General features: G+C 42.2%; 1 protein-coding gene across 1 annotated transcript; it reads right to left on the bottom strand.

Annotated features, from left to right (window-relative positions):
• Positions 1 to 27,473: 27,473 nt before the first annotated feature.
• On the bottom strand, positions 27,474 to 57,237 carry LOC141107170 (olfactomedin). The gene is made up of 5 exons (XM_073597913.1): positions 57,109 to 57,237; positions 33,275 to 33,427; positions 31,703 to 31,918; positions 31,432 to 31,582; positions 27,474 to 28,797 (listed from the first exon to the last, which is right to left on the bottom strand). Exons 1-5 carry the CDS (start codon positions 57,157 to 57,159, stop codon positions 27,974 to 27,976), a joined length of 1,395 nt encoding a protein of 464 aa, XP_073454014.1. The 5' UTR covers positions 57,160 to 57,237; the 3' UTR covers positions 27,474 to 27,973.
• Positions 57,238 to 72,089: the final 14,852 nt, after the last annotated feature.

The raw sequence follows: 72,089 nt of genomic DNA, 5'->3' as shown, positions 1-72,089 counted from the left end.
GGTGTTTTAAAACCAGGAGAACCGTAACTGACAGAACGGATAGGCACAAATCAGGGGAGCACAGAATATAAGAAAAATAAAGCTTTTTCTTACCTGGCCAGGTTTTTGATCTGTGGTTCCCGGAATGCCTATTCCTTTTTGTTCCGTCAGCCGCGTTCGTCCACCTCTTGTAGTATCATCGGTGAGTCCCTCGTTCGGGCGCCAAAATGTTAGGGGCAACTCTTAAATAAGTTGCTTTAAGTTTATATTGCTTTGTCAAATTATTGCTTCTATAAGAATAATGACACGGAGTCAGATTAGTCTGTGTCACAGTCCGGAGCAAGAGAGAACTGCACCCTTTTACTTCTTTCAAAGGCCTTTTATAGGCAGCTCTACAAGCAGTAATCTTATCGGCATTATCAAATGAGGTTAAGGTACAAAGAGTTTCTTATCAGCGAACATGTAATGATTATTCAGCAGTTCCAAATTCCATCTAGATACAGATTGATACGTACACAGAAGAGAAAAAGCACAAACAATTTAAATAGAACAATTGATACGTACACAGGTAAGAAAGGAGCACAAACAATTTAAATAGAACAATTGATACGTACACAATTTAAGTGGAACTCTAAGTCATTATTTCAACCCTATCAGTGATATGGGCCTGTATGACTCAGGTTGGTTCGGATCCTTCCCGGGTTTCAACAGGACCACTACCACTGCCTCGTACATGGAGTCTGGTAAGGAGTCAGTGGCATGTGCTTCCTTGATTGTGTGAAGCAATTCCAGTAGGAGTATGCCACCAAACTTTTTATACATCTCAATTGGGAGACCATCATTTCCCGGGGCCTTAGAATTGGGGAATGTTGCTAATGCAAGTTGCAATTCTTCTAGAGATATAGGTGCATTTAGCAGTTTTTTGTCTTCCCCCTGTATTGTCGGAAGTGAGATTCCATCTAAAAACTCAGTTAAGGTGGCTTCGGGGTAATTCACCTTTGAGGAATACACATCCTGAAAAAAGGTACAGAATTCCTGCATAATTGAAGGGGTGTCCATAGCTACCTGTGTTGGTGACACCGCCAAGCGGTGAATAATTGGTGATGGTTGTTGCGATTTGGCTATTACCGATAACCAATGGCCTGTTTTTTCCCCCTCTTCAAAGTATGTTTGTGAGGTAAAGAAATATTTGTTTTCTGCTTGTTGGGTATGTATGGTGCGATACATTTTTTGTGCGTCTTTCCATTTCACTATCAGGTGTGGGCCCTTGTAAGAATTCCTCCTCTGCTTTGTCTACCGCTATACTGGCGTCAGCTGCCCATTGTCCGATATTTGTTTTAATTGTGGCTATTTCCATGATACACATCCCCCTGATAAAAGCCTTCAGAGTGTCCCAAACTATACCCGGTGGGGCAGAATTTTTATTATCCAGTAAAAAGTGCTGAATTTGTGTTTGCAAATGTTTAGTGTCTCTAAACAGAGGAATCCAGAAAGGATTAATCTTCCAGTGTATTGGTAATTTTACAGTGGGGAAGCTTAGACTGAGTTGTATCGGGGAATGGTCGGATAGACCTCTGGCAAGAAAATTGTGCCTTAAAAGGAAACTTACACCGCCATAAATCAAAAAGCCCAATTTCTGTTAAAAATTTGGCAAGAGCTGTATATGTCCTGGGGCCCTGCGGGCAGTATTTCCTGTGCACATCTAGAGACATGTCCAGAGTACTGTTAAAATCCCCCATGACATATACCGGTACCTGAGGATATTTTGCTAGAAATCTGGAAAGACATTGCAGTACTGTTAAATTAAATGGTGGAGGTATATATACATTTATGATCACGCATGCGTGTGATTCCCAAGTTCCCATCAGAAAAATAAATCTACCCTCTACATCAATTTGTGCATCAATTTTTGTGAATGAGGTAGTCCTGGAAAACAGTACACTCACACCCCTTGAATACCGGGTATGTGTGGAATGGTATTAAATCGGATACTTCGAGAAGTGCAACAGGTTGGTGGTGTCTTTAGTGAGATGCGTTTCTTGCAGACATAATACAGTAGGGCTCCGGTGTGAGACAAAGGTGAAAATGGCAGTTCTCTTTTTGGGGTCATGTAAGCCTCTCACATTCCATGAGAGAATTGATTCTGTTCGCTTAGTCATTTGGTTTTGTTGTGACCCATTTTCCCGTACTGGAGGTCTGTGATAGGTGGACTCAGATGATTCAGCATAAATTCAGCATAAATTCTGAAGTATAGAAAGTGTATTGTGTGACTCATACTATGTGTCCCACTCTGCAGGTCTGCCTCTAACAACAAAGCGAACTTGCTTTGCAACCAAAATATATAGTGCTTAAAAATAGAAAAAAGAAAAACAAACTGAAACAATGTAAAGCTTTCCATTGGTGCCCCGCAGGGCTCTTGGTGGGGTAATAACGAGAGCTGGGACCTTGTGCCCTCAAAATCATAAACTATAGGGGTCACTGGTAAGATAAATCAATAAAGTCAGTTGTGACTCTCTGCGGGCTCCGTTTTTTCCAAGGTGAGCATTAAGAATCAGTGTATGGAGTTTATGCGTTGTCTTATCCTGGTTCATTTCCACGCGCGGCTGCCTGCAAGTATCTCTCGTGTCGGTCAAGCCAGTTGGTAACCATCATTGGATTTTCGAAGAAATGCACCGTGCCAACACCAACCACACGCAACTTGGCAGGATATAGCATAGAATATACTACCAAGATTGCACGCAATCTCTTTTTGACCTCCGTGTATTTTGCCCTTTGTTTCTGCACGGCCGCTGAGAAATCTGGGTATATGGACACTCTGGCACCCTGTATTTCCATATTGGGTTTCTGTCTGGCCAAACGAAGGATAATATCCCTGTCCTTGTAATGTAGTAGTTTCAGCAAAAATGGTCTGTCATTGCCCCTTGGTGGCGGTGGACGAAGTGGCACTCTATGGGCTCTCTCCACAGAAAAGAATGGAGTGAGGTTGTTTCTCCCAAACGTGTCAGCTAGCCAGGTTTCAATAAAATCAGTGGGGTTTTTTCCTTCGGATTTTTCAGGTATACCGACAATGCGAATATTTGACCTCCTCAATCTGTTCTCCATGTCCTCAACTCTATTCGCTGTTTCTGTGGCTTTAGCTGAAGTTATGTGGATATCCTGAACAAGAGGGGGTATATCATCCTCCAGTGTGCTCACTCTTCCCTCCAGAGCAGTGGCTCTCTCTCTTATGTTCTGCATGTCCTGCCTTATGTGTAATATGCCTTCTTTCATGCTTTTGACTTCAATAGAGAGTTCAGTTAGGCCCCTTTCACACTTGACGGATCCATGTTGATCCGACCCGTGAACATTCGCTGCTCAGCGGGGATCGCTCCGTTTTCCCCAGCTGAGCCGGCGGATGACAGGGTGGGACCCGCACACTGTGCAGGGACCGCCCTGTCAGATCTCCTCTCTCCCCTATGGGGGATCGGAGGAACACGGACCGTCTGTCCGTGTTCATCCGATTCGCTCTGCAGACGGATAAAAAAATTAGATTTTCTTCCGTCTGCAGAATCGGACGAGAGCGGAGCCGGATGATATCGGGTGTTAGCGGATGTACATCCGCTGACACCCGCTATCCCATAGGGATGCATGTATGTCCGTATTTCATCCGAAAATGGATGGATGAAATACGGACATACGGTCCGCATGTGTGAAAGGGGCCTAAGTGAGGAGCCATACGTGTGAACTGCAGTCAGTATGTCATGCAGGGAAGGCTCAGTATGCTCAGTGTCTGGAGCTCTGGCTGTTTCAGAGGAAGGAGGGGGGGATGGGGGATTCCTCACTGTGTGCTCTGCAGCTCCAGGGGCCATCTTCTCTGTGACATGCTGTACTGTTTGCTGTGAGACACTTTTGGCTGCTGCCTTTTCATATGAGGTATGTGGCTGTGTATTTTTGTGGGTGCCAGTGTCATGGGCATACCTTTCCAGGCGTGCAGCCGCCATAGAATGTGATTCCTTCCCCGCACGCTGTGGCCATGCCGGTCGGCCGAACGGCTCTCCTCCATCCTCCTAGACACCCCCGTTTTGGATGTAGAGCCGCCGGGTGTCGCTGTAGGTGTAGCCCCACGCCGGGAGCGGAGTGTCCGGTCTATTTTAGCGGTAGATCGGGATCACTTCAGGATTCTTTGTGATCAGGATGCCGGAGCCTCTGTGAGACACGTCCTCTCACATGGAAGTCCAAGCCACACCCCTATTATATCTTTTCATGTGACAACACTGAAGAATTGACACTGCTACAATGTAAACTAGTGAGTGTACAGCTTGTATAACAGTGTAAATTTGCTGTCCCTCAAAAAAACTCAACACACAGACATTAATGTCTAATCCGCTGGCAACAAAAGTCAGTACACCCCTACGTGAAAATGTCCAAATTGGGCCCAGTTAGCCATTTTCTCTCCCCGGTGTCATGTGACTCATTAGTGTTACAAGGTTTCAGGTGTGAATGAGGAGCAGGTGTGTTAAATTTGGTGTTATCGCTCTCACTCACTCATACTGGTCACTGGAAGTTCAACATGGCACCTCATGGCAAAGAACTCTCTGAGGATCTGAAAAACATTTTTTTTGCTCTACATAAAGATGGCCTAGGCTATAAGAAGTTTGCCAAGACCCTGAAACTGAGCTGCAGCAAGGTGGCCAAGACCATACAGCGGTTTAACAGGACAGGTTCCACTCAGAACAGTCCTCGCCATGGCCAACCAAAGAAGTTGAGTGCACGGGCTCAGCGTCATTGTCTTTGAGAAGTAGAGTGCTGCTAGCATTGCTGCAGAGGTTGAATTTCGTGGGGGGTCAGCCTGTCAGTGCTCAGACCATACGCTGTACACTGCATCAAATTGGTTTGCATGGCTGTTGTCCCAGAAGGAAGCCTCTTCTAAAGATGATGCACAAAAAAGCCCGCAAACAGTTTGTTGAAGACAAGCAGGATAAGGACATTGATTACTGGAACAATGTTCTGTGGTCTGATGAGACCAACATAAACTTATTTGGTTCAGATGGTGTCAAGCGTGTGTGGCAGCAACCAGTTGAGGAGTACAAAGACAAGTGTGTCTTGCATACAGTCACGCATATAGATGGGAGTGTCATGGTGTGCTGCATGAGTGCTGCCGGCACTGTGGAGCTATAGTTCATTGAGGGAACCATGAATGCCAACATGTACTGTGACATACTGAAGCAGAGCAAGATCCCCTCCCTTCAGAGACTGGGTGCCGCAGGGCAGTATTCCAACATGATAACGACCCCAAACACACCTCCAAGACGACCACTGCCTTAATAAAGAAGCTGAGGGTAAAGGTGATGGACTGGCCAAGCATGTCTCCAGACCTAAACCCTATTGAGCATCTGTGGGGCATCCTCAAACGGAAGGTGGAGGAGTGCAATGTCTCTAACATTCACCAGCTCTGTGATGTCATCATGGAGGAGTGGAAGAGGATTCCAGTGGCAACCTGTAAAGCTCTGGTGAACTCCATGCCCAAGACGGTTAAGGCAGTGCCGACAATGCACATAAAAGTTCATTGATAAAAACGGCATGGGATTTCCCCACAGGGGAACCACGGACCAAAAAAAAAAAAAATGCGTTGGGGTCCCCCTAAATCCCATACCAGGCCGTTCAGGTCTGGTATGGATATTAAAGGGAACCCCGCGCCAAATTTTTTTTTAAAAATGGCGTGGCGGTCCCCCTCAAAATCCATACCAGACCCTCCAGGTCTGGTATGGATTTTAGGGGGAACCACGCGCCAAAATAAAATAAAAAATGGCGTGGGGTCCCCCCAAAAATCCATACCAGACACTTATCCGAGCACGCAACCTGGCAGGCCGCAGGAAAAGAGGGGGGAGGAGAGAGCGCCCCCCCCTCCTGAACCGTATCAGGCCACATGCCCTCAACATTGGGAGGGTGCTTTGAGGTAGTCCCCCAAAGCACCTTGTCCCCATTGATGGGGAGAAGAGCCTCATCCCCACAATCCTTGCCCATGTTTGTGGGGGTCTGCGGGCGGGGGGCTTATCGGAATCTGGAAGCCCCCTTTAACAAGGGGCCCCCCAGATCCTACCCCCCGTGTGAATTGGTAATGGGGTACAAACGTACCCCTACCATTTCACAAAAAAAGTGTCCAAAAGGTGAAAAAACGCAAGAGACGGTTTTTGACACGTCCTTTATTAATTTCTTCTTCTTTCCGCTTCTTCTTCCATCTTCTTTCTTCTGGTGTTCCTTCGGTGTTCTTCTTCTTCCTCCATCTTCTTGTTCATCTTCTTCTTCTCCATCTTCTTCTTCCTCTGCTGTTCTCGTCACGCATTTTCCTCCAGGCTTCTTCTCCGCTCCGTCTGCAAGATCCGCCTCAGTGAGAGTCCTCCGCCGTGTGACGCTTCGGTTCTTCTGACATTTCTTATATAACGGAGGGCAGGGCCACCCGGTGACCCTGCCCTCCTCTGATGCACGGGGGTTATGACCCTGCCCCCTCTGTCAACAGACCCCCACAACCACCGGGCAAGGGTTATGGGGATGAGGCCCTTCTCCCCATCAACATGGAGACAAGGTACTTTGGGGGGCTACCTCAAAGCACCCTCTCAATGTTGAGGGCATGTGGCCTAGTATGGTTCAGGAGGGGGGCACACTCTCGTCCCCCCCTCTTTCCCTGCAGCCTGCCAGGTTGCGTGCTCGGATAAGGGTCTGATATGGATTTTTGGGGGGACCCCACGCCATTTTTTAAAAAATTTTGGTGCGGGGTTCCCCTTAAAATCCATACCAGACCTGAAGGGCATGGTATGGAATTTAGGGGGACCCCCATGCATTTTTTTTTTAATTTTGGTTCGGGGTTCCCCTGTGTGGAAATTCCATGCTGTTTTTATCAATTAACTTTTATGTGTATTGCCAGACCGACAATTCATTATAGCCGACACTAGCTCTAGCACTTTTAAATGACTTTTTTTTCCCGACAATTCATTGTAGCCGGCACTAGCTTTAGCACTTTTATATGACTTTTTTTTCCCGACAATTCATTATAGCCAGCACTAGCTCTAGCACTTTTAAATGACTTTTTTTAACCTTTAGAAATGTCATTTTGCTGTCAGAATGTTCTAAACATGGGAAACATGCGCCCCTTTACAGGCATACTATAGACACCCCCCAGGTATGAAATTTAGAGGAATATTACACTTTTATTGTTTCACTTTAAGCATTATTAAAATCACTACTTCCGAAAAAATGCCTGTTTTTAAAACTTTTTTTTTGTATTGATACATGTCCCCTGGGGCAGGACCCAGGTCCCCAAACACTTTTTAAGATAATACCATGAATATAAGCCTTTAAAATTAGCACTTTTGATTTTTCATGTTTGTGTCCCATAGATTTTAACGATGTTCGCGCATTCAAACAAATTTTTTGCCTGTTCGCATGTTCTGGTGCGAACCAAACGGGGGGTGTTCAGCTCATCCCTAGTATATATATATATATATATATATATATATATATATATATATATATATATATTTATTTTAGCAGAGACCCTAGGGAATAAAATGGCGGTCATTGCAACTTTTTATGTCACACGGTATTTGCGCAGCAGATTTTCAAATGCAATTTTTTCCCCCAATTTTAGAGCAATTTTAGGTCTCTAGGAATCCTCAGTAACACTTGGCAATTGTGTGTGCAGGAGACGGTAGTGGAAGCCAGGCCAGGGGTCAAACACTGTAGATCCCACAGGAGGAAGAGGCAGGTAGCAGCAACAGGGTCAAGCCATGGTCAAATACAGGTAGACTGGCCAGGAACAGGTAGCAGTAGCAAAGTCTGTAATGCAAGCCGGGATCAGACATTGGAAATAGCAGCAAAGTCGGTAAAGCAAGCCAGGGGATCAAAGCAGGAGAGCAGATCAGACAGGTCAGTAGAATGTGCACAGAGGCTCAGGAATATGGGAAAGCTGATGACAATCCAGCAATGTGATGGGCTCAGTAGCAGTCTTATATAGGCGTTCGCATAATTAGCACCACTGCGGACCTGCGTACGCCCGTTCGCACTTCTTGCACTAGTGCGCATGGCAATGTGCCGGAAGCATCCATTACCAGTACTGGCACTATTGCCAGTTCTCCTACGGCCATTTCCCTGACACATATCCTGGAATACAATTCAAGTAACACTGTACTTCTCAATGCAGTTCTCAAACAAGAGAGTAATGTATTTCTGCCACTAGGGAGCATGGGAAAGGCTCCAGTTTAGTTTGCTTGTTGGCTCCATCTTGTTACTTCTACAGTTGGGTGATTGGTGGGATACAGTAGATGATAGTTTTTGTGCTCTCAGGCCATGATTGACAGGTAAGAGAGTAAATTTGTCTGGCAGAGGTGCCCTAAAGACGTAAACAATACTTTTTGGAATGAAATGAGGACCATAATGAAAGTCCGAGGAGCTTTTCCCTCCAGAGTTCTCAACCCAGAAAGACTCTTTCTGTTGCTTCTGGATCATCACAAAGTGTTTCCTTACCAGCAGCATCTTCAAGTAAGAAAAAGGTACAAACCACAGCCTTCCAAAAATTCACAATTCCTTCATTAATAGATAAAATGACACCTGAACATCAGGAGAACATTCATCAAGCTCTTGCAAGAGTAATATATGCTTATGAATCAGCATTGTCAATAAATGAAAATGCATATTTGTAGGAAGCTTTTACCTGCTCTCTTGTATACAGACATCCCAACCTGCAGAAACTCATTTCAGGGAGGTGGAAAACTCATTTCAGGGAGGTGGCGCTTCGTGCCCGCAAACGCCCCACCCCCCGCGGCAAAATATTTTTTAAATCACTTTTTCAATATTTTTTCGCCGTGCTTCTGGGGAAGAGGTTGGGGGATGGGTGGTATGTGGACGATGTCAGTAGTTTTTTTTATGTTAAATAATTGATTTTTTTTACAATTTAATTTGTTTTTATTTTTTTGGGGGGGGAGAGGGGGTTGGGGCAGTGGACAGTGTTGGTAGGGCAGGGGGGTGATGTCAGTAGTTTTTTATTTTATTTTTTTTACACTTTTTCATTTTTTAAATTTTTTTACAATATTTTTTTTTTATATTTTTTGGGGGGCTTTGGTGAGATGTCAGGGATCTAAACAGACCCCGGACATCTCCCATTTGAGACAGAGAAAAGGACAGAGGACACATTCCCCAGTCCCTTTCTCAGCACTAAAGATTGAATGAACAGGAGACAGAGGCTCCTGTCCATTCATAAACTGAGCAGAGTAAACAAAGTTTACTCTGCTCAGTAATCACAGGACACAGGAGCGATCTTGCTCACTGTGTCCAATTACTAGTTCCCCCCGCATCCCGCGGGAGAGGAGGGGAGCCGGCTACAGGGGCTGGAGGAGAACGGGGGGGGGGGGGTAGAGAAGGACACGGAGGGGGCTGGGGGAGGAGCACACAGAGCAGCTGGGGATGATCGATGCGGCTGGAGGGACAGCTGTGATCACTGATCTCCCTGTATAACTTTTTATCTTACAGCCGAGGGAGGGAGAGAAGAAGAAGCATCTGTCAGCTAAAAATCGATGCAAAGGAGATCGGTGATGACAGCTGTTTCCTGCTGTACCGATCATTCCCGGGAGATCGGGAGGCACTTGTGGGTGTGCGGGAGCCGCTGCAGAAATGCGGAAGTCTCCCGCACCTCGCGGGCGACTTGAGATGTCTGTGTATAGTTGAAATGTTCTTAATATACAGGCGGTCCCCGGGTTACAAACAAGATAGGGACTGTAGGTTTGTTCTTAACCACTTCAGCCCCGGAAGGATTTACCCCCTTCCTGACCAGAGCACTTTTTACAATTCGGCACTGCGTCGCTTTAACTGCTAATTGCGCGGTCATGCAATGCTCTACCCAAACGAAATTTGCGTCCTTTTCTTCCCACAAATAGAGCTTTCTTTTGATGGTATTTGATCACCTCTGCCGTTTTTATTTTTTGCGCTATAAACGGAAAAAGACTGAAAATTTTGAAAAAAAATGATATTTTCTACTTTTTGTTATAAAAAAAATCCAATAAACTAAATTTTAGTCATACATTTAGGCCAAAATGTATTCGGCCACATGTCTTTGGTAAAAAAAATGTCAATAAGCGTATATTTATTGGTTTGCGCAAAAGTTATAGCGTCTACAAACTAGGGTACATTTTCTGGAATTTACACAGCTTTTAGTTTATGACTGCCTATGTCATTTCTTGAGGTGCTAAAATGGCAGGGCAGTACAAACCCCCCCCAAATGACCCCATTTTGGAAAGTAGACACCCCAAGGAAATTGCTGAGAGGCATGTTGAGCCCATTGAATATTTATTTTTTTTGTCCCAAGTGATTGAATAATGACAAAAAAAAAAAAAAAAAAAAAAATTTACAAAAAGTTGTCACTAAATGATATATTGCTCACATAGGCCATGGGCATATGTGGAATTGCACCCCAAAATACATTCAGCTGCTTCTCCTGAGTATGGGGATACCACATGTGTGGGACTTTTTGGGAGCCTAGCCGCGTACGGGGCCCCGAAAACCCAGCACCACCTTCAGGATTTCTAAGGGCATACATTTTTGATTTCACTCCTCACTACCTATCACAGTTTTGAAGGCCATAAAATGCCCAGATGGCACAAACCCCCCCCCAAATGACCCCATTTTGGAAAGTAGACACCCCAAGCTATTTGCTGAGAGGCATGGTGAGTATTTTGCAGCTCTCATTTGTTTTTGAAAATGAAGAAAGACCAGAAAAAAATTTTTTTTTTTTTCTTTTTTCAATTTTCAAAACCTTGTGACAAAAAGTGAGGTCTGCAAAATACTCACTATACCTCTCAGCAAATAGCTTGGGGTGTCTACTTTCCAAAATGGGGTCATTTGGGGGGGTTTTGTGCCACCTGGGCTTTCCATGGCCTCCGAAACTGTGATAGGCAGTGAAGAGTGAAATCAAAAATTTACGGCCTTAGAAAGCCTGAAGGCGGTTCTTGGTTTTCGGGGTCCCGTACGCGGCTAGGCTCCCAAAAAGTCCCACACATGTGGTATCCCCGTACTCAGGAGAAGCAACAGAATTTATTTTGTGGTGTAATTTCACAAATCCCCATGGCATGTTTGAGCAATATAACATTTAGTGACAACTTTGTGCAAAAAAAAAATAAAAAAAATTTGTCTCTTTCCCGCAACTTGTGTCACAATATAAAATATTCCATGGACTCGACATGCCTCTCAGCAAATAGCTTGGGGTGTCTACTTTCCAAAATGGGGTCATTTGGGGGGGTTTGAACTGTCCTGGCATTTTATGCACAACATTTAGAAGCTTACGTCACACATCACCCACTCTTCTAACCACTTGAAGACAAAGCCCTTTCTGACACTTTTTGATTACATGAAAAAATTATTTTTTTTTGCAAGAAAATTACTTTGAACCCCCAAACATTATATATTATTTTAAAGCAAATGCCCTACAGATTAAAATGGTGGGTGTTTCATTTTTTTTTTTCACACAGTAATTGCGCAGCGATTTTTCAAACGCATTTTTTGTGGAAAAAACACACTTTTTTAAATTTTAATGCACTAAAACACACTATATTGCCCAAATGTTTGATGAAATAAAAAAGATGATCTTAGGCCGAGTACATGGATACCAAACATGACATGCTTTACAATTGCGCACAAACGTACAGTGGCAACAAAATTAATACATTTTTAAAAGCCTTTAAAAGCCTTTACAGGTTACCACTTTAGATTTACAGAGGAGGTCTACTGCTAAAATTACTGCCCTCGATCTGACCTTCGCGGTGATACCTCACATGCATGGTGCAATTGCTGTTTACATTTGACGCCAGACCGACGCTTGCGTTCGCCTTAGCGCGAGAGCAGGGGGGACAGGGGTGCTTTTTTTTTTTTTTTTTTTTTTTTCTTTATTATTTTTTTGCTTTTTTATCTTATTTTTAAACTGTTCCTTTCATATTTTTTTTTAAATCATTTTTATTGTTATCTCAGGGAATGTAAATATCCCCTATGATAGCAATAGGTAGTGACAGGTACTCTTTTTTGAAAAAATTGGGGTCTATTAGACCCTAGATTTCTCCTCTGCCCTCAAAGCATCTGACCACACCAAGATCGGTGTGATAAAATGCTTTCCCAATTTCCCAATGGCGCTGTTTACATCCGGCGAAATCTAAGTCCTAAAATGCTTGTAGCTTCCGGTTTCTTAGGCCATAGAGATGTTTGGAGCCACTCTGGTCTCTGATCAGCTCTATGGTCAGCTGGCTGAATCACCGGCTGCATTCTCAGGTTCCCTGTTGAGACAGGAGAGCCAGAGAAAAACACGGAAGACGGTGGGGGGGGGGGGCATTCCCTCCCACTGCTTGTAAAAGCAGTCTAGAGGCTAATTAGCCACTAGGATTGCTTTTACATGAAAGCCGACCGCTGGCTGAAAAGAATGATACCAAGATGATACCTAAACCTGCAGGCATCATTCTGGTATAACCACTCAAAGTCGTGAATGGCGTACCTGAAGACAAAAAAATGGTTAACAATAAAGCACAGTAAACGGTAAAGTATAAAAAATTGCATACCTGAAAAGCAAACATGATAAAACATAATAACAATAAAACATTGCAGAATAGAATACAGTAAAAAAGAGCAGAACACCAGAGAGAGAATAGAGAGAGAGAGAACAATAAAACGACAACTATTTTTTTTTATTTTTGTTTGTGTTTTTTTTTTTTTTTTTTTACACTTTTTTTTTTGTAACTGTAACTTTTATAACTGTAACCGGTTCCAGGTTCGGGTCTCTCAAAATGCGATGGCATCTTGGGAGACCCTGTGAAAGTGTGCCTAGTCTGTGCAATGCTGTACCCTACGCTAATACTCAACTAGTGTATGGTAGCGTTCAAAACATTCACCAATGCAAAGACCAGGATTATCAGGACAGGAGGGACAATAATAGCGGGTGTCATGTCTATATACGCGCTTGCTGCAGACACATCTTTTTTGGGGGGGTTCGTTGGGTAGGGGTACTCGGGAGGACATATAAATGCCTCTCATGCAGCCGACTGCATTTGGTTGGGGATGTGAATGGGGGAAATACGGGCGCTGCAGAAGTGGTGGGTTCCCAATTAGGATTGGCGAATGCAGCAGGAAGGGCATTATGGGCACGACGGGCCTGTGTTTGTCTTTTTGGTGGCAGCGGGACACTACTTGTGCTTGCCACCTCGCCAGCTTGAACTGCACTTATGGGACTCGCCACGTCACCAAGTGTTACTGCAGTGCTGGTATGACTACGACTGGGGTGTACTAGGCCGCTGGCGCTTGCCAGTTCACCAAAACGCTACAAAAAAAAGTGACAGTGATCGATCGATACTGCACTTGGGTGGGCTGGGCTGGGCCGGGCGGAGGGGCAAAACGCAGGTGCTAGCAGGTATCTGGGCTGATCCCACTAACACTGCGTTTTTGGGAACCCTAAACTGCTGGGGACGCTAGTATAGATCTGATCGGATCAGATATTGATCCGATCAGATACTATACCACTAAGGGAGGTGTACGCTGCGTGCGTGGGTGTTAGTGGTACTGGCGCTAATCTGACGCTGCTTGGGGCTGGTGCTTGCCAGTTCACCAAAATGCTACCAAAAAAACTGTTAGCGATCGCAGGGATCAGGCCTGACTCTGCGAACGCTGCAGTTATGCGTTTAGTGTTTTGTAAGTGACAGTGATCGATCGATACTGCACTTGGGTGGGCTGGGCGGAGGGGCAAAACGCAGGTGCTAGCAGGTATCTGGGCTGATCCCGCTAACACTGCGTTTTTGGGAACCCTAAACTGCTGGGGACGCTAGTATAGATCTGATCGGATCAGATATTGATGTGTTCAGATACTATACCACTAAGGGAGGTGTACGGTGCGTGTACGGTGCGTGCGTGGGTGTTCGCGGTACTGGCGCTAATCTGACGCTGCCTGGGGCGACGCATATCACCGCCGGGCGATCAGGGGGCTAAACCTTTATTCGGTAATAAACGGCGGGTGCCCTGACACTAAAAAAAATAAACGAACTAACCAGCGTCACCCGTAACAGTTATACGGTGATCAGTGGTGAAAGGGTTAACTAGGGGGCAATCAAGGGGTTAAAACATTTATTAGGTAGTATAAGGGGGTCCCTGTCGCTATAAAACGCTGACAGCGAACCTAAATATTTACGTTCCTAACTAGCGTCACCAGCGACACTAATACAGCGATCAGAAAAATGATCGCTTAGCGACACTGGTGACAGGGGGTGATCAAGGGGTTAAAACTTTATTAGGGGGGGTTAGGGGGGTACCCTAGACCTACAGGGGGCTAATACTAACTGTCCTACCACTGCTAACTGTCACAAACTGACACCATGCAGTAATCAGGAAAAAAACAAAACAAAACAAAAAAACCTGCTTGGTGTCAGTTTGTGACAGGGGGGGGTGATTGGGGGGGGATCGGGGGGCGATCGGGGGGGGATCGGGGGTGTTTAGTGTGCCTGGCATGTTCTACTGTGTTGTGTGTGTGTTGGTGCACTTACATGTCTTCTCTCCTCGGTGCTGGAACGGAAACTGGCCAGCCGAGGAGAGATGACATCACATCCTCTGCCTCTGTGTACTATACAGAGGCAGGGGATGTTTCTCATTGGCTGGGAGCGATCGCGAGGGGGGGGCCACGATCGGATGGCCTCCCCCTCGTCTCTCAACTCTCCCAGCCAAACGCCGACCGCCGATGGCACCGGGGGGGGGGTCCGATCGGACCCCCCGCCCGCGGGAAGGCAATCACGTACCAGGTACGTGATTTTGCCTGCCCGTGCCGCTCTGCTCACGTATATATGCGTGAGGCGGTCGGCAAGTGGTTAAGTTGAATCTGTTTGTAAGTTGGAATAGGTACATTTTTGAACTGTAGCTGCAGCTAAAAAAACGATTTTTAAGCTTTTTGGATAGCATAGGGAAGGTTTATCACCCCTGTAACATTTGTTTTGCTGTCTGTGCCCCTGTTCAGAAGATTTCACCTCACTTTCTGTCCCAATAACAATTGGATTTTGAAAATTTTGGGTTGTTGTGGAAACAAGAATTGGTGATAAAGTTTCAGTTGAGGTACTTTTTCCCCATAGTAACTATTATGCCGTGTACACACGACCGGACTTTCCGTCAGAGTAGACTCTGACGGTCTTTTCGACAGAGTTCCGCTGAAACGGACTTGCCTACACACGATCACACACATTCGTTTAGAACGTGATGATGTACGACGGGACTAGAAAAAGGAAGTTCAATAGCCAGTAGCCAATAGCTGCCCTTGCGTCGTTTTTGGTCCATTGGACTAGCATACAGACGAGCAGTTTTCCCGATAGCAGTTGAGTCCGTCGGAAAGATTTGAAACATGTTCTATTTCTAGGTCCGTTAGAATTTTCGAAAGTAAAAATCAGATGAAGCTCACACACGATTGGAATGTCTGACGGAATGATTCCGTAAGACCTTTTCTGCCGGAAAGTCCGGTCGTGTGTACACGGCATGACAGGAGTGAATTTCCCTTCCTAGGGGTAGATTTCCTCTCACTTCCTGTTGTCTCCCTCTGTTTGTAAGTAGGAGTGGTTTGTAAGTCGGATGTTTGTAACTAGGGGACCGCCTGTATACAGTCGTTATTCCATTTGTAATAAAAAAATAAAATTTTAGAAAGCAATTTTTTTTTTCGTTTTTTTTTTACTAAATAAGCTGTGCTTTTATTTCAAACATTTCACCTTACCTGCGTAACAAAATGACTTTGTCAAACTTCTTCACACTTTTCTTTTAATTTTTTCCGGAAAAAAAAAGGGAATTTTTTTCCCATTGCTTCAAAATTTCTGGAAATTTTATATCTCTACTTCAAGCCTAATGCCGCGTACACACGGTCGGACTTTTCGTCTACAAAAGTCCGACAGCCTGTCCGACAGACTTCCTGCGGACTTTCGGCGGACTTGCAGCAGACTTTCTAACGAACGGACTTGCCTACACACGACCACACAAAAGTCCGACGGATTCGTACGTGATGACGTACACCGGACTAAAATAAGGAAGTTCATAGCCAGTAGCCAATAGCTGCCCTAGCATGGGTTTTTGTCCGTCGGACTAGCACACAGACGAGCGGATTTCGGGGTCCGTCGTAGTTACGACGTAAAGATTTGAAGCATGTTTCAAATCTAAAGTCCGTCGGATTTGAGGCTGAAAAAGTCTGCTGAAAGTCCGGAGAAGCCCACACACGATCGGATTACCAGCCAGCTTTAGTCCGTCGGCGTCCGTTGGACTTTTGTAGACGAAAAGTCCGACCGTGTGTACGCGGCATAAGAGCCTCGAGGCTCCCAATTTGGAGACAACTCCAAGGTCTCACCCAGGGGTCAAAAGACAGGAGGTCTCGTTCAAGGAGTCAGGTGGGCTCCTATTGGGGTGTCAGGAAAACCCATATCCAGAGGCCAGGATTGGGCCGTGCAGCACGGTGCTGTGACCAAGGCCCCTTTCACACATGTGGACCGTCAACGGATGGCTGAAAAACAGACATCAATGCATCTCTATGGAAAAACGGATGTAAATGGATGATAATCCATTTGCATCAGTTGACATCCGTTTCCGTCAACATCTGTTTTTTGGAATGGATTAAAGCCTTATTTTTCTTCCGTTAAAAACACGCATCAGAGGAAAAACAGATGCAAACGGACAATGGTCCATTTTTGCATGAAAACATGGCTTAGGGACTCAAGTGTTAAGGATGAAAAACTAATGTAAACTTCATCCGTTTTTTTCTTTGAAAAATGTGACTGAACTGATGAAACGAAAGGTCCGCATGTGTGAAAGGGGCCCAAAGATTTAGTGAGCCAGGAGAGCTGGGCAACACAGTCAGAGGGACTGGTGAGAAGAGCAGCTGTGCTGCTAACAAGGGAGCCAGGTGGCTCGGCATTTTTAGTTGACTATTCATGTTAACGTGGAAGAATCCCTGCGTGGGCACTGACAAGGTCCAATAAAAACATGGATGAGTGAGTTTGGGGTGGAGGAACTTGACTGGCCTGTACAGAGTACTGACCTCAACCCGATAGAACACCTTTGGTATGAATTAGAGTGGAGACTGCAAGCCCGGCCTTCTCATCCTCATCAGTGCCTGACCTCACAAATGTGCTTCTGGAAGAATGGTCAAACATTCCCATAGACACACTCCTAAACCTTGTGGACAGCCTTCCCAGAAGAGTTGCAGCTGTTATAGCTTCAAAGGGTGGACCAACTCAATATTGAACCCTAAGGACTAAGACTGGGATGTCATTAAATTTCATGTGCATGTAAAAGCAGGTGTCCCAGTACTTTTGATAATATAGTATATATGTGCACAATTCCACCAGGACTCCTGTTGGGCCCTTTTTTAACCGCTTGCCAACCAGCCGCCGTCATTATACTGCGGCAGGTCGGCACGATCCCGCGAATCGCCGTCATTGTATGTCGGCACGCGGGATCGGGATAGCAGGCACGTGTGCGCCGCCAGAGGCTGCACTGCGGGGGCGCCGATGCTCGTGGCCGACGGTCGCGATGGCTGCTGGCCACGAGCAATCGCATGCACGAGAGGCAGGACAGGGACGCGTGTGTGTAAACACACAAATCCCTGTTCTGTGAGAAATGATAGATTGTGAGTTTCTAATAGCTAGGAACCACGATCTGTCATCCCCTCTAGTCAGTCCCATCCCCCTAAAGTTAGAAACACACACAGGGAACACAGTTAACCCCTTGATCGCCCCCTAGTGTTAACCTCTTCCCTGCCAGTGACATTTTTACAGTAATCAGTGCATTTTTATAGCACTAATCGCTGTATAAATGCCAGTGGTCCCAAAAATGTGTTAAAAGTGTCCAATGTGTCCGCCATAATGTTGCAGTCCCGATAAAAATCGCAGATCACCGCCATTACTAGTGAAAAAGATAATAATAAAAATGCTATAAAACTATCCCCTATTTTGTAAACGCTATAACTTTTGCGCAAACCAATCAATATACACTTATTGCGATTTTTTTTTTACCAAAAATATGTAGAAGAATACATATCGGCCTAAACTGAGAAAAAAATTAGCTTTTTTTTTTTAAAAATGTGGATATTTATTATAGCAAAAAGTACAAAATATTGTGTTTTTTTCAAAATTGTCGCTCTCTTTTTGTTTATAGTGCAAAAATTAAAAACCGCAGAGGCGATCAAATACCACCAAAAGAAAGCTCTGTTTGTAGGAAAAAAAGGACATCAATTTTGTTTGGGTGCAGCGTCGCACGACCTTGCAATTGTCATTAAAATCGACGCAGTGCCAAATCGTAAAAAATGGCCCGGTCATTCAGCAGCTAAATCTTCCGGGGCTGAAGTGGTTAATATTACCTATTTGTACATTGGATGTATGTACTTTTAATAATATTTTCTTATATAAAGCTTGTATTGTTCCCATACAGTTGTGTATCTACAGTATATACATATGGTTAAAGTAGAACCATAGGCAAACCTTTTTTTTTTTCATTTTGGATAGAGTAAGGGAAGGTTATAACCCTGTGGGTTTATTTTTTGATATGGAAGCACCATTGGGGAGATTAATCTTCACTTCCTGTCCCATAGCCAACAGGGGAAGTGAGAGGAAATTCCTGCAAATTAAGGGACATCCTTGGAGACCCCCAGGTCACCAGAACCAGTGTCCTCATTGGAAGATTTTCCTCTATTCATTTTCTGGGGACAACCCAACATTTAGACTTTTCTCGTACTTTCACTTTCAATGATAAAGGTAAACAGGACAAATAGAGAGGGTGAATCTCCCTAATGGGGAAACAGACAGCAATAAAAACTGACATGTGTTCTAATCCCTCTGCACTCATCCAAAGAAAGAAAATGTTTTTCTGCACCCCTCAATGCTGCACTCAGTACATAACGCACCCAACGACCCTGCACTCAGTACATACCGCACACCTCAACCCTGCACTCAGTACATACCGCACCCCTCAACCCTACACTCAGTACATACCGCACCCCTCAACTTTGCACTCAGTATATACCGCACACCTCAACCCTGCACTCAGTACATACAGCACCCCTCAACCCTGCACTCAGTACATACCGTACCCTTCAACCCTACACTTAGTACATACTGCACCCCTCAACCCTACACTCTTTATGTATTGTACCCCTCAACCCTGCACTCAGTACATAACACACCCCTCAACCCTGCACATTTTACGTAGCGCACCCCTCAATCCTGCACTCTTTATGTAGCGTACCCCTCAACCCTACACTCAGTACATAGTGCACTCATTGATCCTGCACTCAGTACAGAGTGCACCCCTCAACCCTACACTCAGTATATAGGGTGCCCCTCAACCCTACACTCAGTATATAGGGCGCCCCCCAACCCTGCACTCAGTATATAGGGCGCCCCTCAACCCTACACTCAGTACATAGCGCACCCCTCAACCGTACACTCTGTACACAGCATACCCCTCTACCCTGCATTCTTTATGTAGTGCAACCCTCAACCGTGCATTTAGTACATAGCGCACCCCTCAGCCCTGCACTCAGTACATAGCGCAACCCTCAACCCTGCACTCAGTACATAGCGCACCCCTAAACCCTGCACTATGTATGTAGTGCACCTCTCAACCCTCCATTCTGTGGTGCACTCCTCAACCCTGTACTCTGTATGTAGCACACAACTCAACCTTCCATTCTGTAGAGCAACCTTGTACTCTGTATGTAGCACACACCACAACCCTCCACTCTGTACACAGCGCGCTCTTCAACCCTGCACTCTGTATGTAGTGCGTTCCTTAACCTGTACTTTGTATGTAGAGCACTCCTCAACCCTGCACTCTGTACACAGCGCACCTCCAACTCTGCAATCTGTATGTAGCGCACTCATCAACCCTGCACTCTGTATGTAGTACACTCCTCAACCCTGTACGCTGTTTGTAGCATCCTCTTCAATCCTGCACTCTGTATGTAGCACACCTCTCAACTCTGTACTCTGTATGTAGTGTAATCTTGAACCCTGCACTCTGCATATATTATAAATGCAAGGAAGCTTTGTTTTGTTTAACCAAGCCCCTTAAGCCCCTCCCAATGGTAAGACTTTGGCCACACCCACATTTCGCCACGGGGCCCCACATGTCAGCTCCTGCCTTAAGTGTCTTTCATTCTGAAGTTCAAAAGTTGGGAGGTATGCTTTGTAATGGATGTAAACCCAATTCATGAAATTTGAGCTGGGCACATACAGTATATCTGCAGTGTTTTCTTATGTCTCTTCAAAGCACTGAGTCCCGTGTGTTTCTTCTGTTCCGTAGCTCTGTTATCAGCCTGATAACTTCTGAAAAGTTCTCCAAGATGGGAGATAAAAGCAGCCTGAAGTGTTGTGGGAGGTTGCTATAAATAGATTAGCACAGCCCTGGGCTATTCAGAGCAGAGCTCTGAAAGCATTTTCATTCTTCTACCAATGTGGAGGGGGGGGGTGTGCCTTTCCTCCAATCAGCTGTCTACCAGTGTAATCCAACACTACACTGACAGTGCAGAATGAGGAAGTAAAAATCCTAACAGAATGTAAGAATTCTAATGGATATAGAAAGAAAAAGACAGCAGATATACATGTAAAACTTATGTAGGAAGATTTGTTTCCTCTCTGTGTATCATCTGAGGATGTTCATTTCACTGGGTATATGTGAGGGTTTACATCCACTTTAAGGAATGCAATGGTGTCATCTCCCCATTTGCTAGTTAGATAGTGAGGGAGCACCAACACACTGTTCATCAAGTCTGTTCACTCTATTCTTTCCTCCTGTCAATGTGTTCTTTGTTAGCACATGTGAATGCAGCAGTACCTGATTGGCTCCTAGTGCTGCCCCTCTCTCTCCTAGTCTGAGTGCTGCTGTGCATGGAATGACAAGAGGCAGTCAGTAGATTATAAAATGTTACCTAAACTGCAGGATTTGCAGGAAAAATACAGTTGCAATAAAAAGTATGTGAACCCTTTTGGAATGATATGGATTTCTACACAAATTGGTCATAAAATGTGATCTGATCTTCATCTAAGTCACAACAATACACAATCACAGTCTGCTTAAACTAATAACACACAAATAATTAAATGTTACTATGTTTTTATTGAACACGCCATGTAAACATTCACAATGCAGGTGCAAAAAGTATGTGAACCCTTGGATTTAATAACTGGTTGAACCTCCTTTGGCAGCAATAACTTCAACCAAACGTTTCCTGTAGTTGCAAATCAGATGTGCACAACGGTCAGGAGTAATTCTTGACCATTCCTCTTTACAGAACTGTTTTAGTTCAACAAAATTCTTGGGATTTCTGGTGCGAATCGCTTTCTTGAGGTCATGCCACAGCATCTCCATCGGGTTGAGGTCAGGACTCTGACTGGGCCACTCCAGAAGGCGTATTTTCTTCTGTTTAAGCCATTCTGTTGTTGATTTACTTCTATGCTTTGGGTCGTTGTCCTGTTGCAACACCCATCTTCTGTTGAGCTTCAGCTGGTGGACAGATGGCCTTAAGTTCTCCTGCAAAATGTCTTGATAAACTTGGGAATTAATTTTTTCTTCAATGATAGCAATCCGTCCAGGTCCTGACGCAGCAAAGCAGCCCCAAACCATGATGCCCCCACCACCATACTTCACAGTTGGGATGAGGTTTTGATGTTGGTGTGCTGTGCCTCTTTTTCTCCACACATAGTGTTGTGTGTTTCTTTCAAACAACTCAACTTTGGTTTCATCTGTCCACAGAATATTTTGCCAGTACTGCTGTGGAACATCCAGGTTCTCTTGTGCAAACTGTAAATGTGCAGCAATGTTTTTATGGACAGCAGTGGCTTCCTCTGTGGTATCCTCCCATGAAATCCATTCTTGTTTAGTGTTTTACGTATTGTAGATTCGCTAACAGGGATGTTAGCATATGCCAGAGACTTTTGTAAGTCTTTAGCTGACACTCTAGGATTCTTCTTCACCTCATTGAGCAGTCTGCGCTGTGCTCTTGCAGTCATCTTTACAGGACGCCCACTCCTAAGGAGAGTAGCTGAACTTTCTCCATATATAGACAATTTGTCTTACCGTGGACTGATGAACAGCAAGGCTTTTGGAGATACTTTTATAACCCTTTCCAGCTTTATGCAAGTCAACAATTCTTAATCGTAGGTCTTCTGAGAGCTCTTTTGTGCGAGGCATCATTGACATCAGGCAGTGCTTCTTGTGAAAAGCAAACCCAGAACTGGTGTGTTTTTTTTTATAGGGCAGGGCAGCTGTAACCAACACCTCCAATCTCAACTCATTGATTGGACTCCAGTTGGCTGACACCTCACTCCAAGCTCTTGGAGATCTCATTAGTCTAGGGGTTCACATACTTTTTCCACCTGCACTGTGAATGTTTACATGGTGTGTTCAATAAAAACATGGTAACATTTAATTCTTTGTGTGTTATTAGTTTAAGCAGACTGTGATTGTCTATTGCTGTGACTTAGATGAAGATCAGATCACATTTTATGACCAATTTGTGTAGAAATCCATATCATTCCAAAGGGGTTCACACACTTCTTATTGCAACTGTATTTGTCCTGCAAAATTGTATGTACACTTCAGTGGTGGCTGATGCTTAACATTTTTGGGGTGGCGCAAAACAAACTGAAAAATTATGAAAAGAAACCCCCATCAATTGTAGCCTCACTGTGCCCATCAAACGCAGTCACTGTGCCATCAAGCACCGCCACTGTGCCCATCAAATGCTGCCACTGTGCCCATCAAATACCACCACCGTGCCCATCAAACGCTGCCACCGTGCCCATCAAACGCTGCCACTGTGCCCATCAAACGCTGCCACTGTGCCATCAAATGCTGCTACTGTGCCCATCAAACGCTGCCACTGTGCCATCAAATGCTCCCACTGTGCCATCAAATGCTCCCACTGTGCCCATCAAAGTGCCCATCAAATGCTCCCACTGTGCCCACCAAATGCTGCCACTGTGCGCATAAAAATGTTCCCACTGTGCCCATCATATGCTGCCACTGTGCCCCACCTCGCCGTCTGCCCGGCACTTACCCTGCACTTACCCTGTCTCGGTGGGGCAGCAGGTGACGGCGGCGAGCGGTGTCCTCCATGCTCCTCCATGTCCTCGATGTCTTCTCTTGTCTTCTCCTCCCGTCCTCAACTATAATTGGATGCCTGATAGGTGTCCAATCACAGCGCCTGTCATTTCAGCCAATCAAGTGATGGGTAACAGACCCGAGCACCTGAATGGCGGTGAGGCAGTTCAGTGTTAGGAAAGTGAATATTCATTTGCTTTTCTAACACAGCTGGGTGAACTGCGAGCGCCAAGCATGGCGCTCACCGTTTACCTTTTGTGACGCCTATTAGAGCCTATGGCTCTAATCAGGTGCTTCAAAAACACCCCCCCGCCACTGTAATTCAGGCGCCCGGCGCCTGAAAAGGGGCCAGGCACCTAAATAGGGGCTGGCAGCAGCGGCCATGGATAGATTCATGCAATGCATGAATCTATCTATTGGTGATAGAGGGGTTGGCTGGGGAGAAGGGGCGGTGCCGCCATTGGTGCACTTTTTCTGTGCAAATGTCATCAAAACTGAAGGTTACAAGGCATTTTTCTCTCCAGGTCAGATGTTGTTCATTCATAATCAGGCAAATATTCCATTGTGGGCATTAGATGGTGATGATAGTAAGTGTTTATTTTCTTAGGTTCATCACCTCAATCTAGTGGCCATATTATGGTAACTTCCTGAACCACTGGGTTTTATATGAATAGAAAAGATTCGACCTGTAGAGGAGATAACCTCTACACTATACTATTTTTTTTTATTTGCTAATCACCATTTAAAAAAACAAGGAGAGTTAATACATGTCAATCAGCGCTCTCAAAAATGCATACAATTCACTAACTATCTCAAAAACTTAAGAAATAAATATGCTCTGCTAATGTGATAATTTATACAGGTGGATGTTTAGCTAGTGACTTTTTCTGCATTTGTGCGAGCGCTGATTGAGTTTTATTTATGAATTTTGTTATTGGACTTGTGGAGGATTTGTATAATTCGGTTTAGCTACTGCAACTTAGCTTTTGGGGTTCTTTTTTCCCCTCTTTCTTGCTTGTAGGAATACCTACTTCTTTATCTGTACCTGAAAAACAATTGAATTATTTTTAACGTCTTTCTGCCGCCTCCTGCTGGGGCTTTGAAAAGGTTCTAAATTACAGGAGGCAATAAATGAATTCCTGATCATGTGACCACTGGATTGGCTATTGCAGTGGTCACATGATTAGGAGTCGCTCCCATTGGCTTCTGATTCTAAGCGGTGACAGGGAAGGAGCTGTCAGTAACAGCTCGGTCACTGAGCTGGAAGCATGCAACAAGCCTAGCAACAGCGGTGCACCATGGACAAATACACTATATTACCAAAAGTATTGGGATGCTTGCCTTTACACTCACATGAACTTTAATGACATTCCAGTCTTAGTCCATAGGGTTCAATATTGAGTTTGCCCACCCTTTGCAGCTATAACAGCTTCAACTCTTCTGGGAAGGCTGTCCACAAGGTTAGGAGTGTATCTATGGGAATGTTTGACCATTCTTCCAGAAGCGCATTTGTGAGGTCAGGCACTGATGTTGTATGAGAGGGCTTGGCTCGCAGTCTCCACTCTAATTCATTCCAAAGGTGTTCTATCGTGTTGAGGTCAGGACTCTGTGCAAGCCAGTCAAGATCCTCCGCCCCAAACTCGCACATCCATGTCTTCTTGGACCTTGCTTTGTGCACTGGTGTGCAGTCATTTGGGGCCATCCCCAAACTGTTCCAACAAAGTTGTGAGCAAGAAATTGTCCACAATGTATTGGCATGCTGATGCCTTAAGAATTCCCTTCACAGGAACTAAGGGGCCAAGCCCAACCCCTGAAAAACAACCCCACACCCTAACCCAACCTCCACCAAATGATTAGGACCAATGCACGAAGCAAGGTCCAAAAAGACATGGATGAGCGAGTTTGGGGTGCAGGAACTTGACTGGCCTGAGCAGAGTCTTGACCTCGAGCCGATAGAACACCTTTGGGATAAATTAGAGTGGAGACTGCGAGCCAGGCCTTCTCGTCCAACATTAGTGCCTGACCTAACAAATGCGCTTCTGGAAGAATGTTCAAAGATTCCTATAGACACACTCCTAAATCTTGTGGACATCCTTCACAAAAGACTAGAAGCTGTTATAGCTGCAAAGGTTGGGCCAACTCAATATCGAACCCTATGAACTAAAACTGGGATGCCATTAAAATTAAAGGCAGGCATCCCGATACTTTTGACAATATATGGTATGTGTTAAGGTCCACCCACCCTGATGCCACACAGACCCCTGAAGTTACAAAAATATAAAGAAATGCAGTATATATAGATAAAAAACATTTGCCTGAACCCCATTGGTGAGATTATCCCTCACCTCCTGTTCTTGTGATGACAGTTCAAATGGGTGATGAGGTTTTAAACAGGTGCTTGTGAGGTTTCATTAAATGTATTTCTGCCATTGTATTAATCGCACTGTGTAGCTTTGTAGTTAGTTCAGGCTGCCCAGGATGGGAAGGAGTTCACTGTGTCTAAATTCTTTTCCGGGCTTTCTGAGTCGTGCCACCCTGCTGTAAGCCATATAAATACAAGGGGAGGGCTTAGAGTGGCTCTCTCTCTTTCTTCCATATGGGACTTCAGCGGAAGAACTGCTAAACCATGTAGGCCTGCTGGAGCACATGGCCCTTTCTGGGTCGCCCTGCTGGGATTCTCCCTTGACTAGGAACCTACCATCACTGGTCTCTTGATTAATGGACTTTGCTTCTCTGGTAGGTATGAACCTGGCAGCCTGCATTAGTTAGTACTGGACTCGTGTCTGTATTTCTGTTGAACTGTATTTCTGAATCTCCAGTAAAGCTGTTAACTGTTTCATGCCTGGTCTGAGGTTATTCAAAGGGGTGCATGGTGGTACATGGCTTATCAGAAGAACTGGACCTGTAAAGCACACATAGGGTACAGGAGGAAGGCAACTATGGAAGGTTATCTCAGCAGGAACATTGGAGCAATAGTAGTTGCCATGCATAACCAAGAACTGTTGGGAAGTGTATAGCAGCCGGTACCTGGCGAAGGTGACAGGTCTTCTGGTAGTGAGAGGGTCGGTGTTCTGGCTGATTCTAGCAGTCTGTTCTTCTTAAAAGCTTTCAGGACCAAACTCGTAGTAAAGAGAACTTGTGTGCACATGGCTCACCATTTTACATTTTAAAGAAGTCTATCTACTAAAAAAAAGCGTTTGAAAATTCTCTGGACTGGAACCTTTTATGCTTAGTCATAGATATAGTAAATCACCCATGCTTATGTCTTTTTTATCTTGTATAGCTGGGCCCTGCTGTGCTGGCTGGAGAGCCGTCTATGCACAAACACCCCGCCACTGTGTTGCTTCTGAGAGGTGCACTGGCATACATGTCGTATCAGAGGAACTGGGCCTATAAAGCACACATGGGTTACAGGTGCAAGGCAACTATGAAAGGTTATATCAGCAGGAACATTGGAGCAGAAGTAGTTGCTATGCATAACCAAGAACTGTTGGGAAAGGTATAGCATCCAGTCATGAAGCGTGGTACCTGGCAAAAGTGACAGGTCCTCCGGTAGCCAGGGGTTCGGTGTTCTGGCTGGTTCTAGCAGTCGGTTTCCCCAAAAAGCTTCTGGGACCAAACCCATAGTACAGAGACTTTGTGTGTCTGACCACATGATACAGGAGATTGAAGGAGTTAAGTGAGAACACACATGAGGTCCACGCTAGGTGCTCAGTGGGACCCCATTCTGTCACTGGGAGTGAAGTGGCAGAGGTACGTTGGGCTGTTGGAAAGGGCGTAGGCTCAGCTGTGTCTCTCCTAAATGCAACATACATCAAGAAAGTTGTGTAGTAACATGGGAGAACACTTACAGGGAGACTCTGTACATTTAACTACTGCACACAGTGTATGGCTCATCTCTAAGCCAGGGTACCGCCATAATGTTTGACTATCACATGAATGTGTCCCCACCTGGTCCCAGGTAATGATGAGCAAAAGGTACCCCCATGTGCAGGGTGAGTTGGCCCCACCCACAAGGTTGTCATAGGGAAGGGAAGGCATGGGTAGAAAAAACAATATTGTTAGAAGTTCTAATCCTTCCTCACGCTATCAAATACATATTTTCCTTTTTGTCTATGTCCTCACTGAAGAGATTTGCTATCACTTTCAGTCCTTACTGTAAGGTGAGGTAAAATCTAACCAACAGGAATATAGACAGCAATAGAACATAACAGAAGTTTTAACTTTTCCCTGCCCTTTCCAAAAAAGAAACAACACTTTTAAGACATTTGTTTCAATGCAGAGGTCATTTTTTTGGTAGACACAGCCACAAGAGCAGATTTGTATTGTTAGCCAGACTTGACCACAGGCCAAAGTCTATTCACAACTGATGACCAAACACGTAATTCACATTTTAGTTACTTTATTTTTCAATTGAAATCACAATTTGATTTTGTTAAATTCAATCTTAGGTAATTTGTATTTGAACATATCAAGGTTGATTAACACCCCTCTTCCTCAAAATGTACAGATTAATTAATGAAGTAAGATAAGATAGATAACAAAATTCATGGAAATCAGAGAATAATGAATATGGATTATGTGTGCAACAGACCTATCTGATCAGGAACATACAAAAAGAAACATGCTTTTGCACTCTTATGAATTAAATTTCAATATCAGCTTTGTTCTTCACATGACAAGTTTATGTAAGATGGTCCCTCAAGTGATATAGAACACATAATAAGAAAATATACAGAGAGTATACATCTAAATATCTGCAATCTATTCTGAGGGTTTTATTATGAATGAACATTGATAGGCATTTAGGCCATGTAGGCAACAGGGACAGATAGTAGAAAATGTTAAGGCCCTAATAGGAGAATATGTAGGTAGATAGGAAATCTCAAGGCTTCAAAGCAATATCATAATGTAACAGGTAACCTTCACTAAACATGTAAAGCTTGCGGTCATTTGAATTGTAACTAAGACTATGCACTTTCTCGGCCATCTTTTCCATCATGATGCTTAGATGACCCTCTTTTCCTGTTTTCGTGTCAAACATGTAGAAGACTTCTTCCATTTTTGGACCGAGTGAACGAGTGACATAGAGGACTCCACAGATCATGAAAGCATTGCTTGCATCAGATTTGTTCTGTGTGGTAATCCAGATATTATCAACTGTGAAAGTCGCAACATTGACCTTACCCACCACAATTTTGCCAGCACTTTTCTCAGTAGTAAATATAACCCAGAGACCCTTCTCATCTGAAGAAAAGTCCATGTCTTGGAACATAGTTCCAGCATAAGAGAAGCGGTTGTTGAACAATGCATTAAGAAGAGGCTTTTTTTGGTAGACTCCACTGGTCAAACTGGCTCTGCACATATCATGGCTGTTGAAGCAGTTGTAGTACAAGTTGTTGTTGTGTACAACCACCCCAGCACCTTGGCCAGCGAAGGTATTGTTCAATTTATTTTTGATGAGCATAGAAAGGGGTAGATCTATGGGATTCTTATACATCTGCAGGTCAGACATGGATGGGTAAATGCGTATTGACTCCAGAACTCGTCCGTCAGTATTAAGAGGAGCCACCCAGTACAGTGACTTCTTAGTGGTGTTCCATGCTGCATCTTTGCCCCATGCTCCTGACTTGTATGCATTTCCTTTCCAGTTGAGTTGCATAAGGTTGGGTTTACTGATATGGGCTAAACCTTGGTGCTGACAAGAACCTGTAGAAAGATTTATAAAAATTATTTAACATTTAAACATTAACATTATTATATTTTTATATATTATATATTAACATATATTATAAAGATAGTAAAGATTTTAGAACTTCATATACGTAGGTATATATCCCTTTATGAAAAATCCATAAATGCTTAAATGTATGATTTGATATGCAATGTAACACTGCACATGGCTCACCATATTACGTAATCAAGAAGTCTATCTACTTAACAAAAAGACGTTTACAAATTCTCGGGACTGGAACCTTTTATGCTAAGTCACAGATGCAGTGAATCCCCCATGCTTATGTCTTTTTTTACCCTGTGTAGCTGGTTGCTTCTTTGTTGGCTGGAGAGTCTGCTGTGCACAAACAGCTCACCACTGTGTTGCTTCTGAAAGGTGTGCCAGGCTGCGTGGTTTCCAGCAAGCCTCTCTCCTCTCACATCCCTATTATGCTGAACTGTAACATAGCTACTGGCTTTCTTTCTCCCCGAAGCAAGAGGACTGATAATGCAGCCACAATGGAACCTGGGAATTGTAGCCCAGGGGGAGCGCTACGCTACAGAGGGGAATACAGCCACAAACTACAAGGACCAATATTCCTTGCACCACAGAGGAGGGGAGATACAGTGTTTTCCCAGGCAAATTGGGGGAGATAGGGGCAGACCAGCACAGGGAACAGGACAGTGAAGTTTTGCTGATGGGGTCTGTGCCCTGTTGAGCTAAAAGACTGGGCCTGAAAGAGAGCCTTTCCCTGAACTGGGACCTGAGCTGGAGAGACTTGTTGCTACACCAGTAAAAGACTGAGCCCTGTGAAGACCTGATCATGAGGACTTTTGGGACAACTGATCCCCAAGCATACTAGATCTGATCCATTGCATACCGGGTGTGGTGAACGGCACCACCTAGTTGAACCCTTTTCTGCCCGCAGTTAATGCCAACTGAGAATGACCCTTACTTAAAAGCCCATCAGCCATCCCCTGTGTACAGTCTTAAAGGGACAGCTACATGTGCACCACCTACAGAAGGGCCAAAACGAAACCCGCCTACACTGACAGTTAGGCACCATCTACTTTAGCCACAACCAGGGATATCTCTTTGCCAGTAAAAAAGTTTGTGCACCTACATCATAGTGCAGGGTTGGGGCAGCCCCCTTGAACTTAAAAGTCCAAGGGGGCTGTTCCAACCCTGCACTATGGTATAGGTGTACAAACTTTCTGTATGTTTAGGATGTTGGCAGTCTAAACACTAATATATCCCATTTCCTCTTTTTCCTCTTCCTCTTTGCCAGTAACGCATACACCCACCCATTATTGCGACTGTATGCGCAGAGTGCACTCAAGGACACTTTTTGGCTAGCTATTGCTGAGAGTTACTGTGAGGACTCTTTTGTGCCATTCATGCGTTCACAGTTGACGATATTCTTACTGATACAGTGGAAACTAGTGTAATGCGGCTTAGTCTTTGTTAATGGATGTAGGTGAGGCTAACCTGCCCATCAGTTAATCTAACATATTCTATTGTCCTGTTTATTTGTTCTATGCATTGCATTTGCTAACCCTTCAATAATACATTCATCTTAACAATCCTCAATTTGCTTGGGGTCTATTTGCTGCGTACTATCATAGAGCAGTAGAATATTAATGCTTAAGCTACATAGGTATGAGTAACTAGGTGTGTAGGTGGGGACCGAGTGGTTTTAAGAGTCGAGGCAGAAAACAGAGGACCTATCATACCAAGCAACTACTTCAGGGGTAGCACTACACCTGTAAATATTATCACCTACAGATGAATATACCTCTATTGAGGTCCTCTTTCTCCCTTTTATCATGGTCACAACCTTGTTGCTGCTTACGGTAACTTTTTTTTTAGCTATTTATTGTTTCTTTAAAGCATATCCAAATCGTAGATTACATTGATTGCCTCTTAAATTATGTATGATGCTGAAAATTACATTGTGAAAAATATCTGCCTTAGGTACAATTAAAGCCCCATGCTGGGCTAAATATAACCCTCTCCATTCTTTCCTTCCTACCCCCTGTAACCCATCCTGCAGGGCTTTTTACTTTTCTTAAATGGTGAAGTAAAATATACTCACCCTATAGTCCCCCATACCCATACTATAGTCCCCTGTCCAGGTCCCTTGCCACCACTATTTCCAGGTGCTTTAGACCACTGATCCAGTGCTACATATCTGACTGAGACCACCGGTCCCCAGCCATCACCTACAGATGACTCCAGTCTCCTTTCGGTTATGAGAGGACCCTGCCAGTGGACAACCAATAGAAAATGTTCACGTCATGCAGGCAGTGACATGGACACCTGAAGAAGGACCCCACAGGAAGTAAATATATAAAGAGAGAAGAATTGGGCCAGCAGTGTCACGTGATAGTAGTTTTAGGTAAATAAAATGGGCATTTCCATTTTTTTTCAAACCAGCTAAAAACCCAGAGATCAGCTTTAAAGCTCAAAGTTGGGTTCCTTGCCCCTAGAGGTCCCCTGGCAATCTGTTTTTCTTGTAGTAGTGTATATCATTGCATGTGCTTGTGGCTGTCTATACTGTCTACATTTTATTGTAAATATATTTCTGACTTATTTAATCTCTTGCTGTATGTATTTCCCAGATACCTTACCTAAGGGCACCATCAATGAAGGTTTTGCTTTGAGATTCTTTTCACAGTCCACAAGACGTTTCTTCAAATTCACTATTTCTCTCTTTGCTTGTAGAACATTGTTCTTGTCAAGAGTTTCTAGTTGTCCAACAGTCTTAGACATATTCTTGACCTAAAGACATAAGATTCATTACATCATGGAGTATGGCTGCATATATGCTGGTATTAGGTTTTCCATATACCTGTTGCTGTCCTAGCTAAAAGTCTCTTTTTGATATTTGAAAGGACATACCTCATTATAAAGGGTTTCCACCTGTACGCTGTTTCCATTGGGTTTGACCCTCATTGCTGAGATGTACATTTCCAGTTCCCTGATCTCCCTTTTCAGAACTTCAAAGCTTATTTCCACTAAGCTTTCAGGATGCAACTTCTCCAGATATTCCACTCTTCTGGTCAGATTAATAATCTTTTCCGAGTATGTGTCCAGTATGATGTCCTGTTCTTCTAACTGTAGGAAAAATGGTGCAAGTTATAGGTAAAAAGTGACACAGGTACAGTGGTTTATGTAAGCATGCTGTTTATACAAACATAGGTGCAACAACCATTCTCATATAATATACTGTTGATTGCTAGTTGTAGCACTAGGTGTCAGTACTATGTGTAATGTATTGTTCCCTTTTGTGGAGCTACACGGTTAACTGTGTGGTGTAATTTCCTGTTACACCACGTGTCCAGCTCCTTGACTGGTACTTTTTGCATAAAACTACAGCTGTTGTAAGCTGGCCTGGAAGAACTCAAGATATATTTGTGGAAACATTCTTCCCCATTTGTTGTGTTTTATGGTGTGTCCATAATAAGATCACTCCACTGAATTGCAGAGTGCATACCAATCTCAATAAAGTGCCTTGTGCTATAGTCACCAACCCACCAGTATCCCCACGTGTAACCAGAACATAGTGCAGCAAAAGGTGTCCTGCACCCAGGACTTCAAAATTAACTTTATCCTAAACCCTTTATGCACCTTAGCACGGTAGAACTATTTAATCATTCTAGTTTTCTCCAAACTTGTTTCCTATGTTGTTTTTTTCCTGTTTAAGTGGTTGTAAACTCTGTTACACCACTTGTACCTACAGGCAAGCCTATACTAAGGCTTACCTGTAGGTACTGTGAATATCTCCTATACAGTACTTGCACAGTTTAGGAGATATTGAGAGTGCATACAGCCGATGACATCATTAGTGCATGTGCTCTGAAGGTCCAGCTTACAGTGCTGGACCTTCAGAGCCCGTGCTGGAAATGGATGCGCACGGGAGTGACATCATCACACCCCCAGCCACTCATGAAGCCGGAGGCTGTAAACCCGTAAGGAAGTCGGGTGAAGATGTCAGCCATCTCAGCGTTGACATCGCACTGCTGGAGAGCTTCGTTCTAAGGTAAGTTTCTCATAATGTGCTAGTATGTTATGCATATTAGCACCTTATCACATTGCCTTGCAGGATTTTTTTTTTACTACCAGCGGTTTACAACTGCTTTAAGACTCAATGTCTATTATTTGACCAGGCTTCTTTTTCGGTGGCCCTGTGTCCTGTAGGGACATAGAGGTTTGTGGAAGGGACCACAACCCTAGATTGGGTAAAGATGTCAAAACCATCAGCCCCTGTGTATGCATGCAGCTTTGGGGCAGGTAATCTCCCGCCCACAGCTGATCGGTCCAGTAATGACAGCTGACTTTCAGGTATAACAGCAGGGACTTCTGTTGATAACCTTGCTCTGCACACAAACCTCCGTTCCTTAAAGGCCCTCATATCTACTATACATCACTAGTCTTTAAGCAATGTTTTAATATAAGCTTTAATAAGACAACCTTCTGCATTTCATCTTCAACTCTGTTGCTCAGCCGGATAGTTTCATCCTCCAGAGCCCCCACCCGCTTGGCAGGGAAGGAACTGTCTGGCAGAAGCACCTCGCAGACACAATGATCTTTCCCAGCTAGGATGCCAGTAGCATTTTGGGCCACCTGTAAAAAAAAAGAAGAGAGACAGTTTTGTCTTGTTCCTCACATTATGATATAGCATGGGAAGATCACAATATGATGCAAAAATACCAATTTTCATTCAGTCTTGTTTTATCACACCATTGAGCACCCCTCTCCAATAAAGTCTGCTATCGCAAGCGATCTAGACTCTTGTACAATGAAGTGCATAAGTTTATTCCAGCCTTTCTCAACCAGGTTCCATGGAACCGTAGGGTTCTTCCAGGGTTTGCTAGGGGTTCCTTGTGCATTGAGCAACTTCTGCCTCTCAGCTGAGTAACTACCAACAGCAGTCACCTTTTCAGCCATCAATAAAAGGAGGAGGATTCTTACCAATGACCACCAATGTAAGGAGCATTTTTCCCAGTGACCATCACACTAATGTACAGTGAACTGGGGGTTCTCCATGTTAAACAAGGGGTTCTCCATGTTAAAAAGCTGGTCTTGGCCAAACAACCAATACAATGCATTTATCTTACACCTAGTGCAGCCCACTCCGGCATTATCACACTTACAAGAAAGTATAATTTTCTAGCCTTATGTTGATTGGTGTGTACTCCTATGTTTTTCTTAGCCTTAATCAAAAGTAATTTATTAACGCTTAAAATGGTTGTAAAGGTTCAAGGTTTTTTAACTTCACGTATTTTATGCATGAAAGTAAAAAACCTTCTCTGTGCAGCAGCCCCTCCAGCCCCCCATCATACTTACCTTAGCCCCCTATTGATCCTGCTATGTGCAAAACAGCCTCAGCTCTCCGGGGACACCCATTTCTCATTGGCTGAGTCATTCACAGCCAGTGAGCCAATGAGGAGAGAGAGGGGGCGGGGGCCACAGCTGTGTGTGTGTGTGAATGGACGAGCAGAGTAGCGGCTCTGCTTGGGTGCCCCAGAGCAAGCTTGCTCTGGGGGCACTTGGCAGGAGGAAGGGGCCTGGAGAGCTGTCAGGGGACCCGAGCAAAGGAGGATCCAGGCTGCTCTGTGCAAAACAAGCCTTTAATATCACTTTAACTCCAGGAAAACTGCAAAAGACACTAATGATATACAATAATAGGACTTTACCTGGCAAAGGATTTTTATTTGACAAATTTACATAGCTATTCTACATAGCACAGTCCTGTCTGGCAGGACAGGAAACCTAATTTTTCCCAGCTGCATTTAAGTAACACATACGGGTCTTGTCCCTCCCTCTGCCTGTGATTGGACATGAAAAGCGAAGCAGCAGATTGATGAGCTCATATCTTTGTCACTTTGCTCTCTCCTCTTATCAGCATGCTTCTTATTAGTACATGAGCACTGTACCACAACTGTCTGGCTACTTATGATGCTCCTTTCTCCCCCCAGTCTGAGCTCCAAAAGGGGCTGATACTAGTCACATTCAGGTACTTACAATGCTTGCTTTAAAAATACATTTAATGGTGTATAATGATGATGATGTATAAATGCTTACAGAGCTGCATTCATTTGAGTCTTTATAATAAAATAGAAAATAAAAATAACTTCTTATAGGTCAGATTTAGAACTTACTTTTATTCACTAAAGAATGTAGAGGAGACATTTTAGCCAAATGCTTTTTGCTATGCGTAATTAACAGCAAACAATGAAATGCATATAACAATAACTGATGACGGATGTCCGACCATACATCTCACAGTGGCTACAGGTGAAATACACTTGGGTACTTTTGTAGCAATTTTCACCATTTTTGCAGTTTTGGTTTTATTGTGGATTTTTTTAAAATTATTTTTTATTTTATTTTAATATTATTTTAACTCCAATAATAATAAAAAAAAATAAAATGACACAGCCATAGTGCAACCTCTTTCAAATATCAAATCCTAACAATGGATAGCTCCAAGTAATACAATACACATAATGTATTTTATAATTACTGGTGTGATATCAGCACTGGCGCTTTAACCTTCAAGATATAACATAAACAGAATGAATAAAAAAAAAGAAGGCGAGTGAATTAAAGAAAAAAATAATAATTTTACCAATATTTGTATATCATAACAGTTATAAATATTCATAGTATGGGGCTCAGGATTTTCATAAATGTTCCCTTAAATTAAAAAGAGGGAATATCAGACAGTAAAAGAATTTAGGCCTTTATGCCGCCTTAACAAAATAAAGGATTCCTCCTCTATTCAAGAATACATACACCTCCTGTATAATCCCCTTATAATTAAATCCAAGGGAAGTAAGAAAGACATGTGTCCCATATTTTATGATATTTTTCCTCTTCTCCTTTACATTTATAAACGCACCATTCTGCCTCCCTAATCCTATCCACTTCCAACTTCCAATCCAAACTGGTAGGATATATCTCACTTTTCCAAAAACGAAATATAAGACTCTTAGCCAGGTTTAAGAGATGAGGTGTAGCATTATCCTTGTACCTTTTCGTTTTGGGGTTTTAAATTGCATTGACAACCAAATGTAGATGGGCAAACTTCTATTACTGGCTAGTGGTACATTGTCCTAAGTAGTTTGATTCTTTTTGAAACCTGCTTATAATTGAGATTGCCACAAATTTGTCTAGTCTATGAATAACATTCCACTCATAAACATGACATCCTTAACAAACCTAGCATTAAGTGTTATTTCTGATCATAGGTAGCAGACTACTCTATAAAAGACCCTAACCCTGAAAATAACATTGATTAGTAGAGGCAAAGGACAAAACATTCATGATGCAGATAGTTGATGTGGCGTCTTTTGAAGGTCAGACAAGTCCTACATTTTTGTGGATGAGAGAGCAGGCTCTAAGTGGTGGAATCCAGTAAGTGGCTCACCCTACTTCTTAACAGCTCACAAATTGCAATCTTCAGGATTTGGTGTAGGTTGAGAGAATGAAAGTTATGAGTTGTCTCAATACACATGCATTACAGGAGACAGGAATAGGAGTTCATTTAATAAGACATTGTATAACTAGAACAGGATGGTTCTACAACTTTCATACCTTCCATCTTGTTCTTGGACAATTAACATCTACACTTATTTCCATGGTGATTGGATTAAAGTAGTGTAATTGGGGGTAATTTACTAAAACTAGAGCGTGCAAAATTTGGTCCAGCTTTCAGGTTTTATTGCCAAAGCTTAATTGAACAAGCTGAAGTTAGAAGCTGATTGGCTACCATGCACAACTGCACCAGTTTTAGTAAATCTCCTCCATTGCGTCTCATTGGGGAGATTTTCTTCTTTTCCTTTGCCATGGACAAAACAGGAAGTGAGTTGAAATCCCTCCAAGGTGAGGGTAATCCTTTGATGTTACCAGGTTCACTGGAACTAGTGTCCCTATTTGAAGATTTACCCTCTATTTCTGTTCTGGTGCAACTTAAGATTTGTGATTTTCTTTTTTTTCTTTTTGGTGAAAAAATATTCCTAATGGGGCACAGGCAGCAATAAAAAAAAACTGACAGTGGGCCTAATCAGTCTCAACTCTATCCAACACAAAAAAGGCTTTGCCGTTAGGTATTATTTAACCGCTTCAGCCCCGGAAGAATTTACCCCCTTCCTGTCCAGAGCGTTTTTTGCAACATCGCACTGCGTTGCTTTAACTGACAATTGCGCGCTCGTGCAACGGTGTACCCAAACAAAATTGACGTCCTTTTTTTCCCACAAATGGAGCTTTCTTATGGTGGTATTTGATCGCCTCTGTGGTTTTTATTTGTTGCGCTATAAACAAAAAAAGAGCGACAATTTTGAAAAAAACACAATATTTTGTACTTTTTGCTATAATAAATATCCCCATTTTTTTTTTTTTTAAAAAAGCAATTTTTTCTCAGTTTATAGCAATATGTATTCTTGTACATATTTTTGGTAAAAAAAAATCGCAATAAGCGTATATTGATTGGTTTGTTATTGCGTCTACAAAACAGGGGGTAGATTTATAGCATTTTTACTATTATTTTTTTTTTTTTACTAGTAATGGCGGCGATCTGCGATTTTTATTGTGACTGCGACATTATGGCAGACACATTGGACAATTTTGACACATTTTTGGAACCATTGGCATTAAAACAGCGATCAGTGCGATTAAAAATGCATTGATTACTGTAAAAATGTCACTGGCAGTGAAGGGGTTAACACTAGGGGGCGTTGAAGGGGTTAACTGTGTTCCCTGCTGCGTGATTTTAACTATAGGGGGAGGGACTAACTACAGGAAGTGACAGATTGTGGTTCCTAGCCAATAGGAACACACGATCTGTCACTCCTGTCAGAACAGAACAGGGAAGTGTGTGTTTACACACACTCGTCCCTATTCTGTGTCTCCTGGTCACGATCGCTCGTGGCCAGCGGTCATTGCGAACGTCGGCCACGGGCATCGGCACCCCCCACTGTTCAGCGGGCGCGCACACGCCTGCTATCTGGACCCTGCGAGCCAACGTACAGCTACGTGGTTTCGCGCAGGGGAACAAACCTGCCACAGTATAACTACGACGGCTAGTCCCGAAGCAGTTAAAGTGGTTGTAAAGCCTAAAACATTATTAACCCTAATGCATTCCTTGCATTAAGGTAAAAAATGTTTAGGTGTCAGCATCCCCCCTCACCCCCCTCTTTTACTTACTTGAGCCCTCATTCGATCCAGAGCTGTGCACATCTGCAGATCTTCTCTCCCCTCACTTCCAGGCCTCGCTGGCTTTGCTGGGGCACCAGGAGCCATTGGCTCCCAGTTATATCAATCAAAGCCAGTGATGAGAGAGCTGTCTGTGTCAATGGATGCCACAGCGGGGCTCAAGAGCGAGCACGCACAGGTGCCCCCATGGGAAGCGGCTTCCCATGTGGGCACTGGACAGAGGGGAGGGGCCAGGAGCATTGGCAGGGTATCCAAAAAGAGGAGGTTCGCTGCCACTCTGTGCAATTCCATTGCACAGAGCAGGTAAGCATAGACATGTGACTTGGATAAACCACAAACATCTTCAGTCTAGGATAAGCCAAGAATTTCAAAATCACAAAAAAAAAAAATTAACATGCACTACTGGTAGGAAATAATCATACTGTACACTTTATTGGTCGTCATTTTAATTGTACTTACACATGTGTGAGACACAACACAAAGACACAGTAAAATGCAAACAAGTGTAACTATGGTAATTTTAAAACATACATTTTTACGTTGTTAGTAGCCCATCATACATTTTTTTATCCATGCTATACAGAAATTGTGCTCCAGTTAGTAAGTATACACATGAACATTAGGGGGGGAATTAACGCTGGGCATGGTTGAGCTGAACCATGCCTGAGTTCGATTGCCCCCCCACCTCCCTCACTGGTCTGTCCTCACACTGTGCTATAAGCAAGTGTTCCCGGGCATACTGCATCACTTCTTCCAACCACACCACAGTGATCTATAGAGAGTTCTGTGCTCAGGCATGGTTTTCACTCACATTAAAGAGAACCACACTGGACCACAAGTCAACCATGCCTGGGACCACCACTTCCAAGTGGTCCAGGGCACTGTACACTTAACCATTCCTGGGCATGGTTCAGAGCACTCACACTACACAACTAAATTGGACCAAGAGTATGAACTGTGCCTGGGCTCAGTTAAAACTGCCACTGTGAACTCCCTAAATAATGGTGACTTAATTTAGCCAGGTTTGGAAGACAATTTATAATGGGTCACGTTGAATTTGTCAGGGTTAACTCAGGAAGTAAGCCTGAGTGCTACTCTCCTCCTCCTGATTACAAAGACATGAACATCCATGTTCAGGTAATCTGAGCCTGCTTGCTCACAGCCTGATTTTGTTAATACAATTAATCACTATCCAGCCTATGGTCAGCTCTAGTTATCAAAATAGTAGCAGTAGTATTACATCATTATTATCATGCAGGATTACCTATCAGTAATCGATGTTTATGTGTTTCTTTACTTAGTTTGTCTAAGAATGGCTTTTAGCGCTTATGCCTAGTACATACGATAAGAAAATCAGAAGAAAGATTCTGTTTTTTTTTTGCATGTCAGTCTCATATCGAAAATGAGAGGGTTGCTATATGCATGAAAATTCTCATACGACAGAAATACAACTTCCCGCGTACGTGGCTACGTTTCATCGTGGAAGTGATATAATGTACGCGTGACCCCTCTTCTAGCCAAGCCTAGAGCGATACATGTTCCAAGGAGGTATCAATCTTTATTAGAAGGTCAAATGATATGCAAAGTATGATTTTTCTTATGTTTGAGAGCATTTTTCTTTTTAGACGATAATTGTTTTCATTGCCCTTTTCTTCTTCCTGGTCGTTCTTTTGTTTCCGACCATGCCTGGTCTTGTTCACTTGAATTTTTATGTATGAATACTATACCAATAATTCACAAATTGAAAATTCTGTTATCTAATGAGAACATTTTTGAATCATGTCCCTTCGAAAACTTTTGTCTGAACTGTCGTGATCAGCTGTTGGAAACTGTGTACTAACGAATAGTTTATCAAATGATCGCTCTGAATGCGGCTATTTTCATCTGATTTTCTCACAGTGTGTACTAGGCATTAGATCTTGGAGCTAAGAGGTTGAAGACCCTGTGGTGATCTGATGTTTGCAGCCCAATGTACTGTTGATAACACGTGGTGTCTTCCAACTTTTAATTAACCATACATAAAAACTACATACTCTGTGGGGTTGATTTATTAAAACGGGAGAGTGCAAAATCTGGTGCAGCTCTACATAGAAACAAATCAGCTTCCATGTTTTTTTGTCAAAGCTTAATTGAACAAGCTAAAGTTAGAAGCTGATTGGCTACCATTCACAGCTGCACCAGATTTTGCACTCTCCAGTTTTAGTAAATCAACCTCTGTTATGAGAGTGTTGTACACTTTCCATTGATAGCATGTGCTATTAACACGAGGTCAGATGGCTGGCAAAACTGCAACAATTAGACATAGTGCCACCTCTCCTATACTTTTAGGTTTATACTTGAGCTTTCTTAAACATTTTTGGAAATCTTTTAAGTGTGTTTGTACAACAGGCGTTATTTCATATTGCCTAGAAAATTTGCACTGTATTAAATCTTCAAAGAGAAATTGTTGACTTTTGTTCATTCAGTTGAACAGAACATGGACACAACACAGCAGAAGACAGAACCAGATCCCTTCTACTGTAGGATGGTCTTCTCACCAGCCACACACATTTGTTCATCACTGGAACATCTTCATCACCAGACATCTCAATGTCTTGTCCAGAGCCAGGCTCCTCTTGGTCTTTTATGGCATGGTGACGCCATCCTTTCATCAATAATCGACTGTCAATAGACATCACAAGCAAATGAAATGTTTAAGAACACAATACAAAGTTGAAAAGCTTAAGCAGGGGACAAAACTGTTACTCATTTATAAAATACAGTGTTTGTTGCAGAGATCAGTACTGCACATTTCTGCAGGTAAATGTGAAGTATCTGCACAAAAAACCCTAAAAACTAAATTGAGGACTTTGACAGTCCCGCTTTGATTATGTTAAAATATTAAATATTTATTATACAAAATATAAAAACATGTAAACAATGAAAGGACTCATATTGATACAGAAATTAACACGTACACAAAATATGTATGATACTGTATGGTAGTTTCCTCATCATCCCTAGTATGATCAGGTTATCGGTTGCTTGCTGTGACTTTGACGCGTTTCACGGGCCGCTGCCCGCTTTATCAGGAAGAGAACTACAGCCAAGCTCTCTAATATATGTATAAAGAGGCATAGAAAAAATGAACACAATAATACTACACCAGTTGTTCGGGCACAAACTCCATACTGGCTTGATAAGGGACACGACTGTATCCTCTTTCTCCCTGGTTTGCTGTCTGTCACCGTACACTGGCCTCTGGACACACATTCCACCACTTGTGGACACCTAAATATTGCCAAGATATTCACCATTACCTAAACCTGTAATGGTGGCTTGAACCTTGGCCCTTGGTGACACAGTGGATATAAGCCTAATGAACTACCCTATCTGCCGAGGGAGTTGGCAACAACTGGTCGTAGTATTTTTGTGTTCATGTTTTGTATGCCTCTTTATACATACAGTATATTATAGAGCTTGGCTGTAGTTCTCTTCCTGAAAAAGCGGGCAGCGGCCTGTAAAATGCATCAAAGTCACAGCAAGCAACCCATCACCTGTTCATAGTAGGGATGATGAGGAAACTACCATACAGTTTCATACAAATTTTGTGTACATGTTAATGTCTGTATCGATATGAGTCCTTTCATTGTTTATGTGTTTTTATATTTTGTATAATACAGTAAATATTTGATATTTTATCATAATTAAAGTGGTACCGTCAAAGTCCTCAATTTAGTTTTTAGGGTTTTTTTGTGCATATTCTTTCTTGGGATGTGGAACCGGACACCGTGAGTCCAATACTTAGAAGGTCCCTTTGGCCATTCCTTCCTCCCATCCACTACTTTCTAAAAAGAAAAAAAAGTAAAGTAAAAATAATCAAAAGAAGTCAAACAGTGCCATATTTGGGCATCATTAGTATAATCATGATAGGGACCCTAAAATTGAATGTGAAATTCAACACTAAAGTATGTATTTATAAAAAAAAAAAAAAAAAAAAAAAACACAGGGCTATTTATCCTGTGAAACTAAATGTTATTAGACTATGTCCTCTCCAAGTTGAATGGTATTCATTCATACAGAACAAAGTAACTCAGGAAAATACCCTATTATAGCCACTAGAGGGAGCTAATGATCATAGGGAAAAAAAACGTATTCTCTATGATCGTCAACTCAATATTGTGCCCATAATGCAGTATTTTCCTGATTCATGGACTGTATGAAAGAAATAACATTTGACCTGGAGAGAAAATAACTGAATAACATTAGATTTTGCCACAGACCAATCTACATGCAGTTTCACAGGATAACATTTTTTAATATAAATACACCCCTTAAACAGTGTGGCAACCCAAGAAAGCAATCTTCTCATGGCTGAACAATTCCTACCACAAAAATCAGAAGTCTATGAGTATCACATCAAAGTGTATGTATAGCCAATTTCTTTTAGTAGGGAAGGGTTATTTTTTGCTGCATGGGAGATTTCCCTTTACATCCTATCTTAGAGACCAATCAGGAAGTGAGAGGTAATTGTTCCAAAGTGAGGAGAATTTTTAAAATCTTAGATGTTTGTCACCAAAACATATGCCCCCATTGAGAGATTTACCCTCACCATTTTCTCAAACGTTTCGGATTTTTACCTGTTTTCTCTCTCAGTGATTATGGTCACGAGGTCAAATAGGTGAATAGGTGAACCATATAGGTATGATTAAGAATAAAATATACTTATCGTTATAAATAAATGTTTTTTTTATTTTATTATAGGGGAATTTCCTCCGACATAAAGTAAGGGGAAAATTTGCAAAAGGGACAAAGTGGTTCTCATTCCCTTGCAGATGAAATTGTTGTCAACAGGACAGTATTTAAAAGGAAATCTCTAACAAAGTTCCATATACAGTAGTACCTTGGATTACGAGCATAATCCGTTCCAGAAGCATGCTTGTAAACCAAAGCACTCGTATATCAAAGCGAGTTTCCCCAGAGGAATCAATAGAAACTCAGATAATTCATTCCAGTGTCACTGCTAATGTATGCAGTACCGCATGTGGCCAGAGGTGGGGGGGGGCGCCAGAGACACTCAGAGACACTCGGAGACACTCAGAGACACTTGGGAACGGAGTGTTTCCGAGTGTCTCAGAGTGTCTCTGAGCGGCTTCGAGGGTCTCCAAGCGTTATCTCTGGCCACATGCGGTACTGCACATCCCAGAGGCTTGAATCCTGCTCTTCTTGCGAGACAACGCTTGCAAACCCGAGTCAGAATAAAAAAAAAAAAAACTTGTATTGGGAAACGCTTGCAAACCGCATTACTCGCAATCCAAGGTTTTATTGTAGTACTAAAACATAGGGGTGCCCTACATATGACAAATGCAGCAAAGTAGCTTATGCACTTTTTTGAGCGTGTTTTTTAACTGTGCGATTTGCCACATTTTTATTGCGAAAAAAGTACGTCTGTTTTGCTATGTTTGAGGTATCATTAACAATGATTGTTAATGGTACCACTAGTTAGTGCAACATTTTTTTTGTGTGTGTTTTGTAAACTAGCTATAACTCAAGCTATGGCACAAACACAAAAACCTCCTGCGCTTGGAAAAGGACCCACACAATGTAGGTTGGCTATATATCCATCCTAAATTGTATAGATGCACTTTGTCTTGCTGCCCTCTTAAGACTGGGGTAGTATGGAACAAATGAAACCATAAAAAGACAGAGAGGGAGCACAGACCTAGTGCATTATCCTAAAATCATCACTTTATTAATATAAAAAGTGGTAAGTATTATATTCACAAGATGACAAATGTATCAAGCACATCACATAGTACAACGTCATCTAATCCACACTGCATCATATCATGTGGTAGGAAAAGGTGAAGATCGAATAAACAAACACATTTCGAGGACTAGCCTCTTCCTCAGAGACTTAGCTACATTTGTCATCTTGTGAGTATAATACTTAGCACTTTTTATATTATTAAAGCGATGGTTTTAAGATAATGCACTAGGTCTGTGCACCCTCCCTATAGTGTAATGTAGCCTAATGCACCACTCAGCTTAATAACTCATGAATAACTTAATATTTTTATTAAACTGAGCTAGTAAAAGCTGATATCTGGCTATAATGAAAGGAAACATGGAAACATGTTTTTTTATAATTTTGGATGAAATAGAAAATGATTAAAGTCTGATTTTTGTTGGCCATCTTTTTCTGATCAATGAGATTTCCCTTCATATTTAGCCCAGTAGACACAACAGTGAAGGAAATCAACTCTTATGCTGCGCACACACGATCGGGATTTTGGTCGGAAAAAGATATGATGGCTTTTCCAACGGGATTCCGCTCAAGCTTGCCTCGCATACACACGGTCACACAAAAGTTCGCTGAACTTTCGACCGTCAAAAACGCGGTGACGTACAACACTACAACAAGCCGAGAAAATTAAGTTCAATGCTTCCGGGCATGTGTCGAATTGTTTCCGAGCAGGCGTAGGAATTTTGCGCGTCGGTATTGCTACAGACATCGCATTTTCGGATAGGAACTTTTTCCGACCGAAAAATTGAGAACATGCTCTCAATCTTTTGCTGGCTGGAATTCGGCCAGCAAAAGTCTGATGGAGCATACACACGGTCGCATCTTCCGACCAAAAGCTCTCATCGGTCTTTTGCCGGCCGAATTACTGATCGTGTGTACGCGGCATTAGCCAGTAATCGCCAGAACAAGTGTCCCCATTGGAAAACTTCCCTCAATTCCTATTCTAGTAACAACTGCAAATTTTGGATCTTCCCTCGCTATAAGTCCCAGTAACAATGCTCATCCAAGCAAATGAAAAAGGTGAATCTCTCCAGAGTGTTTCATAAATGAAGACAAAATAATGGGATTTTGCAAAGGCTCACAAAATGCTATAGTGTGAATGTAGCATCACTCAGCTTAATAACTCATATTACACAACAATTACTCATAGACACAACAGTGAAGAAAAACCCTTCTTAACCGGTAGTCACCAGAACAAGTGGACAAGTGTTCCCATTGGAAAATTTCCCAGAATTCCTATTCTAGCAACCACTGCAAATGTTGGGTTTTCCTTCACTTTCAGTCCAAAATACAATGGTCACCCAAACAAATGGAAAGGATAAATCTCTCCACAGAGGACAAGAAACAAAATCTGATGGGGGTTCTAACTCTGTCCTACTATATAAGATAAATTAAAAAGGTTTTGACTATAGATACACTTTGATGCATTTTTTTTTATATCATTGTGTAAGCATATCCAATAGAGCTTGCTTCTTCCTACTTCTGATTACAATTTTATTTCTATTGACAATACAATTAACAAAAAAGGGACTGAGACAGCCATTAATGACACAGTTACAATTCACATTAAAGCTTTTTGTCTTGTCTTCAAGGGGAGCTTTTCAAAGGGAATGCGCCAGCCCACAGATTGTGTCCTGTTGTTGGTGTCTTGGTGCCCAATTCTCTGCAGATGCAAAAATGTAAAATAAAAAATGGAATCTTGAGGTACTTCCAGAAAGATAAAGGTATATATTTTATATTAAAATTAAATAAAATTGCGCTTGGAAAAAATATGAATAAATACCAATGAAGAAAAAAAAAAAAAAAAATTGTGCATAGGATAGAATAACTCCTAAGTACAAAAATAGAAATATCGTGAAAAATTGACAATAAATATCAACTTCTATACAGCTGCGGTTATAGGTGGGGCACACCAATAGAGTAAATAGAACAAAAAAACCGCGCTAAAAAATAATGAGTAAAAGTCCAATTAACACTCGATGAGATAAAGTCCAATTAAAGTCCAGAACCAAACAATAGATTTCTCTATGTGATGAAATGGAGAAAATATATTAAAAATAACTGTGTGGTGAACTGCTTACCAGAACGTAAGCCAAATCAGACAAATGGCTTAAACCCAGCCCAGGCCTTTAGGAGCGTTCCAAATAGGCAGGATCCGTCGCGCTCATGCAGCAGAGCGGGTCCGCATAGGGTTTAATCAGAAAAAAATACAAAAACCATAGCGTGATACTGACATACTAATTAGATCAAAAAAAGAAAAAAAGGAAAAAATTTATTGTGTTCCCACAAATAATCATGAAAATCATAAATGCACCCTGAATGCACAGCATATACAGGGGCGTGAAAATGGTGACATGCAACATGCAATGAGTAGTGCCCTTGGAAGTGAAATTTAAAACACCAAGTGTATCTGTTTATCAGAAGATAACATTGGAAGAGCAGAAAAAACGCCAAAAACAGAAAAACACACCAGGTGCACAGACACAAGAGGCCGCTTACCAGATGGCAAACTGGCGAAGATATAGTCAGCTATAGGCTTATTGCCTCTGTGTGACCCAGAGTATAGACTTAATTGAACCCATAGGGGTTCCTGCTCACCAGAAGGTCGATTGGAAATGGCCCAAAACGAAACCCTGGCGGAGTCACCCCGCTCCCGTCCTGGCAGGCTCTTCACAGGCTCAAATATACATATGTGTTCTGCAACAGCAAATGAGAACCGCAGACGAAGACCAGGCATGGAGAAGCTCAGCACCATAGGGGGGTCTAGATATCAAGTGCTCTCTCGATCCAGAAAACCTAAGGATGTAACATAATGAAATGAAAAAATGAAATTTCATAATGAAATTTCATTATGTTACATCGTTAGGTTTTCTGGATCGAGAGAGCACTTGATATCTAGACCCCCCCTATGGTGCTGAGCTTCTCCATGCCTGGTCTTCGTCTGCGGTTCTCATTTGCTGTTGCAGAACACATATGTATATTTGAGCCTGTGAAGAGCCTGCCAGGACGGGAGCGGGGTGACTCCGCCAGGGTTTCGTTTTGGGCCATTTCCAATCGACCTTCTGGTGAGCAGGAACCCCTATGGGTTCAATTAAGTCTATACTCTGGGTCACACAGAGGCAATAAGCCTATAGCTGACTATATCTTCGCCAGTTTGCCATCTGGTAAGCGGCCTCTTGTGTCTGTGCACCTGGTGTGTTTTTCTGTTTTTGGCGTTTTTTCTGCTCTTCCAATGTTATCTTCTGATAAACAGATACACTTGGTGTTTTAAATTTCACTTCCAAGGGCACTACTCATTGCATGTTGCATGTCACCATTTTCACGCCCCTGTATATGCTGTGCATTCAGGGTGCATTTATGATTTTCATGATTATTTGTGGGAACACAATAAATTTTTTCCTTTTTTTCATTTTTTGATCTAATTAGTGTGTCAGTATCACGCTATGGTTTTTGTATTTTTTTCTGATTAAACCCTATGCGGACCCGCTCTGCTGCATGAGCGCGACGGATCCTGCCTATTTGGAACGCTCCTAAAGGCCTGGGCTGGGTTTAAGCCATTTGTCTGATTTGGCTTACGTTCTGGTAAGCAGTTCACCACACAGTTATTTTTAATATATTTTCTCCATTTCATCACATAGAGAAATCTATTGTTTGGTTCTGGACTTTAATTGGACTTTATCTCATCGAGTGTTAATTGGACTTTTACTCATTATTTTTTAGCGCGTTTTTTTGTTCTATATATTTTTTATTACAATCCTTCACTTTTGAAATATTATATTCATCATTGAAATTAAAATTATTACATTTTAAATTTTTAACTATTTGCCAGAATGCCTGTTTTCAAAGAGCATGCTTTAAAGTGGACAGTCAGGTCAACTGTTTCAGTGGAAAGGGCTAGTTATGAATGACCATTTGACCAAAGTAATTGTGCAAATCAGGCAATGCTAAGTATTTCTACACACTTTCGAGCATTCCTATACTCTGTAGAGAAATACATTTTTTTTCTGTTTCCTAAAGGCATTAATAAAACTCCACTCAAATTATTCTTGGCCATTTTAACAAGAGGAGAATGGGTTAAGTATGTTAATATTACCACTTAGGTGCTCTGTTCCTTCAACCTAAAAACCTTAACAATTATTTCCAGCTCCATTCCTCACTCTATGATCTAGAGGTTTTGCTTAGATTTCTCTGTTGCCGCGTACACACGACCGGACTTTTCGGCAGAAAAGGTCAGACGGAATCATTCGACATTACGATTGTGTGTGGGCTTCATCGGACCTTTTCTGTCGAAAATTCTGACGGACCTAGGAAATAGAACATGTTTCAAATCTTTCCGATGGACTCAACCCCTATTGAAAAAAACGTTCATCTGTATGCTAGTCCGACGGACCAAAAACAACGCAAGGGCAGCTATTGGCTACTGGCTATTGAACTTACTTTTCTAGTCTGGTCGTACGTCATCACGTTTGAAACGATCGGACTTTGGTGTGATCGTGTGTAGGCAAGTCCGTTTCAGCGGAACTCCGTCGAAAAGTTCTTCGGTGTTCATTCCGGCGAAAAGTCCGGTCGTGTGTACGCAGCATAAGCCCAACACTTAGCTGGAGGAGTAGGAGCATCTGAACTTCTCATAGAACGTTTGGGATGGTAGAGCATTGGATCAATGCCATGAGGTACGTAACATTAAAGTGTTTTTAAAGCCAAAACATTTTTTTCAGATTTTGATAGAGGGATGAGAATCCCAATTGTCTTTTTTTGTTTTTTTTTCGGCTGTCTGTGTGTGTCTCTGTGTCTCTTTTTTCTCTTGGTGAATAAAAGAAGGGAAATCCTAAATTTTGAGTTGTTACCAGAACAGGTATAGAAGGGAAGTTTTCCCATAGGAACACTTTTTTTAGTATGTACTGTCTACAATGGCATTTCACTCACTTTAGAGAGATTTCCTCTCTCTTCCTGTTGTGTCTACAAGGAGATGAAGATAGAACTATCCAATGGGACAGATATGGCAAACAAACTGTCATTGGTTTTAAGCATTCCATACTCTAGCCAAAATGAAGAGAAATGTTTTGTTTTTGCTTTAATATACTAAACTCACATCAGTCACTTTACTTAAAACAGCAAAGATACATTGGAGCAAAGTTCTCCTCTGTGTCTAAATATTTCTCAAACAGAGTAAAATGTTAATGGTTCCTTTTGTCTCAGCAGGCTGGAAGTGTACAGAGATACTCTATTACTATATAGTGCATCATGTTCTCATTTTATTTTTATAGAAGGCAAAGCAACATACCCAGATAACTTTGTCTTCCAGGACACAATTTCTTTTTCTCATTTCCTTGGCGTACTTGTTGGAAGTTCATTATTATAACATGCTTTGGTATCTTCAGAGTTGGTATGGAATCCTCTATTGAACTCGTTGTATCTTGAGCTCCTGGCAGTCTTCACATGATCCTTTCTTTGTAATAGCACTCATTCAATATAATAATGATAACATTCAACTTGTAACTATATCAACAGATCCTGCTGGGAACCGTCTCCTCATAGATAACTTTTTTATTGCAGAGTCTTGAAATTGATTCACTAATAGCGCTAGTGAACCTCTCAAGTACAAGACATTGTTATAGGAATGTCTTGGGGTCACAGAATTCCAAAGTGTTATGTGCAATGCAAACCTGCCTTTGAGGGATGTATGATTCCCTATTTCAACTTTTCTCAACTTTTTCAACACAGAGTAACCCTTGAAATACGTAACTTTCCAAACTTTCCAATCTCAAGGAACTCCTGCTACAAATTACTATACCGACAACTCTTGACATATTAGTGTTATGGTCAGTGAGAAGGATGTTCCTTTCCTTACACTTGTGGTCATTGGGAAGAATTTCCCCTTAGAGGTAGCTAAAAGGATCAATGGTGTGAATGGGAACTTATCTGAGAGGCAGAAATTGCTCAAGGAACCCCTAACAACCTCTGAAGGAACCCTGGTTGATGCCCTATATATATCATATTACCCTGAAGCCCCAGTTAGCTTTGTCTAAAATGTTCTACTATCTTAACAAAACATCCATTACATCATCCTGCCTGTGCACAGAGGAAGTTTTAAATGTTGAATGAAAAAATCACATTTACAAGAAAAGAACAGCAAGTGGGAGATAGAAGTTATAAGTGTGGAAGTACAGGATTTCTTTAAAGGAGCTTAGCAATAAAGCTCAATAAAGAAAAATTACGCTGCGCTAAAGTGTAATGTACCAATCGGTGAATAAATATAACAATAAAGTATAAACCCAAAATATCTTTAAAAGATATTATTAGGCAGAAAAATCAACCATGCCTAATGTGCTAACTAACCCCACTGGGTAAAGTGCTAGTGATGTTTCAAGACTAATCAATCCAACAATACATATAAATTAAGACAACAAATATACAATAAAGTGCAAGGTGCGTAAACAATATGGCAAATATAATAAAGTGCATACAAAATGCAAAAGGTGCTCAGTGTCAAATAATTGGTGTGATCAACAGTCATATGAGCAATGTTGCAAAGTGATCAGTGCAGTCCTATAAATCAAATCACATAGGTGTATATAATATGTGTCCATAGATGCAAATCCAGCATGCTTCTAGTGTTCTTTGTGCTGCAAAATCATGCTCCGGTGCTATCCAGTGACCCCCCCCAGGAATTGCGCTCACCTCAGAGCGTGTGGCCCAGCTGTTACACTGAAGTCAAAACACGCTTTGGAGCCTTCCCACGGCTCCAAACTTCCCACTTCCCCTTTGTGGGGAGCGTTTTTTTATATAATAAATATTTTTAAACGTTATTACACCATCGAGCTCCCTTTTTATCATATATACGTTTGTGGAACTGCATTGGAGCCGTGCATCTGGTGATCAGCATTGAGCCGTGGAAAGGCTCCAAAGCGTGTTTTGACTTCAGTGTAACAGCTGGGTCACACGCTCTGAGTTGAGCGCAATTCCTGGGGGTCACTGGATAGCACCGGAGCATGATTTTGCAGCACAAAGAACACTAGAAGCATGCTGGATTTGCATTTATGGACACATATCATATACACCTATGTGATTTGATTTATAGGACTGCACTGATCACTTTGCAACATTGCTCATATGACTGTTGATCACGCCAATTATTTGACACCGAGCACCTTTTGCATTTTGTATGCACTTTATTATATTTGCCAATTGCCATATTGTTTATGCACCTTGCACTTTATTGTATATTTGTTGTCTTTATATGTATTGTTGGCTTGATTAGTGTTGATACATCACTAGCACTTTACCCAGTGGGGTTAGTTACCACATTAGGCATGGTTGATTTTTCTGCCTAATGATATGTTTTAAAGATATTTTGGGTTCATACTTTATTGTTATATTTATTCACCGATTGGTTCATTACACTTTAGCACAGTGTAATTTTTCTTTATTGGATTGAGTGCACGATATATGAGACGTGATCTACGCATGCAGCTAGGTGGGGATACTCTTTAGGCATAAGATCATTGTGGCTCGCAGGATTTTCCCTTTGTTTGTTAGCAATAAAGCTCAATTGAACTTTCAGCCTAAATCAGTTAAATACATTCCAGGCGCTTTAAAACAAGGTGTGAAAATCTTACAGTTTTCTTTCCAGCCACACTGGAGCAGTGGTCTTTCTGCAGAGGTCAAGCCCCCCCTCCCCGCAGAGACCGAGCTAGAGCTCTCTAATCAGAAGAGAGCATGAACTTTGTTGAGTGCAGAGCTATAGGTTTAACACAGCAGGGGGGTTGTTGAACCTCTGCAGATTCATCACTGCTTCCATAGAGACAGCAAGGGTCCTTCCCTAAAGAGTGTTGACAAGGGACAGTTTTTCTTCTGAGGATGTATCTGCTTTCCTAACCCCATGCCAAAGAAAATGTACTGTAAGACAATGCACACCCTTTGTTTTGATTTATCTGGAAGATAATGCTCATCCACTATCCCTGGTAGTTGTCTGCTGGATGTTGGGTCCAGCTGCATGGTATCGGCTCAGGGACTCGAGGTGGTTTCTGGACTAGCTGCTGTGTATACCCTTCCACTGCCAAGCTGTCACAACATTTTTTTTAATGTAAGTGTGGATATGTATTGTTTGGAATAAAGTGATATAATTTACTGATCCTGCGCCCTGGAACTTTGTTCTTTTGCCTCTGATTTATCTGGGATGTATTTAGCTAATCTTAACTGAAAGTTCAATTTGGCTTTAACTTCAGTTTTTTAGGCTTCATTTATTTAACCCAAAATGATTCGGCACCTTTGCAGACTGGAACGGCAGTCAGTGAAACTGCTCTTATAGTACCTGACTTTCAAAGCAATTTTAACTTGGATATCAAATGGCCAGATTTAATATAAAATAGGACCAATCACACAATATGGGCTTTTGGCAGCTCTGTTTTATGCTATATAGGTCAAATTTGACTGTTGGCATGGATCAGCTTCTATAATAATGCAAAGCTTCATGATTATTATTTAATACTACATGTTAGATGAACATGCTGCAATACACAGCAATACTGAGTATGTCAGCACACTCCAGACAGTCCAAATCATTGCATTGTAAAGAAACTCTATTGAATTAAGCAAATATGTCCTAGCTTCATAAATTATATCCAGACTTTTTAAATACAGTAACAACGATGGGCATACATGCATTGATAATATTATAAAATTTATCTTGAACATTAATAGTATTTAAAAAAATCTGTTAGCATACCGTGTGGTAATCATTAGCAATGTGAATATCATAATTGTATATGCATTTACTAGTAGTATAGAGTTGGGAACCAAAATGGAACCTTCTAGAAAAATCATATATTTCACATATGTTGCCGTATCTCATGGAAATCACATTGTTTTAAAGACAAGGCAATCTCAAGGTCAGCAACTCAACTGCCCTTATACCACAAAGCCACCTAGATCCCAACAAGCACATTTTTTCTTATCGGTCATTCACTGACAAGAACCTTGAATATGTTGGTGGGCTTTATTGCCACCAGCAAACTGAAGTCTGATCTCTGAACTATTTTTTTAACATCAAATTTAGAATTTTTCCAATTGCCCATTTTCCAATTCTTCCAATTGCCCCAAACAAAAAAATTCACAGATTAGAAGAATGGCAGACTGACATGCTATTCTCCACTGTAACAAAAGTTAGAGCACCTTTCTCTAATCATCATAGTTCAATGTTATGCAATGCTTCAGAGTTTTCAAAGCATTGATCCATTATATTCAACTTATTTTTATAAGTGTGCTCTAGTTTAGATTTAGATGAAGACAAAGTAATGTACTTTTGAAATGGGGGAAAACCTTATCAAAATTCCAAATTCATTGCATCCTCTGTTTCTGGCTAGTTCTTGTAACAAATCAACAACCAACTTGACAATAACAAAATCAAAGTCCTTAATTTACATTAAAAATCCTTGCACTTAATTTGACTACTCTTAAACTAAAACATGTTCAATTTGATCAATACTAGCATAATTAAATCAAGGTCTGACCTCTTTTGCAATAAAGAATTCTGAGTCTAACTACCTATTAATAAATCCACTGTCTGACTACCTTTACGATAAGAATCCACATCTTAGCTAACCTTACAGTAAAAAGAGTATAGCCTGTCCTTACAATAAATAGTTCACAATCTGATTACAGTAGACAAATCCAGCGTAACTACATTTACATGCAGAATCTGCAGGTTGACCGAAATTGTATGAAATAAATAGGGACTATGGCTACCTGGTTGAAGCCAGGGATTCCAGATCTTGCACTAATGAGAGCTAACAAGCTTAAGACACTTGCATGTTAGACAAATATTTGTGGCAAAAACTATATAAGTGCAGACAAAGGATTCCATATTTTAGATTTTATCTGTGCTATAAAATAATAGTTTGATGCATGGTTACCAACAGGGGATTTTTGTGAATTACTAGCCCTACATGGCAAATAATCCTCTTGTTTTTTGGATTCGTGAATGAAATGGTGACTCTATATCGTGTATAAAAGACAATTAGCGTCACCTACCTAAAGTGTTATGTGCTATAAATAAACTATAAAGTTGACTAATTAGTACTCCACAGCTGCTGTACACTTCCAGTGAATTCACCTCATCATACAACATATTAAATAAAATAAAAAATATAAGTGCAGTGCTATTAATCTATCATGTGAAATATCCAGTGATATCAAATTATATTCAAATAAATAAATAAATAAATAAATAAATAAATCTATATAATAATGTGTACAATTAAAGTTCATATGCTGAAACTTTTCTGCGTTGAATTATTATGACTTCCCAATTATTGTGACTTCTCAATTCACATATCATCCACCACTGTGCAAATCGTGTCTTCAGCAGATTATGTGCACACCTTCACCAGCCGTTATACCTGCTCACCTCATACATGAGTCATTTACAGTTTGACTACCCTTAGTAAATAATTAATATTCTGTATTAATTAAAACACCTACAACCTCATCATTTGTAGAGTTAACTACTCTTACTTTAACAAATCCACAGCTTGACCAAAGTTGCCTACCATTCCTCACTTTCGGGAACCATCCCGGAGTTTGAAGATTTGTTTCTAGAAATAACTAACCAACTGTACCATAACAAAAAAAAAAAAACCTCTCTTGTCTATGTTACAACAGTGAATTAATTATTAATTGTATCTGGGTTTTGGAGTTATAGGGGTTGATTTACTAAAGGAAAATATACTATTCCTTTTGCAAGGGAAGTTGCACTTTGCAAGGGAATTGTCTTTAGGACAGTGAATGAGTAAGAGCACTGCTAACTACCATCAGCCATTCATGTGCAAGCAAAAAATATGTTTTGTTTTTTTTTTAAATTTTGTTTGCACGTGATTGGGTATTTTTTGTAAAGTGAAACTTTACCACGTTCACTGAGCTCTGGGGCAAAGTCCCTTGTCAAGTGCAATTTCCCTTGCAAAGTGAAAAACCGATTAGCCTTTAGTAAATCAACCCCATAATGTTCTGTAGGCTCTTAAAGACAGGATTCTTCAGCAATTTATAAGTAGAGTATCCCTGTAAATACAAAAAATACTATCTGCTCAGCTCAACTACTTTTAGAGTGAAGGGTAAACCAGTGCTTCTCAACCTTTTTTTTAATCAAGGCACCCTTTAAATTATAGTCAATTTAAAGGCACCCTTTAAAATTATGGACAATATCAAGCCACCCCATTCTAAAATGTAAAAAAATATCCTAACAGTTTTACAAAATGCAGCAGCATCGACACACGTAGGATACCCAACATTAGAGGCGATTTATTCTTCCAAAGCAAATACACTTTTGCACACTAGTACTGACTTGTGTTCCAATGTTTCTCCTCCCCCTCAGTTTCTCTCCATCACTCAGCTAATGTGACCCCACTGTTGACGGAGAGGGCCAGGGAAGGGTCAAACAAGGATGCTGTGCAGGTGATCAACAACTTTCTTATCAACCTCTCAAGAGCATGCCTGACATAGCCACTCTGCTGAGGGTGTTCTTTGCTTATAACTGCATCTGCAGGACTTTGGTTGACAGAACTTTGGACTCTGGCGTTAACTCCATGTCCCGTTTTTTCCTCCTGCCTCTTTGGAGGTCCCTTGGATGGGACAAATGGGACAGTTCCATCCCTTACAACTGGGACACTCCTTGGTATTACTTGGACACTTTCAAGTTTATCAAAGAGCTGGGGTTGCATGGAGTTAAGCCCGACTTGTGGAAGCCAAAAACTATCCACAAGTTGATTAGAGCATCGTACATTGTTGAGACTGTTCCAGGCCTCCCTTCAGCCACTTGCAAAGTGGTCTGGAGGAATGTTTCTTCAAAGAGACTCCCCAACAGGCACAAAGATCTGGCATGGATGGCCTTCCAAGGAGGGTTGCCGCTCAGGACATTTATGCATGCCAGAAACCTGTGCAGATACAGGCACTGCCCTTTTTGTATCATCCAGAAGGAAATTGCTTTGCATGTTTCTGGGAGTGCCCCTTTGCATGGGGCCTGTTGAGGGCCTTGGAACCTGAACTTAAGGACTTTGTGCCACAGACTGCAATCACACACTTTGGTGATCTTCTCTGGAACTCATTCACAGGAAGACATTGACAGCGCCTGGCGGGTGCTGTGTTGCTTTAAGGATGCTTTATGGTGCTCCAGAAAGTGCCTCATCCACCAGCAGGAGAGGATATCCATTGAGGATTGTCGCAGACTGGTTCACAGTCTGCTCAGAGATTAGAACTTGATGGACTTTAAGAAGGAAGAGGAGGTCTGAAGATTTCTCCTTTCCCCTTCCCCCTCCCCCCCGTGTATCCTTTGGCAGTTCAATAAAGCTTCGGGCCTGTGAACTCTTTCTCCCCCTCCCCTATCCCCCCCCACCCCCAATCACACCCGTTGCCTGTTGAAATGCAATTTGTCTGAAAAGTTATATGACTTGTTTTTAGTTAATGCTTTCGGGGTAATGCGGCGTCATGCATGATGTGATGTTTCAGGGTATTATTACTCTGTACTCAATACATTAGGCATCATACCGCAGGATGAATGTAATTTATTTGTATGCTTGGAACTGTATTGTAATGTAGTGTATTTATGCACTACGTCGCAGTACAGAGTGGAATGTACCCTGTTGAAGTATTTGCTTTTTTGTATATTTTTATGCAAAATAAAGTATACATTTTCAATCAAAAAACACCTTTCTTATCAACGCTGATGATATCACTGGTTGTTAGGATGCCGGAGGCTAGAAGGTTGACATGGTGCACTATAAAAACCTGTGGCTAACTAAAAGGTAGGCTTGATCCACCTGCTGGCTTGTATACATTTTTGGGCAATTTTTAGGCATTTTGCCAAGGCACCCCTGAAGGAACCTCAAGGCACCCCAGAGTGCCTGGGCACCCTGGTTAAAAAAGGCTGGTATAAGCAACCAAATCATCTAGATAAGTAAAAATTCACTGAAGAAAATTCACATTCATTGGTAAAGAAGCATTAATTCTAAGATTGAGGTGCAATACATAATTTATCAATATATTACTATGTTAGACAGGCAGACATTGAAGCTGATTTGCAAAAGGCATTGACAAAGATTGCTTTAAAAATAGTGAAAATTCTCTTCAATTTTTCCAGTCATGTGCAGATGATTTCAATAAACAGGAATCTGCTTTTTCCATGACTGGACAATAGATGTGAATCTTCACTCTTTTTAGAGTGACAGTCCTCAAACGCTTTAATAAATCAGCCTAACTGTCCCTCCTTAGATATAATAGAGTAATACTAATGTCCTAAACAAGCAAAAACACTCACAAATGCAGCAGCGGCATGGATCAGGACCAGCGTCAGGAGACAGATATACATCTTTTTCGGAGGTGGACTGGAAGTACTTGAGGGTACCAGGTACAGGTTTATATAGAGAGGAATAGAGACCCTATCACACCCTATTCCTCCACCCTCCACTCTATTAGTGTTTTGTAATCTTGATCCTTAAATTATGTTTGTTATAATTATAGGGTGCAGGGAGAACTGATATCTGTTGTATCTATCAGTCTGTGCCATGTGGGATTAATGGTGTATGGTGGCAGGTGTCTGGGATTATGGTACATAATGGCACAGTGTTCTGCAATACTGCAATAAAACCCCTGTGACTAATCACATCTATTGTCCTGCCCTTCTGTGTCACCCTTGGTGGACTCTTTATGAAAGGGAAATTAAAAAAAAAAAACTTTAGTGTTTATTTGCCAAAATTCTCATTGTCATTTGTCAATGTTTAAGTAAACTCTAGCATTACAGCATTCACAGGATGGCTAGACACATCTAATGCCAGAGAACATTTTGGGTGCATGTCATGGAATGAAAATCTGATTTCTGCATGTATCCACTATACAATTCCAATTCTCAGCAGCTGGAAGATGTACATTAGAAAGGTATGGAACAGAACATTTAAAGCTGAACTCTGGGCACAAAAAATGTAATTTAAAGTGGTTGTAAACCTCAGACATGAAATATGAACAAAGCATATCACTCTATATAGTGTGCATTTGTCTCAATTAAAACGAAATGTAATTTCTGTCTGCTGCCTCAATCACTTCGGATACATTTTCCTGAAACCAAGAGAAATAAGGTGAGAGGGGAGGGATCCCCAGCACAGTCTGTGATTGACAGTCTCAGCTCTATTGCTGTGTGCTGTGTGAAAAGGGGTATGTCCCTTCCCTCCACTCAGCTCTCAGAGCTCTCCTTACTTAGCTTTACAATATGTAACTTCCACTCCCTGCCCCCTATTTTCTGGAAGCTCAGACAAGCTTTATAAATCCTGGGCTTTGAACGGATGTAGAGAAGAAAAGACTGCAGATAAATAAGTACAACGTATGTAGGAGGAGTTGTTTCATCTTTGTGTATCGTCCGAGGCCAGTCACTTCACCAGGTATATGTAAGGGCTTACAACCACTTTAAATATATTCTTCAATAACCTCAAATCATAAGAAATCAACTCTGTGTGCAGCAAGTGCTTTTTGCAAGCACAGTTATTACCATAGGTGTGCACAGCCCATTGCATTAAGATGTGTACCCCAAAGCTCAAACACAAATGCGTTTGTGTGTGTATATATATACAGTGTCAGTAGGCCATTGGATGGAGTCAGTCAGTAGAGCAGTAGACGTGTCAGTAGCACAGTGGATGGTGTCAGTGGTGCAGAGCTCTGTGTCAGTAGAGCAGTGAACGGTGTCAGTAGAGCAAAGATTGGTATCAGTAGAGCAGTGGACGTGTCAATAGCACAGTGGATGGTGTCGGTGGGGCAGAGCTTTGTGTCAGTAGGGCAGTGGATGGTGTCAGTAGTTTTTTGATTATTTTTTAAATAATTTTTTACAATATGTTTTTTTAGGGGTCAGTACGGAAGATTTGCGGTCTACCTGCCCATGATCGGGGGAGAAGAGCCTTGGTGAGAGAGGTAAAGATGAACCCAAAGCCACTGTGCCTGAGCTCCAGAGATGCAGTCGGGAGATGGGAGAAAGTTGTAGAAAGTCAACCATTACTGCAGCCCTCCGCCAGTCGGGGCTTTATGGCAGAGTGGCCCGACGGAAGCCTCTCCTCAGTGCAAGACACATGAAAGCCCGCATGGAGACCAAGATAGAACTTTTTGGCCTTAATTCTAAGCGGTACGTGTGGAGAAAACCAGGCACTGCTCATCACCTGTCCAATACAGTCCCAACAGTGAAGCATGATGGTGGCAGCATCTTGCTGTGGGGGTGTTTTTCAGCTGCAGGGACAGGACTACTGGTTGCAATCGAGGGAAATATGAATGCAGCCAAGTGCAGGGATATCCTGGACGAAAACCTTCTCCAGAGTGCTCAGGACCTCAGACTGGGCCGAAGGTTTACCTTCCAACAAGACAATTACCCTTAGCACACAGCTAAAATAACGAAGGAGTGGCTTCACAACAACTCCGTGACTATTCTTGAATGGCCCAGCCAGAGCCCTGACTTAAACCCAATTGAGCATCTCTGGAGAGACCTAAAAATGGCTGTCCACCAATGTTTACCATCCAACCTGACAGAACTGGAGAGGATCTGCAAGGAGGAATGGCAGAGGATCCCCAAATCCAAGTGTGAAAAACTTGTTGCATCTTTTCCAAAAAGACTCATGGCTGTATTAGATCAAAAGGGTGCTTCTACTAAATACTGAGCAAAGGGTCTGAATACTTAGGACCATGTGATATTTTAGTTTTTCTTTTTTAATAAATCGGCAAAAATGTCAACAATTCTGTGTTTTTCTGTCAATATGGGGTGCTGTGTGTACATTAATGAGGAAAAAAAATGAACTTAAATGGTTTTAGCAAATGGCTGCAATATAACAAAGAGTGAAAATTTTAAGGGGGTCTGAATACTTTCCATCCCCACTGTATGCTTATCCTGGAGTCCAGTTTGCAAGTTCAATTACAATTTTGAATTTGGGTAACAATAGTTCCGTGCGGCAAGGTAATCCATAGAAAGGTGTATTTCTCATGCTGGTTGGTTCTCATTGCACTTTCCGAAGTGGCAGATTCTCTGTGACATTTAATTTTCATCCTATGGAGAAAAGGAATTGATGCTAAATAGGCTGCAGATTTCTTATGACATCTCTTTTAGGCTAATGGCCCATACATACTATACAAAAATCGGACGAAAAATACAGATTTTGAAGCGATTGTATGATAATCTGATCGTTAGTACACAGCTTTTGAGAGCGATCACATTTCATCCGATATTCAAAAAAAATCCGGCACCATGATGTCTCAAAAATAAAATATATACGATTTTATTAGATCCATTGATTAAAAGGAATCAATACCTGAAATTATTGACGCGCTGCAGCCTCTTACTTAGGCCTTAGTCATAATAAAATAACAACATGAAAGCAGGTTTTAAATACTAAAACCCTCAGGTGCAAGAAGGAGTGGGCAGGGCAATCTTCAGACCAGGTAAATGAAGCCTTCAACGGTTTTCAACCATGGTGGCTGCAACCATCATACGATATTATCTGATCGGACAGGCACGAAAATGTTTCTCGTATGATACCAGATCGTACGATTTTCGTTTAATCAGTACAGCTGTCATTTAAAAATACAATACAAATGCTCTACAACACATTACATCACTTAAGATTTTTTATTCTGTCGTACGAGAATTTTTGTAATCTTAGTAAACTCTTCATTTTCAATAAGTGACTAGCATGCAAAGAAAAACAGACGATGTGTCATCTGATTTTCGGATTGTGTGTACGGAGCATAATGCGTTCTTGACGGTCGAAAGTTCAGAGAACCTTTGTGTGACCGTGTGTATGCAAGCCAAGCTTGAGCGGAATTCCGTCGGAAAAACCATCCAAGATTTTTCCGACGGAAATTCCGCTCGTGTGTACGGGGCATTACAGTCACTTCTGATGCTTGTGTATGCTCATGATCAAAGTTAAAGAGAGTAAAATATGATTTTATCTGAATGAATGTAGACTATGGTGTGTGTGTGTGTGTGTATATATATATATATATATATATATATATATATATATATATATGCACACACACACAGTGCCTTACACAAGTATTCACCCCCTTGGCTTTTTACCTATTTTGTTACATTACAGCCTTTAGTTCAATGTTTTTTTAATCTGAATTATATGTGATGAATCAGAACACAATAGTCTAAGTTGGTGAAGTAAAATTAGAAAAATATATACATAAAACTATTTTTCAGAGATAAAAAACTGATAATTGGCATGTGCGCATGTATTCATCCCCTTTGTTATGAAGCCCATTAAAAGCTTTGGTGCAACCAATTACCTTCAGAAGTCACATAATTATTGAAATGATGTCCACTTGTGTGCAATCTAAGTGTCACATGATTTGTCATTACATATACACACCTTTTTGAAAGGCCCCAGAGGCTGCAACGCCTAAGCAAGAGGCACCACTAACCAAACCCTGCCATGAAGACCAAGGAACTCTCCAAACAAGTAAGGGACAATTTTGTTAAGAATTACAAGTCAGGGTTAGGCTATAAAAAAAATATCCAAACCTTTGATGATCCACAATCATTTCTATCATAACCAAATGGAAAGAACATGACACAACAGCAAACCTGCCAAGAGACGGCCGCACACCAAAACTCACAGACCGGGCAAGGACGACATTAATCAGAGAGGCAGCACAGAGATCTAAGGTAACCCTGGAGGAGCTGCAGAGTTCCACAGCAGAAACTGGGGTATCTGTACATAGGATGACAATAAGCCGTACGCTCCATAGAGTTGAGGAAGGTGCTCTGGTCTGATGAGACTAAAATTGAACTTTTTGGCCATCAAAGAAAATGCTATGTCTGGCACAAACCCAACACATCAAGCAAAGAACACCATCCCCACAGTGAAACATGGTGGCAGCATCATGCTGTGGGGATGTTTTTCAGCAGTCGGGACCGGGAAAATGGTCAGAGTTGAGGTAAAGATGGATGGTGCTAAATACAGGGATATTCTTAAGCAAAACCTGTACCACTCTGTGTGTGATTTGAGGCTAGGACAGAGGTTCACCTTCCAGCAGGACAATGACCCCAAACACACTGCTAAAGCAACACTTGAGTGGTTTAGGGGAAACATGTAAATGTGTTGGAATGGCCTAGTCAAAGCCCAGATCTCAATCCAATAGAAAATCTGTGGTCGGACTTAAAGATTGCTGTTCACAAGCTCAAACCATTCAACTTGAAGGAGCTGGAGTAGTTTTGCAAGGAGGAATGGGCAAAAATTCCAGTGGTAAGATGTGGCAAGCTCATAGAGACTTATCCAAAACGGTTTGGAGCTGTGATAGCCCCAAAAGGTGGCTCTACAAAGTATTGACTTTAGGGGGGTGAATAGTTATGCACATTGACTTTTTCTGTTAATTTATCCTATTTGTTGTTTGCGTCACAATAAAAAAAAAAAAAAAAAAAAAAAAAACATCTTCAAAATTGTGGGCATGTTCTGTAAATTAAATGATGCAAATCCTCAAACAATCCATGTTAATTCCAGGTTGTGAGGCAACAAAACGCGAAAAATGCCAAGGGGGTGAATACTTTTGCAAGGCACTGTATATATAGTATCTCACAAAAGTGAGTACACCCCTCACATTTTTGTAAATATTTTATTATATCTTTTCATGTGACAACACTGAAGAAATTACAGTTTGCTACAATGTAAAGTAGTGAGTGTACAGCTTGTATAACAGTGTAAATTTGTTGTCCCCTCAAAATAACTCAACACACAGCGATTAACCCACCTGGCAGTATTCCTGACGTTAATTTTCAGTACCATTAGCGGTAACGCCGAGCCACACTCGGGATTGCATTGCAGAATCCTGGTACAGCGTACTTACCTTGTCACCAGGATCCTGCGATGTCTCCCTGCTGTGTCCCCTGCTGGATCATCCGCCCGATGTGTTCCAGGCTCTGCTCCCTGCAAGCGTTGCGACGCATGGGGGCTGAGCCTGGCGGCAAATTCAAAAAGTACAAAAAACATAACACATACAGTACACTGTAATCTTACATATTACATTACTGTATCAAATCATTTCACTTCTCTTTTGTCCCTAGTGCTTTGTCCAGTGCCCTGCATGTACGTTTATATTATATATACCGTTCTTGTTGCCTGGAAACTTGAGATTGTCCATGGCAACCAAAAAGTGTCTCTTCACGTCAAAAGTGCTTTTAGGAAATAAGAATACCCCCAAAAGTCAATGGGACTTTAACAGCAACGCTAAAATTTAATACAAAACAAATTTATTGATGTAAACAAAAGTACACAAAACAGCAATATATATAGAAGACACAAAAAATGTACAAAATGTTACACCATTAAAAACAATGATATGAAGTGGTAATGATGCTTGTAACGTCTTCAACACAGCCCTACGCTTTTCGGGACTTGATAAGGCGTCCCTTCGTCAGGGGCAGTTTGTGGAGAAGAATCACACTGTATAATGACAACAAATTAGAAAAAAACAAGAAAGTATATCAACAATTCTATATACCGTATATACTCGAGTATAAGTCGACCCGAATATAAGCCGAGGCACCTAATTTTACCACAAAAAACTGGGAAAACTTATTGACTCGAGTATAAGCCTAGGGTGAGAAATGTGCAGCTACTGTAAGTGGAAAAGAGGGTCAACAATGCCCATTTGCAGCCTCACTGTGCCCATTTGCAGCCATAGGTCCCCCGAACTTCAAACTCTGTAGTTAAGGGTTCCTAGATGCCCCCTAGCTGCAGCCAAAATTTGGGGTCTCTGGACCCAAAGGGTCCTGAAAGGACATTGCTGCAGATGGACACAGTTGACTGACTTTGGGGCCCTGTATCTTGGGGGCTACTTGGTACTAGGAACCCCAAATTTGGTGTGCAAACCCAGTGGAAATAACACTACAACATATCCAAAGCTGTGGTTCCTTGAATCAAGTAGCCTCTAGATACGGGGCCCCAAATTCGGTTCAGAAAATGTCAAGCACTTTTATGCAGCAGAGAATGACATTTTCTGAACTGACTTTGGGGCCCCACATCTCGGGGCCACTTGGTGCTAGGAACCCCAGCATTTGGATATTTTGTAGTGCTAGTTCCTCTGGGTTTGCACACCAAATTTGGGGTTCCCAGCACCAAGTGGCCCAGAGATACTGGGCCCCAAAGTCGGTTCAGAAAATGTCATTTTCTGCTGCAGAAAAGTGCTTGACTCAGTATAAGTCGAGGGGGGCACTTTCAGCACAAAAAAATGTGCTGAAAAACTCGACTTATACTCGATTATATACAGTAAACAATATAGAACAGTTGCTATTGTATCACAGAGTAAACGGCATAGTGATCACATAGAGGGAACACATAGCCAAACACATCAAAACTAGAGTCCCACTGCCAGGATCGCGGCAACAGTTACGGCAGGAAAAATATCACCCCAATATCCATACGGAGACTGAGGTGGATGATTGGTTCCCCCTTATCCACACTGGTCCACCCAAGCCGCAACGGACAGGCAACCTCACCGTAGCGGTTGTACCCCCAAATGAGATCACATATAAATCTAGGAAAAGAAAAATAATACATAATTAGGCGAAGCCTTTGTGTATTTTAATAATTGGTATCCCAAAAATTTAGGTATATAAATCACAAAACTGAAAAGATGCACCTCAAAGCCTCCTACCTCAAAGTGGTTAGACGCCACAAAGCGAAAAGGCACCCAGATGACGGGTGTGAGATATTGGATGTAAGGTATATACAGAAGCTAGTCCTGACTGCTGCACTGCCATCAACGCTTTCCACAGAGAGTGAATTCTATAAACGAAAATAAGGTAAATGAAAAAATCAAAACGAAAAACTAGCTGGACAGTGTGAGCCTGCAGGAAATCTGAAGGTGACTCACTAACAACGAGGGTCCGTCTAGGTCATCAGACCGTTCCGTCGTGCGCCGTCCCGTGCAGTGACAAACTCCCACATCGCATCTGGCTTTAAAAAGGCTACAGGCAGTGTCACGTGACGCGGTGCTGCTCACCGTGCGGCGTCATCACGTCACCGCGTCATAGCCCAGAGAAGGGGAGGCACCGCCCACGGCAGCTGTGACGCGGCGCCACTATGCATACGGCGTCCTCACGTCGTCCCAAGGGGAGAAAAGAAAACAAAAGGCACAGCCAAGCAATGGGGAAACCCCATCCAGACATGCGCAGACCGACGACAATACATCAGGTCCGAACGCAAGCCCGGAAGTAAGTGGTGGCAGCCAGTAAAGACAAAAACTTATAAAGAATAAACAAATAAAAATAAAAAAACAAAGACTTGCTTATAAAAAGCAAGTCGGTGGAATGTCTAATAAATCCTAGGGGAGGGAGAGGGGAACAATATCATGTACTATATCCTCAGGGGGAGGGGGACAGGGGAGGTATAACATGATGGTTTCCTCCTTTTTTAGATTCAAAAGTGCTTTTAGACCAGCTAGAAAACAACGATAGTAAATTAGAACACTTGCAGAATTGAGCGATAGTGATTTGTGGGGAAATTCTTGTTATTACTATTATATTATTATTTTTTATAATCATTTATAATTATTTATTATATTATAATTTATGATTTCATGTTTCAAACTTTGTCATACACGGGATGTCTACTAGACTCTTGTTTGGACAAATTTAAGTGTGTTATTACTAAGATTTACAGGCCTGCATATAAAACACCAACTTTCTATGAAAAAAAATGTACCGCTTTGAGATTCAAAAATCTGACATAATCATACCACCAGGGAGGTTAATGTCTAAACCGCTGGCTACAAAAGTGAGTACACCCCTAAGTGAAAATGTCCAAATTGGGCCCAATTATCCATTTTCCCTCCCCGGTGTCATGTGACACATTAGTGTTACAAGGTCTCAAGTGTGAATGGGGAGCAGGTGTGTTAAATTTGGTGTTATCGTTCACGCTCGCTCTCATACTGGCCACTGGAAGTTCAACATGGAACCTCATGGCAAAGAACTCTCTGAGGATCTGAAAAAAAGAATTGCTGCTATGGCCTAGGCTATAAGAAGATTGCCAAGACCCTGAGACTGAGCTGCAGCAGGGTGGCCAAGACCATACAGTGGTTTAACAGGACAGGTTCCACCAAGAACAGGCCTCGCCAAGGTCGACCAAAGAAGTTCAGTGCATGTGCTCAGCGTCATATCCAGAGGTTGTCTTTGGGGAAAAGACATATGAGTGCTGCCGGCATTGCTGCAGAGGTTGAAGGGGTGGGGGAGGGTCAGCCTGTCAGTGCTCAGACCATACGCCGCACAATGCATCAAATTGGTCTGCATGGCTGTCATCCCAGAAGGAAGCATATTCTAAAGATGATGCACAAAAAAGCCCACAAACAGTTTACTGAAGATAAGCAGACTAAGGACATGGATTACTGTAACCACGTCCTGTGGTCTGATGAGACCAAGATAAACTTATTTGGTTCAGATGGTATCAAGCGTGTGTGGCGGCCACCAGGTGAGGAGTACAAAGACAAATGTGTCTTGCCTACAGTCAAGCATGGTGGTGGGAGTGTCATAGTCTGGGGCTGGATGAGTGTTGCCAGCACTGGGGAGCTACAGTTTATTGAGGGAACCATGAATGCCAACATGTACTGTGACATACTGAAGCAGAGCATGATCCCCTCCCTTCGGAGACTGGGCCGCAGGGCACCCCATATTGACAGAAAAACACAGAATTGTTGACATTTTTGCAGATTTATTACAAAAGAAAAACTGAAATATCACATGGTCCTAAGTATTCAGACCCTTTGCTCAGTATTTAGTAGGAGCACCCTTTTGATCTAATACAGCCATGAGTCTCTTTGGGAAAGATGCAACAAGTTTTTCACACCTGGATTTGGGGATTCTCTGCCATTCCTCCTTGCAGATCCTCTCCAGTTCAGTCAGGTTGGATGGTAAACGTTGGTGGACAGCCATTTTTAGGTCTCTCCAGAGATGCTCAATTGGGTTTAAGTCAGGGCTCTGGCTGGGCCATTCAAGAGTCATGGAGTTGTTGTGAAGCCACTCCTTCGTTATTTTAGCTGTGTGCTTAGGGTCATTGTCTTGTTGGAAGGTAAACCTTTGGCCCAGTCTGAGGTCCTGAGCACTCTGGAGAAGGTTTTCGTCCAGGATATCCCTGTACTTGGCCTCATTCATCTTTCCCTCGATTGCAACCAGTCGTCCTGCCCATACAGCTGAAAAACACCCCCACAGCATGATGCTGCCACCACCATGCTTCATTGTTGGGACTGTATTGGACAGGTGATGAGCAGTGCCTGGTTTTCTCCGCACATACCGCTTAGAATTAAGGCCAAAAAGTTCTATCTTGGTCTCATCAGACCAGAGAATCTTATTTCTCACCATCTTGGAGTCCTTTAGGTGTTTTTTAGCAAACTCCATGCGGGCTGTCATGTGTCTTGCACTGAGGAGAGGCTTCCGTCGGGCCAATCTGCCATAAAGCCCCGGCTGATAGAGGGCTGCAGTGATGGTTGACTTTCTACAACTTTCTCCCACCTCCCGACTGCATCTCTGGAGCTTAGCCACAGTGATCTTTGGGTTCTTCTTTACCTCTCCCACCAAGGCTCTTCTCCCCCGATAGCTCTGTTTGGCCGGACAGCCAGCTCTAGGAAGGGTTCTGGTCATCCCAAACGTCTTCCATTTAAGGATTATGGAGGCCACTGTGCTCTTAGGAACCTTAAGTGCAGCAGAAATTTTTTGTAACCTTGGCTAGATCTGTGCCTTGCCACAATTCTGTCTCTGAGCTCTTCAGGCAGTTCCTTTGACCTCATGATTCTCATTTGCTCCGACATGCACTGTGAGCTGTAAGGGCTTATATAGACAGGTGTGTGGCTTTCCTAATCAAGTCCAATCAGTATAATCAAACACAGCTAGACTCAAATGAAGGTGTAGAACCATCTCAAGGATGATCAGAAGAAATGGACAGCACCTGAGTTAAATATATGAGTGTCACAGCAAAGGGTCTGAATACTTAGAACCATGTGATATTTCAGTTTTCCTTTTATAAGAAATCTGCAAAAATGTCAACAATTTTATATATATATATATATATATATATATATATATATATATAAAATGTGTACAGTTGTATTCAACACGCAGCGACTCTATGGGCTAGTTCACTAGCAGTATGTCTTTTGAGGGCCTTTTCCATGGAGTTTTCTTGGCAACTATTTTATAAAGTAAGTCGCCAGGTCTTTTTTCAACCCTCTCCAATTGCTCAGGCTTGGGATTGCCGTGCAGAATGTAATAACATATGTGCATAGTCAATTTTTACACACGTGCTAAAGACAATTTAGACAGGAGTCAATTAAAGTATAACTATAGGAAAAACGTTAAAACATTTTTTGGATAGAGTAAGTTTGGGTTATAACCCCTGTCAATCTTCTTTTTTTTTGCCATTTGTGTACCATTACATAGATTTCCCTTCACCTCCTGTCCTGTAGTCAAAACAGGAATTGAGAGGAAATCCCTGCAAATTAAGGGAATTTGTTGGGGCCCCCACATCAATTGAACTAGTATACCCATTGGAAGATTTCTCCTCTATTACTGTTCTGGGGAGCCCAAAATGTGATATTTTATTTTACTTTAGCTTTTAATGATAAACAGGACAAATAGAGAGGATGAATCTCCCTAACAGAGGTAGCAAAAACTTGCAAGTATTCCAATCCATTTCCACTCTGTCCAAAACAAAAAAAAAAAAAGCTTTGCCTTTAGTTACACTGTAACTCAGTGAGGTTGATTTACTAAAACTGGAGAGTGCAAAATCTGGTGCAGCTCTGCATTGAAAGACCAGGCCTTTTCTGGGACTTTTGTTTACAAGTTTAACCTCCCTAGCGGTAATCCCGAGAGTGTCTCGGGTTTAAATTTCAGTACCATTATCAGTAACCCCCAAGACACACTCGGGATTGCATCACAGTATCCTGGTACAGGCTACTTATCTTGTCCCCAGGATCCTGTGATGTCCCCCCGCTGTGTCCGGCGGCCGGATCCTCCGCCCGATGTACTGTGTTCCAGGCTCCGTTCCCTGCAACGTCATGACGCATGGGGGCAGAGCCGGTGTTCTGCCGAGAAAGTTCCGCTCGGCGGATAAGGACCCCCCTCTACTGAGCAGGCGCTGCGCCTGCGCAGTAGGATCCGGCAGAAATAGCCGAAGGTGAAAAGGGGAAAATAAGCTGTACACGGAGCCTGTAAGAGGGCCCCTCGCGGGCTCGCTATGCTCGCCACGCTTCGGGCATGGCCTCGCTTCGCTCGGCTCTTTTTTATTTCCCCTCTAGGTCCACTTGGATGGTGGGGAAGAAACCTGGACCTAGGGCGCAGGCACCGTGTACAGCTGATTGAACATTTTGAGCTTCGGCTATCTCCAGCGGCTGATAGTAGTTCGTAATGCGCAGACGCTGCGCCTGCGCAGTACAGGGGGGTCCTTATCCGCCGAGGTAACTTTCTCGGCAAGACACCGGCAAGAATTTAAAAAAATTTAAAAAAACAGAACACATACAGTACACTGTAATCTTGCAGATTACATTACTGTATCAAATCATTTCACATCCTTTTTTGTCCCTAGTGCTTTGCCCAGTGCCCTGCATGCAGTTTTATATTATATATACTGTTCTTTCTGCCTGGAAACTGGAAAATGTCCATGGCAACCAAAAAGTGTCCCTTTATGTCAAAAGTGGTTTAAGACCAGCTAGAAAACAGCGATAGTAAATTAGAATGCTTGCAGAATTGAGCGATAGTGATTCGTGGGGAAATTTGTCATCAGACACTGAAATTAATGACAGCGACAATTCTGCGACTGAGCAAATTTCTGTGTTTTTGATTTGATTATATTATTGGAATAAAATGCATTATTATTATAATATTTTTTATAATTATTTATAGTTATTTATTATCCCTTTCATGACTAAGCCTATTTTTGAAATTTAGTGTTTACAAGTTAAAATCCATATTTTTTGCTAGAAAATTACTTAGAACCCCCAAACATTATATATATATATATTTTTAGAAGAGAGTCTAGAGAATAAAATGGCGATTGTTGCAATATTTTTTATCACACGGTATTTGTGCAGCGGTGTTTTAAACGCAAATTTTTGGAAAAGTGACACTTTCATGAATTTTAAAAAATCCAAACAGTAAAGTTACCCCAATTTTTTTGTATAATGTGAAAGATGATGTTACGCCGAGTAAATAGATACCAAACATGTCACCCTTTATAATTGCACGCACTACGGTACCTATGAATTTCCATAGGCGACGCTTTAAAAATTTTTTACGGTTACCAGGTTTGAGCTACAGAGGAGGTCTAGGGCTAGAATTATTGCTCTCGCTCTGACGATCGCAGCGATACCTCACATGTGTGGTTTGAACACCGTTTACATATGCGGGCGCGACTTCCGTATGCGTTTTCTTCGCTGCGCGAGCTCGCGGGGACGGGGGCGCTTTAAAAAAATTTTTTTTTAATTTATTTATTTATTTTATTTATTTTTGTACTTTTATAAATTGTGTTTAAAATTTTTTTTTTTTTTTTTTACTTTTATTGCTGTCACAAGCAATGTAAACATCCCTTGTGACAGTAATAGGTGGTGACAGGTACTCTTTATGGAGGGATGGGGGGTCTAAAAGACCCCCCATCCCTCCTTTACACTTCAAAGTATTCAGATCGCCGAAAACGGCGATTCTGAATACTGTATACTTTTTTAAATTCGGCGCCATTGGCAGCCGAGTAAACGGGAAGTGACGTCATGACGTCGCTTCCGCGTTTACAATTAGAAGGCTGGAACGAAGCCGCTCACAGCTTCGTTCCAGCCCGCCCCCAGCCGCCGGAGATTCCCGAACAGACACCGGGCCTCCCGATCGCACGGGAGGCCCGGTAACAGCGGCGGGAGGCGGCGGGAGGGGGGGGATGTCCCCTCCCGCTCCTCCGGTATAACAACCGAGCGGCTTTTAGCCGCATCGGTTGTTATACTCGGGTAGCCGATCGCCCGCTGTAACAGTAACAGTAACAGTAACGGGATGATGCCTGCAGCTGCGGGCATCATCCCGGTATAACCCCGGAAAGCCGAGTACGCATATGTGCGTTCGGTCGGCGGGAAGGGGTTAAATTATAATTTAGGATTTCATGTTTCAAACTTTATCATACCCGGGATGTCTACTAGACTCTTGTTTGGACAGATTTAAGTGAGTTATTCCTACGAATTACAGGCCTACAATATAAAACACCAAATTTCCATGTGAAACAATGTACTGCTTTGAGACGCAAAAATATGATCATACTGGCAGGGATTTTAAATTAGTATTTTTTTCCTGGAAAATGACTTAGAACCCCCAAACATTATATATATATTTTTTCGCAGAGACCCTAGAGCAGCCTTTCTCAACCTTTACAACTCATCCGAGAGGCAGAAATGGTCCAATGCTGAAGGAGCCCTTGGAAATTTGGCATTTTAAATAAATTAAAAAATTATTTGTTTTGACTTGAGAACTGGAAGTAATGTCAGATGTCACTCTGGTCCAACAAGAGCATAGAGACAAGTGGGTGCCATCTTCCCCTTACTCAACTTCCTGACCAGCAAACTGCTGCATTTGATTGCTTCCAGGCCCAGAAACGACCGGGAAGTGGAGGGGGGGGGGTTTCTAAAAGTAATCCTGCGGTGAATCCGCCCACGTGCCACTTTTATCTTACACAGAATCACCCATAGTAAAAAACTATACAGTTTATGGCAGCTAGCTACACAGGTATTTTAACATCAAAGTAATGACGTATTTTTACTTGAACAAGCTGAACTTAGAAGCTGATTGCCTACCATGCAGAGCTACACCAGATTTTGCACTCTACAGTTTTCGTAAATCAACCCCAGTGTTTCTCAACCAGGATGCCTAAACACCCTGATGTGCCTTCTTAGCTTATCAGGAGTGTCATGCTGTATCTGGAATTTTCTGACAGCATAAGACGTTTCCATGGTGCAGGTCGACCAGCTGTCAAGACCATGAAAAGCCATGAGGCCAATCTCCCAGTCACTGCCATGCTACCACAGCCACACTGTGGTGAAGATTGAGGGGTAGGACTCGCTTATGAAAAAGAAGTGGGGGTGGGGTGTTAAGACTCTAATGTGAAATAAGCGGGTGGACTGAGGACTCGATGTGAAAGGAGATGCTGGGGACTCTGATGTGAAGGGGGGGGGGTGAAACAATAGGGGATCCTATTTTAGAGTTGAGTGCCTCAAAATGTTGCATGTTCCCAAAGTGTGCAGTGAATAAAGAAG

This window comes from Aquarana catesbeiana, linkage group LG09 (assembly GCF_042186555.1).
Source record: "Aquarana catesbeiana isolate 2022-GZ linkage group LG09, ASM4218655v1, whole genome shotgun sequence".
NCBI classification, from domain to species: domain Eukaryota; kingdom Metazoa; phylum Chordata; class Amphibia; order Anura; family Ranidae; genus Aquarana; species Aquarana catesbeiana.
The sequence above is the reverse complement of the archived record's forward strand: the minus strand, read 5'-3'. Positions and strand labels throughout refer to the sequence as shown.

What these genes read in the sequence shown, in the direction of transcription:
- LOC141107170 (XM_073597913.1), bottom strand. Translation starts at nt 57,159, where the DNA reads ATGTATATCTGTCTCCTGACGCTGGTCCTGATCCATGCCGCTGCTGCA. An exon ending in TCCATGCCGCTGCTGCATTT is followed by an intron (nt 33,428 to 57,108) that starts GTGAGTGTTTTT and finishes TTTTTTTTACAG; the next exon opens with GTGGCCCAAAATGCTACTGG. An exon ending in TTCATTGATGGTGCCCTTAG is followed by an intron (nt 28,798 to 31,431) that starts GTAAGGTATCTG and finishes ATCTTTCTACAG; the next exon opens with GTTCTTGTCAGCACCAAGGT.